Source organism: Rattus norvegicus, chromosome 13 (assembly GCF_021556685.1).
Source record: "Rattus norvegicus strain SHRSP/BbbUtx chromosome 13, alternate assembly SHRSP_T2T, whole genome shotgun sequence".
NCBI lineage: Eukaryota > Metazoa > Chordata > Mammalia > Rodentia > Muridae > Rattus > Rattus norvegicus.
The window spans coordinates 68,299,376-68,371,464 of record NC_141546.1 but is presented as its reverse complement, the minus strand read 5'-3'; the positions used below and the strand labels follow the sequence as shown (position 1 = coordinate 68,371,464).

The 72,089-nt window shown below is 44.7% G+C and overlaps 1 pseudogene; it reads left to right on the top strand.

Annotated features, from left to right (window-relative positions):
• Window positions 1-31,682: 31,682 nt before the first annotated feature.
• On the top strand, window positions 31,683-34,583 carry S100a11-ps1 (S100 calcium binding protein A11, pseudogene 1; annotated as a pseudogene).
• Window positions 34,584-72,089: the final 37,506 nt, after the last annotated feature.

The following is a 72,089-nucleotide window of genomic DNA, read 5'->3' as shown; positions in this document are numbered from 1 at the left end:
AGCCCTGACTAGCATGGAATTTACTATGTATCCCAGGCTGTCCTTGAACTTGTGGCAAATCTGACTCAGCTAAGCATCTCAATTTTAACGAATGAATTATATACATGGATATATCATCATAACAAACACGTCATAAAAATTGTCCGATGTGCCATTTTCTTGTCAAAACGTGGTATTTAGGCCTTCTTCATGCAGCTGTAGCCCCACAGGCAAACTAAGTGAGGTGAACTAGTAGCACCAGGGTGGTCCCAAGCAAGGTGCCATTTGAACTGATGGGCCACAGACAAGCACAGTTTATGTCTGAGCAGAGCCGTGACGTCACCGCAGAAGCATTGCATGAAACTCTATTAACAAGGTGCCAGGCTCAGAGAAGGCAAAGGAAAGTTATCTGTTCCTTATGTCATAGTCATGCCCAAACTTCCTTTGGGACAGTTGCAACTTTGTGTCCGTAAAGCACATGATGTGTCATAGGAAAGGTTCCTAGGGTGCCCCAGATCTTCCCTACTTTTCTGTGTGGTTCTTGGATTTAAATATGTGTGTTAGGCTGGGTATGATGATGTACACCACTAAGCCCAACACTGTGGGCAGCAGAGGCAGGCATAGCTCTGTGAGTTGGGGGCCAAACTGGTCCTACATATTGAGTTCCAAACCAACCAGGGTTACATAATGAGATCCTGTCTCAAACACAAACTAACTCATTAGTTATTTGTCTTAGGATCTCAAAGGACAAGAAGTTAGCCAGCTAACCTGACAGATAGGAGATCATTAAGATCCAAACTTGTCTTAGTCAGCGTTTCTATTCCTGCACAAAACATCGTGACTAAGAAGCAAGTTGGGGAGGAAAGGGTTTATTCAGCTTACACTTCCACATTGCTGTCCATCACCAAAGGAAGTCAGGACTGGAACTCACACAGGGCAGGAAGCAGGAGCTGATGCAGAGGCCATGGAGGGGTGCTGCTTACTGAATTGCTTCCTTGGGCTTGCTCAGCTTGCTTTCTTATAAAACCCAGGACCACCAGCCCAGGGACGGCACCACCCACAATGGGCGGGACCCTTCCCACCCTTGATCACTTATTGAGAAAATGCTTTACAGCTGGGTCTCATGGAGGCATTTCCTCAAGGGAGGCTCCTTTCTCTGTTATAACTCCAGCTTGTGTCAAGTTGACACACAAAACCAGCCAGTACAAAACTTAATGACATTATTTCCACCATCCGTGACTTTCTATATAAAAACAAATTTTCCAATAACTTTCTACCTTGATTTAAAACACAATTTTTGAGAAAAGATCTCCTGTTGCCCACATTGCTCTCAAATCCACTGTGTAGTCAAAGACGACTTTGATTTTCTGGTCCTCTTACCTCAATCTTCTAAGTGCTAGAATTACAATCATTTAGCAACACCTGGGTGCTAAATTTAAGTGTGTGCGTGCGTGTGCATGCGTGTGTGTGTGTGTGTGTGTGTGTGTGTGAGCGTGCACGCACATGAATGTGCGTGTGATGTATGGTTTGTGTCCGACATTCATGTATGAATATGAGTATAGAAACCTAGAGTCAATGTGTGTTTTCTTCCTCAGCCACCCTCCACCTTAACTTTTGACACATTGTGTCTCCTGTACCTGGAGCTTGTGGTTCAGCTCTGCCGACTGGCCTATGAGCTTCAGGGTTTCTTCACAGCCCTCGGGTTACAGATGGATGCCTAGCACTGTACAGTCTATATGTGGCTGCTGGAGATGCCAATTCACGCCAGCACTTTACCAACTGAGCCATCTCCCCAGCTCAAAATTCAATTCTTTAACTTTGTTCTTTAAGCCCTAAATGATAATCTTAATGGGAATTTCATAGCAAGTTAAAAGCATAGGTCCCTAAGAGATAACTCAACATGTTATCTCTTAGCTCGTCAAGTTTGATGGAAGATGCTCAAACTTACTGTCCTTGCCTCACAGTCCACAGTGGCCACAGTGTAGAGCCCAGTGAGCCACCTCTATTGGGAGCACAGCGGGTGGGTCATTGGAATGTTTGCCCTGACAGAAGGGCAGGAGCACTTGGGTTGTGGTCTCATCTGTGCATCGATTCAACATCCACCTCACTCCCTTTTGATCCTTTTAGTACCTATTACGTGTGGCACAAAATCTGCAACATGGTCCCTCTGGGTGTTCTGAGTACCTGGACAGTAACAGATACAGTTCTGAGCCTGTGTACTAACCTACATCATCCAAAGATTCTCCTATCCTCTTCCAGTTCTCTCTGGAAGGAGTGAAACATTCTCTCCTGCCACTCAAATTTTGAGGAAGACGCCTGTGTAATAAGCAAAAGCTACAAACTCCCAGGAGCTCCTCTGGTGAAGCTGGGAAACTTCGAGAGAAGATTCACTGTTGGGAATCACGAACTACTAATGTCCTCAAAATCCTGATGCCACCCATGCTGCACCCTGAAGCCCTACTCAAGAGATGAGGCAGCAGACAGAAGCACTAACTTACCCCTGGTGTGGAGCGGGGCCTGGGGTATATTTGCACAGATTTAAGCTAAGAAAAAAGAGCATCTCTTGGTTCTGTGTTAATATAAGACAGTTATTGAGGTTTTATGGCTGAGTTTTCTATTTCATGGTCAAAGCAACCTCCTACTTTCTTCCTCTGTTCTAAAGAGAAATAAGGAACCAATATCAATTATAACCTGATTAGCCGAAAAAATTGGGCCAGCATAAGGTCACAGATAATAACCTCGGATGATTCTGCAAATCGTTTAACTGTGCCTCTGTCCTACATTTGCTTATGTGAACGCGATTCAGTGTCCACTCACCTCTCTAATTAATTCTTTGTTTGCATTCCCTCAGCAGACGCCGCAGCCGGCAGAAAAGTCAGGGAGGATCACTGTCATTGTCCTCGAGTGGGCTGGGTATGTGGAGAGAAACTGCGTTGAAGTAAAACTTCGTGGGCGTTAAGCCACGAATCGCATGCTTCACTTAACAGATATTTTATTGAACATCAACAAACGGCAAGACATGGTGCTTGGCTTGTGGGATCATCTTCATTGTGAACAGGATTGCCGTCTTCTTAGGAGGTGTCTTAGTCAGTGTTCTATTGCTGTGAAGACACACCGTGACCAAGGCGAGTCACGAGTCAGAATAAAGCCCTTACCTGGAGCCGGCTTCCACTTCCAGGGGCTTAGTCCATTATCCTCATGGTAGGGTGCATGGCAGCAAACAGGGTGCCAGAGCAGCCAAGAGTTCTATATCTGGATCTGCAGGATGAAGGAAGAGAGAGCCACTGGGCCTGGCTTGGCATTTTGAAACCTCAAAGCCCACCCCCTGGTGACACACTTCCTCCAACCAGGCTACACCTCCTATTCCTTCTCAAGCACAGCCATTCCCGTCATGACTAAGCATGCTAATAGCTAATATATGAGCCTATGGGATTGTTCTTAATCAAACAACCTCAGGAGGAGAGTACACAAAGGCTTTGCCTTTATACAAGGATTTCACTGGAGCTTTAATATGAGCCCAAGGAGTGCTGAGTAGACAGCACACCCACAGGTCACTGGTGGCTTCCGATGTTGTAGGACTAAGGGTTGTTCCTCCAATAGCCATAATGGTATGGACTTAGAAATTGGCTTTGCCGCTAGGCGCAGTACCATATGACTGAAATCCAACTTCTGGAAGATTAACGTTCAAGGCTGGCCTTGACTACATGACACCCTGTCTGAAAAAACAACAACAACAAAAAAAAAAAAAAACAACAAAAGCAAAAGCCCACACCAAAAAGAAAGCAGGAGGGGGGGAGAAGGAAGGGAGGGAGGGAGGCAGGAAACTACTTTTGCTGAAAACTATTGACTCAGATCCACAAGGTTCTAAGATAAAAGTGTCACGTGTCTGCCACGTTTTGCTTGGTTCATTTGCAACACGGCTTCGCTATGTAGACAAAGCTGACCTCAAATAAGTGAGAAGTCTACCTGTGCCTGCCTCCCGAGTGCTGGGACTTAAGGTATGAGCCGTCTCCCCAAACAAGGGCCACTTCTCTAATCAACTGTCAATCCACATGCTGATCTCATCCGGGGCATCCTGACAGTCTGCCCCGCTTTGAATGTGGAGAATCCTGTGTTTAGTCTCCAGCTGATAGCATTGTTTTAGGAGATAGTGGACCTTTAGGGGTAGGACCTACCTGGAGGAAGTGAGTCACCACGGGGTGGTGGCTTTGGGGAACCCTTGATTCCTGCCCTCTTCTGCTTCCTAATCTACACAAATGTAGTCAAGTGCCTACTACCACTACTATAAAATGTTCCTGCTAACAGCCTTTCTCAACATGGTGGGCCATCCCCTCAAACCATACATCAAAATAAATCCTTCTGCCCTCAAGTTGCTTTTTGTCAAGTATTCGGTCACAAAGACAAGAAGTAACTACTGTAACTAATTCACAGACTTACCGGAAATCATGATTCTCAGGCTAAATGGGCATTCCCAGTTAAGTCCACATATAAAATCAACCATTAAATTAAAAAAAAAAAAAAAGCAAAAGTTGCTGTAGCTTTGCAGTATAGGTAAGCAGATGACGGAGCCTAGGAGTGATCCATTATATTCTTCAGATCATTAATACTAAGGTAGAAGTGCGTACTTACAGTAGATAGAAGCAAATGATGACATGACTTAAACAATGAGATAAATAAGATAAGGTTTCTTCTCAAAGAATGCTCTGTATAGAGAAATTGCCAGACCCTTTTAATTATTACAGCAGGTTCCAGAGGCCCAGAATTCCTCTCACCACCCTACATGGGGGCGTCCACAGCCTCCTACCCCAACAGCTTCTCCTGTAAATGATGGGTTTGGGGGCAAGTCAAGTGGAGAGAGGCAGATGCTGAGGCCTCCCCTGGAACCAGATTCAGTTCCCCAGCATCCCGAGAACAGACTTCCCTGTTCAGTGGGTGCTCTTAACCTGACTCTGGAAGCTGCAGAGGAAAGAGCTGAAGACCAAGGCACAGAAAGTAATTAACCACTTAAGTAAAATGTTCTAAAATGTCTAGAGTCATTGTGTGTGTGTGTGTCTGTGTGTGTGTGTGTGTGTGTCTGTGTGTGTGTGTGTCTGTGTCTGTGTCTGTGTCTGTATGGTGTGTGTATATCTGTGTGTGTCTATGTGTGTCTGGGTCTGTGTCTGTGTCTGTGTGGTGTGTGTGTATCTGTGTGTCTGTGTCTGTGTGTCTGTGTCTGTGTGGTGTGTGTGTATCTGTGTGTGTCTATGTGTGTGTGTGTGTGTGCGTGTGTCTGTGTATGTGTCTATGTATGTGTCTCTGTGTATATCTGTGTGTCTATATGTGTGTGTATCTGTGTCTATGTGCATCTATGTGTGTGTCTGTGTGTATGTGTGTATGTCTATGTGTGTCTGTGTCTGTGTGGTGTGTGTGTATCTATGTGTCTGTGTCTCTGTGTCTGTGTCTGTGGGGTGTGTGTGTATCTGTATGTGTCTATGTGTGTGTGTGTGCGTGTGTCTGTGTATGTGTCTATGTATGTGTCTCTGTGTATGTGTCTATGTATGTGTCTCTGTGTGTATCTATGTGTCTATATGTGTGTGTATCTGTGTCTATGTGCATCTATGTGTGTGTCTGTGTGTATGTGTGTATGCCTATGTGTGTCTGTGTATGTGTCTGTATGCGTGTCTGTGTGTGTTCCTAGCACAATGCCTTCTCCCACTGTGGGCTGACCACCACAATTAATGTTGGTTTACATCAAAATTCAATTGTATCAAAATCTAAATCCCCTTGAAGTAGTAGCACTTGAGGCAGATACTCCCTAGGACGATTCCTCTCAGCTTCCTCTTTCGACCAAGACATTGACAGAAACAGCAAAAGATGGTGCCTGAGAAGATCATATAAGAAAGGCCTCAGAAACAGAAGCTGGAGAGCCCAAGGCTGCCCTTTTCACTTCACTTTGCTTGGAGCAGCTCCAGCTGAGGAATGTGGCCTCTTGCCCATTAAGAAAGATGAAGCCAAGTATGACTTGAGCCAGCTTTCTAAGAATGCTGGCCACAGGAACGTATCTTTGAATGTAATCCAAGTGCAAAACAGGGTAGAGTGTGCCAGAGAGTCAAGACTTTGTGTTAACATTTGTCAAGACATCCTTAGACTTTTTTTCTGCTCCTTGGCATCCTACCATGACAGTAGCATTCCAATAAGCCCCTGACCTGGGGCTAGAGCATCTCCATGGTGTGATTAAGAAAAGTTCAAGGCAGAGGTGTGGAAGACTTGGTCATCATAATTAATAAATAACACCCATTAGGCACCCTCCTATATGCCAACATGGTGTTTAGCTTTTTTTCATGGTATGGTGGTTTGAATGTAATGTCCCCCAAAAGTCTCTGGCATTTGGATAGTCTCCAGTTGGTAGTTGTTTGGGGAGATGAGGCCTTGATGGAGGAAGTCTGTCACAGGCTTTGAGATTTCAAAAGACACACTCATGTCCAGTGTTCTCTCTGCTTCCTGTTAGTGGTTTGACAAGTGAGCTCTCAGCTGCTGTCCCAGCTGCCTGCCACCTGCCATGTCCACTCCAGCAGCACAGACTCTTAACAGCCTGGAACCGTAAACCCCAAATAAACGCCTGCTTCTATAGGTTGTCTTAGTGTCGGCGTCTTTTCACAGCAGTAGAAAAGTAACTAAAGTGAATGGATTCTTTTTCTCAGTCAGCAGAATTCCTGAGCTAAGTCTGCAGATAACAAAGAAGCTATGTATTGTGCCTGGACACACGGCTTGAATTAGTGCAGCTGGAGCTAAGCTTGTGTAGTATGGGCTCCCAGCCAAAAGCTAAGCACCAACAACCCTTACACCCAAGAGCCAGACCAGCAGTAGGAAAATAGCTACCTCCCTCTGTAGTTTCCTCTCAGCCTCATCCCTTACAATGCGACTTGAAACATTCATTCCTTCCTACTCCCTCCAAGGTAACAATGGGTCGGACAGGGATCCTATTGTGTCCTTGAAGCAAATTCATGAAGGAGAGATGGACCCAGCATGCAGCCACTGTTAATTCTGGTGCAACAAAGTTGCCCTCTTAACAGAGGAGGACTTGGGCTCCAACCAGTCCTAATATGAAGTAATGGTTCTGACAAGGGGCTTGAGGCCATCGATGGACTGACAGCATAATCCCCATGACCTTGGAGGGTGTCTTTCAGCGGCAGAAATAAGGTCAGGATAATTTTAGCCCAGCTTCCTCTTTCCTACTGCCAGGCTGGCTTCCAAAGAGAGGCTGATTCCGTCCCTCTGCATTGAAGCCCTTAAACCCTGCCAAGAGCCAAAGACCTCAAAGTTCAGAGAATGAGTTTGGATCTCCCAGGCCGTAGGACTCAGGGTAACTGCCAGCTTGTGGGCCTGTGTTTCAGATCTGCTGTGTCTGCAAAAACCACTTCCTCCTTGACCACTGGCAAAAGGTGGTAATTCTTAACATCCAAGGAGACACTACTGCTCCTGGGGTCTGTTCAACAAGACTTCCTTCTGAAGCAGCAGTCAGCTCTGAAGAGGCAGGAAGTGGAAGAGATTTTTAAAAAGGAGGGGGTCTCTTTGAGATGCTCGGGTAAAGACACCTTTAGTGGTGCCTTCTGCAAACTTTCTTTGATTTCAGTGTTTCTTCTGCTTCCTGGTTTTCTATTTCTATTTCTACAGATGTGCTTGTATTTGGTGTGTAGATCAAGATCCTTTTTAGGACATTATCCATCTTTCTCTCACACTCTCAATTTTCTAGACCTTTTTTGTGGATGGGAAAACCCCAGGTCTCCGCTCTAACTCCTTTCTCTCGCTTCAGTCTGGCTCTCTGCCCACCAGAGTCCAGGCCTAAGTGGTGACTGGCAGGAAAGGCTGAATAATCTGAGCTGTGAAGGGCACCCATGCACACACCCTTCCTGCCCAAGCCAGAAACCTCTCCCACAGATACCAGAGCCTACTAACGAGAATGGCTTTCCACTCTCTGGTTACAGCCTCCACAGAGATGAGGTACCTCACTCAGAATAAGCTTTGGAACTCAAGGGCTGAGATCCCTCAGATCTGTGTGAATTGTTAGTGATTCCACAGAGCCACGGATGACCAAAGGGTAGGCCAAGTGTTGCTAATTAATGACAACTTATCTCTCAGGGATGCTCTTCCTGGTTGGCATTCAGGGTTTTAACAGGTTATCTCTATCCTGATTTTAAGACAATGGGTGCAGAGCTGTGCATGAATACAAGGCTCGTTCTAATTCTTTAACTTCACCAATTAAAAAAAAACTTTACCAATTTTTGCTTATGTGTTTTGTGAACTTGGACAATCTTGGCTCCTCTTTCCTCCATTTCTTCATCTGTAAAATGGGAATAATAAAACTCCTGGGAGGAGGAGGGATGGGGCTGGGTTAACTAAAACTGAGGATGTGTGGAAAATCCTTACAAAACCCCACTACTTTGTATGTTAATTTTAATTACACACACACACACACACACACACAATTTTAAAGAAGACATCTGAACATAGGTACTGTACATGCTGGACAGCGCTACTCCCAGAAGTTATGAATCACTAAGTAAAAAAGTCAGTACCAGGTATATTGTATAAGTTATTGGCCAGGGAGGCCACAGAGGGCCCCCCAACACAACACAGAATATCGACAACGCCCTTGATTGCCCATCATAACTACACGGTAAGACCCCATCGCTGAAGGTACTACATGCTTGGCTAAAGGACATAGAGGAATGAAACTGAAAATGATTCCCTGTCATTTTCATAGAGCCAGCTGCTGGGGGTGAAGAGTCACCAAGAGTCTTCCCAGCCTGCGATCACATATCCCAGCAAACCCTGCGTGCCATAATCCTGACCTGACAGGCAAGATATGCCCACAGTACAATAGCGTAATGCATGCTATGAGAATAACCAAATGACTTCAGTTTGGGTTTGAGGCCATGGGGGAAACTCACATCTGATTCTGGAAAAGCCACAGCTGGTATGCTCACAGGTCACTTCCTTCTAAATACGTATGCCCACGCAGATCTCAACTTCAACCAGGTTTCTATTTTGCACTTGGCAGCAGAAGCTCATAACTGGTCAATGAGCTGAGAATTAGTGAGTGTTGAGTGCTTTTCTCTAAATGTAACAGCCCTATTAACCCACCACCAAGACCCATGGAATGTCATAGACGAGGTGACAAAGCAAATGTAAAATAGAGGACGGAGAGGAGGGCTATAAAATGCTGCCTTTTAGACATGACAAGGCTGTCCTGCTCATGTGATTTCACCTATGTAAGACCTGTGCAGGATCAAGCCAGTCAGTATTCTGGCATGGTGGGGGAAGGGCTCATAAGGCTCCACCCCTAGCTGAGGAGTAAGTGATTGGCAGTTGGTAATAGAGATTTAATTGTCTTTACAACGTGGCCTCTGGTGGGCTGCCCATAGTCCAGTTAATGGGTTCATACCCATGTCCAGTAACAGTAACTGAACTTAGCGAGTTATTAAAGATAAGAAGGAGGTAAAGGAGGAAGAGAAGAAAAGGCAGGAGCTGAAGGAGGAGAAGAAATAATGAAGAAGGTGATTATTGGGGAGGAGTTCAGAGAGGAAGGGGAAGGGTAAATGGGGGTAGATCTGATCAAAATGCATTTTGTGTGTGTGTGTGTGTGTGTGTGTGTGTGTGTGTGTCTGTGTGTGTCTGTATCTGTGTCTGTGTCTGTGTCTGTGTCTGTGTATGTCTGTGTGAAATCACTAAGGAATAAATTTTTAAAATTATTTTAAAATTACCCATCTCTCAGAGCCATTTTATCAGACAAATGTGCAACTCTTAGTTTTCGGCTACAAGTGACAGAAGGAGCTCCAGGCAACTTAACAAATGACTTCTCATATTCAAAAGAGAAGCAGGATGCTCAGGTCCCAGAAAAGCCAGAGTCAGGGAAGACTCTGGGTTTCAGGACAGGAAATTCTTCAAGACCGCCCTGTCTGGACTAACACTCTGCAGTCATTATCCACCCTTGTTTCCCTCAACTTCATGTTTCCTAGTTACAAGAAAAGGAAGGCGATGTGATGGTTTTAGCAGAGGTTCTCTTTACAGTAGAAGACACAGAACAATGATTTACAAGAAAAAGGACTAAAATAAGGCCCACAGCTGGGCATGGTGACACACACCTTTCATCCCAGCACTCGGGAAGCAGAGGGATGCAGATCTCTGTGGGTCTGAGGCCAGCCTGGTCTACATAGAGGGTTTCTGGACAGCCAGAGCTACATAGAGAAACCTTGTCTCAAAATAACCTAAGGCCAAATATTACCATAGGAAAAAATAAGAAGAGTCTTAAATGACCAAATCTCAAATTCTCACCCCACCTGCAAACAAGCAGCCCTCTTCACCTATCCTGCTCATTCCTGAGTGTGGGTTTCACCTTCCTGCTGGCCTGTGACAAGATTGATGTCATCCAACCATACCGTCACGTCATAGGCGGGCCTCACCCTCTTCATACTGCAGAGTCTGCTTCCCCGGGTCCCTTTACACTCATGCTTTTCCCCAGTCCCAGACAATCTCCAAGCCTGCCCCATGGCCCTGTTCAGCCTGCAGTGTCCTCCTCCCCAAGGTTGTGACTATGTATGACAAATAAATGACTGGTGATCTCATTCTGGTGTCAGGATTCAGCTACCCCAGGCCCTAAATCGGGGATCGCTCCCATCCCAATAAAGGTGAGACGGAGACAAAACGAGAGAAAACCAAATGTCCCGCAGGATTCCACATGGGAAGACGTGTGGTTCTCAGGGGAAAATCCAGGTGTTGTTGTCAGAAAAGGTATTTGTTCTGGAGGAACAAAGAACTAGGAAAACAGACAGGTATCCTTTCAATGCATCTGGACACAGGCTTTCCACGGCGCCCAAGAAATATGATTCTTGGTTTTGTTTTGGTTTCTGTTGTTGTTGTTATTTTATGTCTTGTTTTATGACAGGGTCTCTCTCTCTCTAGCACAGGCTGAACTCCAAATTTACAATCCTCTTGCCCCAGCCTCAGAGTGCAGACATTACAAGCCTATGCCACTATACTCCTCTAGAAGTGATTTAAGGGTTTTTTAATGTTACATAGTAGTCCTGTTTCCACACTGTCCTAGCTTAGTCTGTGGAAAGACGCTTCGACTGTTGTCTCTTTCATTTTATTGATTAGGCTTTGTCCTCCTTCCCACAACCTTCCTCCATCATCTTCAAGCTTGTGCAGGGCGAGGAACATCAGGAAATACAACAGCACAGGCATCTTTCCAGTGCCTCAAGTGTGAAACAAAGGTTTTGACAGAGAGTCCCTAGGAAGAGTCAGACAGGTAACCAGGGACCTAAGCAGTGGCACAGACAGGCATCTTGCTCTACGAACCAAATCAATTAACCTAAAATGCATTCATCCAGAAGTATACAGAGGACAGCCCCTAAGCCCGGGGTCATTCTGCACAGCTCTGATCCCAGCATTTAGAAAATAAGAAGCAGAAGGACTTTCATGGTCAGTCTTAACCATATAGTGAATTAGAGGCTAGCCTGGGTCACGTGAGAAAGAACAAAGAGGAGAAGAAGGAGAAGGAATTAGGGGATAGCCTATGTACACTCCAGTAATGTTTTATGCCCCAGATAAATGTAAAACTACGTCTCTGGCAAGGAGTGGCCTTCTTAATGGACAGTGTAGCTGCTGTGTGTTCTAATCACAAGTGACAGGGAGAGTCCTCTGACACCCAAGCATCAACCTGTTGTCTATCATTCTGTCATTAAAAAGTCATCCTTCCAGACTTCAGGAGTCCCCTTCCAAATGGCACAGGCCCCACTTGGTTAGCAAGTTCTTCACCTTTGCCGAGGTTTGCTCTCCTTAGCAGAGACCAAAATAGAACGCAGACTGGGTACCTGAGTGGAAGCAGAACACCTGACTAGGACAGGACCCAGGAGAGAGGAAAGGAGGACTGAAAACTGGCTGGGGACCCACACCACTGACAAACATCAAGGCATCTCGTCAGTGGACCAGTGTCAGACAGCACTGCTCCCACCGTGGGCTGAACAGCCTAGTTCATGAGACCTCCACAACCTGGCCTCGACTTACCCGATCTGCTGGAGGCCTGAGAACTTGACAGCTATATAAATTCAGTAGCCTAGGATATCAGGTGTGATCCCAAACCTTCCAGATGTGCTCAACATCTGGGCTTTCAGTTCCTAATGCACAGGGAACCCCAGCCCTATCTTTCCACTTTAGCCCTTATTTTCCTCTGCACCGCCCCCACCATTCTGATACTGTTACTTGGTATTCTTCAGAAATCCAAACCCTTGTGAAGGTGCACACAAGGTCTTTACGGACAGCAGAGTAGGAGTAACGGCAGCAGCTAAGGGCCACCATCTTTGAGAGGTTTTTATTAAATGTTGGGAACTTCGATTAATACTATAGCACCTTGCAAATGGACCCTGTACTGCACTGAAGACAGCTAAACCCACAAACAGTAAAAAGAGCTGGGATTCGGTTCCAGTTCCAAAAGCCTCAGATGCATCTGCTCTCACTGGAAAAGGGCGTGGCAGGTGAGCCATCGTGTCTCCATGACGCTGGGAAGGTTAGCCACACTCTCGTGAAGGGACCCAAAAAGTGTTGTGGTTTCTTGGGACTGTTTTACTCAGGTTTTCAGAATTTAAACTCTTCGACATCGATTCATGTCACGCTTACCCCGTGTGATGGTTTACATATGCTTGGCACTATTAGGAGGTGCAGCCTTGTTGGAGTAGGTGTGTCACTGTGGGCATGGGCTTTAATACCGTTGTCCTAGCTGCCTGGAAGAGTTTTCTCCTGTTTGCCTTCAAAACAAGACGTAGAACTCTCAGCTCCTCCTGCACCATGCCTGACTGGATGCTGTCATGCTCCTGCCTTGATGATAATGGACAGAACCTCTGACCCTGTAAGCCAGCCCCAATTAAATGTTGTCCTTATAGAAGTTGCCTTGGTCATGGTGTCTGTTCACAGCAGTAAAACCCTAACTGAGATAGCCCATAACCTAGGTTTCAGAACCCTGGCACCTAAGAAAAGCTGTATCTTGTGTTTGATCCCAACTCCATGTATCGCTTGCCTTTTTTTTTTTTTTTTGAGTCCCCTTATTGATTTATCTCCTCATTGTGTTCCCATATCACCCACAGCTTGAACATAAAAATGTCTGTGGCTTAGAACACCATATGAATAGCATTTACACCTTTTAAAGTCGTGGGCATCTTTTTAAAATGCCCACATTTTATCATAAACAATACCATTTAGGGTGTTCTAACATAGAAGTATTCTTTTCCTTCTGTTCTTCTATTGTAGTCATGGAGACCTCCGAGTTGGTTGAAATGAACAGACAAAATTAAAAGCTGCATAGAAAGTCGGTGGCAAATAATGCTGACGGTTTCTGCCTTAGCTTTTCGTGTCTGAGGACGTCAATCAAACTGCAGGCATTACCTCATTCTGATCTCGCCCCAAGGTAGGGAGTAGGCAGGTGTTCTCTAGGTCTGAAGATGCACACAGGACTCCAGCAAAGAGAAGAAGGGCCTGCAGTCCCTAAATGGAAGTTGACCTGTGAAGGATGCCTGTCACCCCATTATTTGGCATCGGGTTGGTCATACTAATTATTTGGATTTAATAGCTAATCAGAAAGCAACTAAGACTAAATCTAAAGTCACACTCTTAAATTTGCTGCCAAAAAAAAAAAAAATAGTAGAAGGACTAGTAAGGTAGTTCAGCAGGCAAAGGTGCTTGTCACAAAGATGGCTGCCACCCTGCCTAATGACCTGAGCTAGATCCCCAGGCCCCGTACGGTGGAAGCAAGAGAACCAACTCCCAAAGCTCGTCCTCTCTCCCACACTCCAAATAAAAAAATAGTTAAAAAAAATTAAGCTGTGTATCTGTTTTTGTTTTCTAAGGAGCAGAAAGGAAAACAAACAAACAAACAACTTCCTGTCCCGCTCCATGTCACTCACCGTGGTGAGCACAGCTGTCTAAATACCTCTCGCTATCACCACAGGATGTCTGTAAGACACAAATCTGATCAATTTACTCTACATTGACCATGGAATGAACATGAAACTTCCTGCTGACACACTTAGCCTCTGGGATTTGATCTCTTGCCTACTTTCCTGTCCCTTCGCTCACCCAACCCCCAATACAATGCTGCAGCTATAACACACTATTAGTGAGTAGCAGTATTTAAACATACACGTCGCTGCTGAGCCATTTCCTCTGCCTGGAAATATCACTTCTCCCCTACAGCACACATTCCAACCCAAGCCAGGCCTGGAAGGTCTGTATCTCTCTCTCTGTGTCTCTCTCTGTGTCTCTCTCTGTGTCTCTCTCTGTGTCTCTCTCTGTGTCTCTCTGTCTCTGTCTCTCTGTCTCTCTGTCTCTCTGTCTCTGTCTCTCTGTCTCTCTGTCTCTCTCTCTGTCTCTCTGTCTCTGTCTCTGTCTCTCTCTGTCTCTCCTCTTTATGAATATTTTTTCTTTTTTCTTTTTTTCTTCTTCTTTTTTTTTTTTTTTGAGGCAGTGCTGGTATCACAGGCCAGTATCACCATGCCAGACTTACCCCATTCTGGAGAGTGAACCAAAGGCTTCATTTGTTCATACTAGCTAAGCACTGCACTGACTGAACCATGGTCACTTGGGTATTTTTTTTAAGATTTATTTATTTATTATATATAAGTACACTTTAGCTTGCTTTCTTCAGACACACCAGAAAAGGACATCAGATCTCATTACAGATGGTTGTGAGCTACCATGTGGTTGCTGGTTTTGAACTCAGGACCTCTGGAAGAGCAGTCAGAACTCTTAACCACTGAGCCATCTCTCTAGCCCCTGGTCACTTCTTGACAGTAACTTTTATTTATTAGAAAAGGACTATGTGAGCAATATGCTTTTTAAATAGGTGAACAACCAAGGAAATTAAAGGTGCATCTGATCCCATTACCCAGCGATGGGTCCTGTTCACATTTTGACCTATGCCTTATGTTCTGTGCACACACAGACATTCTCCACCACACTAGCACGATTTCTGAGACAGCGCGAATGCCAGTTCCTATAAGAAGACTTCTTCTTACCTTTCCTCCCCCTCAGCTTCCCACATGCAATCTCACTACTCCCACTCAGCCTTCAGGTTGCAGCTTAAATGTCTCATTGGAGACAGGCCTTCCCTGGTCCCCATAGCAAACCGCACAGCCCAGTATTCTCCCCAGAGCATGTCACCTTTTCCTTGCCCAACTTGACCTGAATTTGGAATTGGACACAGTAAATAACCAAGCTTCTCTTCATCCAGGATTTTGGCATCTTGTTGGTTCATTCAGCCTGAAGGAAAAAAGAAAATGTCTGCTTGCCCCTCCACTGCCAACAAGAGAGAAGGCAGACATAAATAGTATGATTAAAGCCCAGATTTTCAATCTGCCATAAGCTTCCAGCATTCCAGAGGCACAGGCTTGCACGGGAGGCAGCTATCACATGAGAACACCAGCAGGCTTAGCGGTTTGGTTCAGTAGGTCTGACGTAGTAAGCTCATTGATCCTTCCATCCAGGGACCATGCTTTGAAAAATCTGCTGGGGCTGGGAGAAGCCCAGGAGTGACACAGAGTTTGCATTTCGAGAGTAGAAGTCAGCCACAGTGAAACAGAACAACAGCTAGACAGCCTATAGGCACCCAAACCAGAATTACATTGTTTTGCTGTTCTGAATACCCTTTTGAGATAGACACTTATGCCATTTGCAAATTAAAATATCGAGACTCAGATTAATTAATAGTCAAAGCACTAGTGAGTCCAATAGCCTGGATTTAAACTTCTGTGTGCCTTTTAATGGCCAATGCTCTTGGCTAAGGTTTATTTGGGGGAACTGGGTTCGAATACTAGTCTCATAGCTCTTTTAGCCCTTGCAGTGTGGTCCAAGATCAAGTATAGATGATGTCAGCTGACTTCGTTTTAGTGACGATTACAGTTTAGTGGAAAGTAAATGTATTCTAAAACCAGGCAGAAAATCATGCTTAGTGCTTGCGTGAGCTGATACACCTCCTTGATCCAGCTTCAACTTCCTCAAAGACATAAAAGAGCATCTAAGATTCATCTCAAGAAATTTAGAACCAGTGGCTAACGAGATGGTTCAGTTGGTAAAGTACTTACTACGTAAGGAAGTCCTGAATTTGGTCCCCGGCATCCACATAAAAACCTGAGCACTCTACTAACCTCAGCTCCATGGAGGTAGACACAGGAGAGCCTGTCAGCTCCATGGACAGCCAGCCTAGTGGAACCAGATAGCTCCAGGTTCACTAGGAGAGCCTGTCACAAACAATAAGGTCGAGAGCAATTGATAAAGACCTGACATTGATTTCTAGCTGCTACATACTGTACACATGTACACCATAGAGAGGGGAGAAGAGGAGAGGGAATGAGTAGGAGAGGGCAAAGAGGGAAGATGAAGAAACAGAAATTGATAGGTTCAGGGCTGAAGTATGGTAAACACTCCGTCTCTGGCAGAAGACGTGTGGGTTACTCTAATTACTGTTGCCAGCTCTGTGACTTAGGAAACTCATAAACCGAAGGCCTTGCAGAACACCTAGGAAGCCTAAACAGACTCTGAGACAACAGAACACAGCCTTCTGCACTGGAGCCATATGCAGTTAAATGAAAAGCACACAGCATCCTGTTGGAATTAAGTGAAAAATCATTTTTTCCGGTCAACAGGAGAACACTGAAGCCGGTGCTGGAAGGGGGATGGGAAGGCAGAGAGACCACTAGAAGCATCAACAACTTTCTGATGGAAAAGTGGCAGGTTCTTTTTTTCTTTCTCAAGCTGGCAGTTTCTCTTCCCTGTTCCCAACAGTGGCTCTGAAGTTGACACTGGCGATGAGGTGACAGGTCTAACCCGTGGTGATGAGGTGACAGGTCTAACCTGGAGCACAGGGGCAGTCTGTGCTGCAGTTGATGTCGTTCGTTACTCACACCCCATTCAAGACTAAAACTAAGTCTGGTGCTTCGGAGCCTTTAAAGAGGTTCCCACTACTGGGTCTTCACCCCACACCCACAGTCACTCTCAACTTTCATCCATGCTGTATTTCCCTCAAAAAACATACCACTATCCGAAATGACAGCATCCGTTTGTCTGCAAACTATCTTGTCCTCCAGCAAGAAAGTAAACTCCAAGGAAGGAAAAACGTCTCTGGTCTTCATCACTGATGTGTCTGTCCTCAATCCCAGGACAGTCCCCGGTGTAGACTACATTCAATACTGATTGCATGTGTGTTGAACACATGAAGAAATAAAATGCACGGGCATTTAAATAACACAGACAAACACATCTTTAGTTGTATTTCACCAAGGAGAGCAGCTGCCAGGGACTTAGCTTGAGAACTTAAACTCGAGCTGAGTTTAGACTTGTCTAAACTGACCTGCGATGTAATGACCGTCACCTGAGGGGCCAAAACACCCCTGGAGGAGAATAGATCTGAGAGACCACAGACCTGTAAGAACGGCTCCAGGGCACGCCAGGGTTCAGCTGTATTTCTGAGTTCAGCCAGGTTCAGCTCCCAGGTGTGCCCCGCAACCAGGGATTTGCACCTGACTCCTAGAAAGAGTGAAAGCAAACCTCACAGGGCCATGATTGACTCACTAGTTCAATAAGGGGAATGCCCGATATATGCATTTGGAAAAAAATGCCAAAGATAATCTCAAATCTCAAGCAGCCCCTTGGCACTTTCAAAGGCTTTAGAAACATCTTGTAAGGCAATGTGGCAACTCTTGTGGGTGACATTAACATCATTTCCTGAGTCAGTCACGCCTTGGTAAATGTCAGCAATGGGGTCTTGAGTGGGTATCACAATGACCTCAGAGATGGGAGCTAAGAAGAAAATAAATGCAGCCCATTTAACAACCCAGAAGACAGTCAGCCCAGACACAGAATCCAGAACCCTTGAACAGAGAATCTTTAGGGGGAAGAGAGAACAGAAATATCATTTTTACTGGGCATATAGCACTCAAAAGAATGGGGCAAGAAGATCGCCACAAGTTCGAGGCCAGTCTGGCATACATACTGAAACTATCCCGAAAAATAACAACAAAAAAATAATATTTTTATAGCTGTTATGACCGTCTTTTATAGAAGTCTTTCTGTGGTTTGATCACCATAATATGCTTGCTTAGAAGGGAGAATAACCCGAATAAATATGGGTCAGGTTAACCAACTATTCCCTCACTTCATTTTTTTTAAGTGCATTGGCGTTTTACTTGTGTGTATGTCTGTGTGAGGGTGTCAAAGTCTGGAGTACAGACAGTTGTGAGCTGCCATGTGGGTACTGGGATTTGAACCTGCATCCTCTGGAAGAGCAGTCAGTGCTCTTAACCACTGGGCCACCTCTCCTTCTTCCCTCACTTTAAATCAGCCTCAACTCATTAATATGTGTCTTAGTTACTTTCCTATTGTTGTGATAAAACCCCATGACCAAGATGATTTGTAAAAGAAAGCATTTAAATTGGAGCTCCCAGCTCCAGAGGGTTAGAGTTCATAGCTGTCGGGATTCCTAGTACAGCAGCAGGCAAGCAGGCCTGGCACTGGAGAAGTAGCTCACATCTTGATCCACAAGCATGAGGCAGAGAACGAGAGGGAGATAACTTGACATAGTGTGGATTTCTAAAACCTCAAAACCCACCCTTGTGACACGCCTCCTCCAATAAGGTCACACCTCCTAATCCTTCCCAAACAGTTCCATCAACCGGGGACCAAGTATTCAAACAGATGAGCCTATGGGGGCCGTTCTCATGCAAACCGCCACAATATATTAGAAAAAATATGCACACACGCATGAATCTGACTGTATGAACATTATGGGGAAATGGAACATTCTAACAGTACTAAGGGATTCTGAAATAAATGTGGCATGCTATATCCCAAATAAAAACTTCCTTAAGAAGACTTTTAAATTCATTCCTGGGGCTAGAGTGATGGCCAGCAGTTAAGGGCACTGGCTGCTCTTCCAGAAGACCTAGCAGCACCCACATGGGGGCTCACAGCTATCTGTGTCTCCAGTTCCAGAAAACTCGACAGCCTCACACAGACAGGCACATACAGGCAAAACCACCAATGGCACAGATAAAAACAAGTAAGTTATTAAAATAATTCTTAATTTGGCGTGGTGATAACTCAGGAGGCAGAGGCAGGTAGATTTTACTTGTGAAGGAGGAGACTAAAGACCAGGTAAGGATGAGATGCTGGGAGGGTGAGCGTCTGAGCTGGTCCCACCTGGGCTACATGGCAAGTTACAGGCCAGTCACACAGTGAGAACTCCTCTCAAAACAAAAGCAAGGCAGGCATGGTGGCATGCCTTTAATCTCAGCATTTGGAAGGCGGAGGCAAATGGATCTATGTGAGTTCAAGGTCATCCTAGTTTACACAGTGAGTTCTGGGACAACCACAGCTTCCTACTGGTCCCCACTCTCCTCCCTGTACTCCCCAGCCTCCCAGCATCTCACCTGACACTGGTGCCCAGTCTCCTCCCTCCCCATCCTCACAGCTCTCCCTACCTCCAAGGCTGAGAGGACTGAATAGAACAAAGTATCCTTCCTCCTGGTAAGGAACCAGAAATGCCTACCATCATTTTCCTGTTTCACAGAAGCCAGGGTGGGAACAAAATACAATTTTAGGTGAGGACAGAGGGAAAAAATTACTGTCTCTAAAAAGTCATTTCTACGTGGTAAATGCACTTTTATAAAAGGCACTATACTTCAGAAGAGAGCAAAATTGATGCAAGTGTAGAAGAAATAAAAGGCCATCTTAGGAACGGAAATATAAAATTGCTCCAAGTATTCAAAATCAAAAGAAAATCCTACTTTTCATTTACATACATTGAGAAAGAAGAAAATGTTACAGAGAAATTAAGCAAATGTGATATGCTTATACTATTCCAAGCCAGCATTAGCCAAGTATATAAAATACGTTACATACCATAACTTAATTATTTATGGTTTTTTTTTCTCTAAATGCTTTAGCTGATTTGCCACTCCCTCTATGCTCCAATGTAGCCCATTTTATTAATCCTAGGTTCCACCCAGTTTTCATAGCATAGCTCAGTTTCTGAGCTATTCTTTCTGCCTCTTCTGGAAGGAATTTCTCTTTGGATTTATTTGATCACCTTATTATTGATAAAACTTAACTACTTTATTCACAATATTGAATTTATTATTGATTTATTATTACATTTATTATTGATTATTAAAGATAAGTTTATTAAACTTGTCTTTAAAAAAAAAAACAGATCTACACCAAAAAATGCTTTCTCTAGATTTTTCTTCTTTTGTTTCCGTTGTCTCCCCTCAGGCCTACACATTTCTATTTTGGAGTGCCAGAAATTACAAATATGTTTTTGAGAATGACTGTATCTAACCACAGACCATCGTCGGAAAACGACCAGTCATAACAGTGGCCTACATGGCATAAATTCGAAAGCTCTTTCACTAAACCTCCTCTCTCATGTGCTATGAGTTCTTGAATCCCTACTCTGTGGCAGTATATAACATTTGGGGCAGAAGCTTTCGGTTTACAGTGGAAACTGTGAAACGGGTTACACCTCACCTCCTTCTCAATCTTCCCTTGGTTCACTTCTGACTACCAAAAAGTTCTAAAGTTTCCAAAACCCACTCTGTCTGTCCAACATCGTCTCCGTAGCCACCGTTTGACAGGCAGGAGGACCACGGCACGTCTGAGTTCTGAGCATGCCCAGTACATCCTTCCTGTTGGGGGGCGGTGGGTTCCCTCTGCTTCATCGTGTGAGCTTATCAACAGAAAACATCTAGCACTGCTTGGTAGCGCTTCAGCTCCATCTTGGCTTATTGGTTACTTTTCTCAGTTTGGGAGAAAAGCGATGTAAGGAAGAAAGGACTTCTTTTGGCTTGTGACTTGAGAGTAAGTCCATCATGGCAAGCTATACTACAGCAGAGCATTTATAGCCCAGGCAGCAGAAGCATGAGTTGTCTGGTCACCGAGACATATCTCCTAGGTGATTCTAAATCCAGTTAAGATGACAATCAAGATCCATCATCATACATGGTTATAATTATATACACACATAAATATGTGCATATATATATATATATATACACCTACGTGCACATATATTTATACTTTTAATCCTCTTGGTTTAGTAAGAACTCCTCTGCTTTGAAGTAGCCGAGCCAGCGCTGGCAGTGCGCCACTTCATGATGTGAGTTTGATCCCTAGTACTCCTGAGGAGGAAGGAGGGAATGGACTTCTACAAGTCTGACTCTCACATACAGGCCGTAACACGTTTGTGTACACACACACACACACACACACACACACACACACACACACTCTCTCTCTCTCTCTCTCTCTCTCTCTCACACACACACACACACACACATACATACACACAAATCATAATAAAAATTTAAAGAATAAAAAGTGAGAACAAAAGCTTGCTTTGCTCATGCATTTCACAAATATTTACTTAGTGCCTGCCATGTGCCAGGTTCTAGGGGTTGGGACGTCCTGAAAAGAGGAGGGAAGAGGGAATCCGCTCCTGTAACGGAAAAGCCAATTTCAGTTCTGGTTATAACTGGATCTAAGGATGCCATCAAACCTTCTCTTTCCCACTCTTCGTCTCAAATGATACTTCTCTTATCTCTACCTCTGCTGAGAATGCTTTGGTCACTGTCTCACAGAATGGCTGAAATGGCCACAGTCGCCACAGTGTCACGACTGCCAAAAGCCAAGGAAAGAAAAGTGGTTTTCCCCATCTAGGGAAAGGGCATTTTAGGTACTTGCTGAGGGAAAACTGAGGCAGAAATAGTGTGAACTACTCCATGTGTCTATCAGTCACTTTCCTGTGTGTTAAGAAGCTTCTAGTCCTCTGGAAGATGTCTCTAGGTGCCACCCAACCTAAACACCAAAACTTGGTATTTGATGCAGCTTGGCTGCTGGAGTGGGAGTCCCTTCCTAGGGACCTAATACCACTAGGGCTCACTAGGAGAAGGGGAGAACCAACTCTTGAAAGTTATCCTCTGACCTCCACATACTGGCCAACACACACACACACACACACACACACACACACACACACACACACACACCACACGGGAGCTCAATTGATGATAAAATATTTTTATGAAGCTTTGAAATTCTAGTGAGATCAACCACTCATTGGTGCAATGAGACTCAACTAAGCTTCTTTATTACAGGTAAAAAAAAAGATACACTGGTTGAGCTTTTAAAATAAAATAGCAATGACCCCATTAAAATAACGAAACATTAAACTACCAACTTATGAATAACATTTATACACATTTCAAAGGGCACAGGATGGAGGAAATCATGAATAAGTTGTGAGCCCTTAGTTACAAGGAAGCATCTGCCTCTTCTTCTAAAACCACTGGGAATTCCTGTGTAACCTTCCCTCCCTCCCTTCTTTCCTTGAATCCTTCCTCCTTCCTCTCTTCTTCCCTCCCTTTCTTTGGGGATGGAGGCTCCCCTGTGTGTATGTCTGTACACCACACACTACCCAGTGTCTGAGGGGGTAAAGGGAGCATCAAGAGTCCCAGAGACTAGCCTTACAGACAGTTGTGAGTCCCGTATAGGTTCTGGGAATCGAACCCAGAGCCACCACAAGAACAGCTCTGCTGGTGTCATCTAAAAGGATCTCACTATAGAGCTCTGGCTGTCCTGGAACTCACTACGTAGTCCCACCAGCTAACTTCAAACTCAAGATCTGCTTGTCTCTGCCTCCCGCGTATTGGAATTAAAGGTGAGGGCCACCATGCCCAGGTTGGCCAGTGATCTAACTGAGCTCTCTCCAGCTCTGCTGGGGTTCTTACCATCTGGAGACAGTGCTGCTGCGGGTGGCTTCTAAGCAGCTTGGTGTTTGCAGTTTTGACTTAATTACAGTAAGTTGGTGCTGCCTGTAGAATGCTAATTCCAGAAAAACCCTCAGGTTCTTAAAACGTTCTTTCCTTTTTTTTTTTTTTTTTTTTTTTTTTTTTTTTTTTAAAGAAAACTGCTTTGGGTTTTACTAAGTTGTTCTTTGCAGAATGCTTACAAGCATCCTCTGGCAGCCCCAGATAACCCTCTTCTCTCTTGGGGGTGGAGCTAAGAGTGTTGCCACCAATCTAAATGCCCCTAAAAGATGCCACTCCCTGTCATTTCCTCCCCCCCCCCCCCCCCCCCCCCGCAAAGCTGGAGATTAAGGCCTTTGATGTTAATGAAGCCTGGGTGTGGCAGCTGTCTGCACGGTCCAGCCCAGCAGCCTGTGCCTCCACTAACCATAGCCTTGACCTTTGACAAGGGACTTCTGCTGTCTGTGGTTGAAGATGATTTGCTGGCCTCCTAGGGCCATGTTTACCGACATTGGCAGTAGGGATGCTGCAGTGAATTGTACAACAGTAGCTTCCTCTCTCGTTCCAACCTTCGCCACCTTTTTTAGCAGCCGATGATGCCAGGATGATGTGATAATAAAACGAAATGTTTTTTATTATATTTATTATATTTTTAATTTTATTTCGATCTCATGTGTAAACGTTTCACCTCCGTGTGTATGTGTATTCATATGTGTGCCCGGTGCCCACAGAGGCCAGAGGACGGACGATCTCAGATCCTCTAGAACTGGTGGTTGTGAGACACAGTGTAGGGGCTGGGGACCAAACCTGGGTCCTCTGCAAAAGTAGCATGCGATCTTGCCTTCTGAGCCATCTCTCCAGCCCCAGGTAAAATAACTACTTTTTCATATTTTCTTTTATTTTTATTTCTGAGATTATAACATAATCACATCATTTCTGCCTTCCCTCCACAGCTCCTATAAATCTTTGGTTGCTTCCTTTCAACTTCATGGCCTCCTGCTTTAGAATTCTGTATGTGCATGTCTATGTACATACATAGATATATTCCTAACTATAACCTGCTCTGTCAGAACAGTTTACTCATAAGTATGTTTTCAGGGATGACCATTTGGTGTTGATAACCAATTGGTTAGCTCTTCCCTGAAGAAGGCTGTTTCGCCCTCTCTCAGCATTCCTTAGGTGCCTGCACTTCTATGTGCAGGGTTATACCTCACGGGCTTCCCACTGTCCGCTCTGGCAGCCTGTCGTTCAGCTCATGTTTAGACAGTCCTGTTGGTAAGACTTTATGGGTGTAGCTTCTGTCGTTACTGTCTCTCACAAATCTCCCCGATCCTCCAGAACATACAATCTTTCTTCCCCCTCTCTTCTGAAATGTTCCAAGCCTCAGGTACAGGAGTATTTTATAAATGTATCCATTGAGACTGGGCTTTGCAAGTCTGCACTGTGATTGGTCGTAGTTTTCTGTAGTGGCCTCCATCTGTTTTGAGGTTCTCTTGATGAGGAGGGAGGACCACACTTATCTATGGAGATAAGGACAAGTGTTTGGAATGCAGTTAAGGGATTGTGCCGGTTTAGGAAAGTGGGGGTTGTAAGTTCTCCCAAATCCTCAGCCTCACTGACCCTGTGTGGTTGGTTAGGATTCCAGCACCAGGCATGGTTTCTCTCTTGGTGAGAGTTGCTGGTTATACGTTGCCACTACCGCACCCTTAGGGCTACCATGCTATGTGGCCACTGGAGGTTGTTGCTGTGTAGGACTGCTGGGTGTCGCCCTCCTTTGGAAGCTTGCATGGCACCTTCTGGTTTTTGTTAGGTACTCTTCGGTGCTTAGAGGGAACACTGTCAGCCAAGGTAATATGCATTTAAACTATATACGTATATTTATACAAAGAATTACCTATAGGGCTTTTTTATTTCAAGATAGTTAATAATATTTCCTTTTGACTTTTTCAGGCATTCTCACTGTTCCTTTGCCCTCCTTCTTCTGCCTTAACCTATTGTGGAAGCATCCTACCATTCACAGAAGACTAAGTGATCTCAATGGAATTAGCTAAGCTCCCCTCTCTCCTTAAAGAGCTCCCTTGCTTTCCCATTTCCCTAGTTAGATCATTTGTAGGTCGCTGTTCCCCTTTCTATTGTTCCCCAAATCCCCTACTCTGGCAATGGTCCCTTTTGACTTTGCCGGGTTTTGCAGCTACTCTGAGATGTGTAATCCCACCTACAGATTTGGAGCTAGAAGCCTCAGATGAGAGATAACATAGGATATTTGTCTTTCTAGGTCAGAGTTACCTCATCCAATCTAGTCTTTCCCAGTTCCATCCACTTACCAGACTAGACCCTAGAGAATATAAAATAACCTTTAAGAGATACACCACAGGTCAGAAACTCCATCTAACCATTTACCAGATATGTCTCTCGGGTGGAAACTTCTAGCTTCTTTGGAAAGTTATGTCAACTGATGTTTTGCTGGAACACACAGGTGAAAGGATGTCTTGCTAAAGCAGGCACGTGCAAGAACGTTTTCCTGAAGCAGACACAGGTGAAAAGGATGTTTTGATATAGCAAGCACATGAATGGGCCAGTGATGAAGGAGTATAAATATGACCCCACAGAAAGTGAGAGACAAGCAATGAGCAATGGTTTGGCTTGCTCCACCTCACTATTCTTTGATAGCACACGCATACACACACACATGCACATACACACAAACACACACACACACGCACACACACACACACACACACGCACACACACACACACACACACACACACACACACACGTGTATGTATTGGTTCGCCTTACTTACATAGTGTTGTTGAGCTCAACTCATGGTAAAGCACAATTGAGAGAAACCTGCCCAAGAACTGCTCATGAGGTTCCTGGTGCAGCTCGCTGCTTCAGAGGTCTCACCTCAGGCTGGTTGGTGAACCTGGCAGTTTCTTTAGGATTGAACTGTAGCTCCCGGTTCCTGCTAGTGTCTGCCTGCTGAGAGGACTGGTCTATAGCTGCTGGTTCGTGCCTGGTGTCTGCCTGCTGAGAGGACTGGTCTGCAGCTACTGAGTTGTATTTGGTGTTTGCTATGGGACTGAACTGCTGAGAAAGATCGAGCTCGCCCCCAAAGAACTATTGCTGAGCAGGTCCACTTCCCCCACATCCCAATAACTTCTCTCCTCCACTGCCTCTGCTGGGAGATGGGCTAGAGGACAGGTTGAACCCTTATTAAAAGTAGGTTGCAAAAAACTGTATGCCTACATGCCTCCCTCAGGAGGTCATGCCACAGTTAAGACCATGGGTTCAAATCCTACTCCCGATGATCTTGGATAAATAATCTACCTGTGCCTATCTGAGGAAGGAGCCATCATGGTAAATTTCTAGAAGAATAAGGTGTGTTGACTTATCCAGAGCAGGGAGACAGTGCCTCGCACGGGGTCAGCATAGTTTAAATACTGGCTGCTCACATGTCTGGGTTGAACTCTATGTTGAGTTTGTTTTTTTTAAACATTTAATTACTGGTAGGCAGGGGGCCATGGTGCACATGTGGAAGGCAACTTGCAGGAGTCGGTTCTAGTCTCTAACATGTGGGTCTCAGGAATTGAACTTGGGTCCTCAGGCTTGGCAGTGTGTGCCTTTACCCACTGAGCTATCTCACTGTAGCCCGAGCTTGGTTTTTTTCAAGACTTGGAGTTTTTCACCCCTGTCACATTTCAAAGGAGTCAATCTACCATTGCGTTCTTTATTCATCCTCATAAAATGTGAGAGATTTCCACACGGAACCTTTTGTGGAAGATTCATGATCCAAACGGAATCAGGGAACTAAAAAACTAAATATAGTTCCCAACGGGTTATTTTGTGCAGTGTTACAAGCTTTAGAACACTGGTTAATGCTAATAGCAGGATTAAGAGATTCCGCTATCTTCTATTTTTGCTAGATTGTCTTCAAATTAATCGGATGCTGCCTATAATATGCACATATAAACAGGGGGGTTGTTTGTGTTTTGAGACAGGATCTTACGATGCGGCTCCATCTGGTCTGGATCTCTCTTTGTAGCATGACAGGCTCATTTATAGAGTGTTACATAGGTAGTCTACAACAATAAACTGATTATCGTATAGTCAATGCTCACAGGCAAAAATGTCAGAAATAATATTGAGGCAGGCATTCATCTATATGAACTTCAAAAGTCTAAGCCTGAGCCAAAATGGAACAGAAGGTCCTGGAAAAACAGCAAACCTTTCCAGTCTATCTCTAGAATTACAGAACAGTGTTCAGCCATGAAGATGTGACAGCCTAAAACCTAAAGATATGGACAAATACCCAAGATAGCATTAAGAACAGTTAAAAAAAAAAAAGAAAGAAAGAAAAAGAAAAGAAAAGAAAAAGGATACTTAACTATGTAAGTAATGTGATTCAAACCCTTTCCACATGAATTCTTTATATTCTGAAAAACAGAGACCCACTCAAACTAGCCCAGGTAAAAGAATAAGCATTGGACAATGGAGATAATATCAGAAAAAAAAAATCCAAAAGTGAAAACTTAATAAAACTAAAAAAAAAGAAGAAGAAAAAGAAGAGAGTTAAAGTGTTAAAGATCTTGTCTAAATAAGAAAAGTATGCAGTGTCTCAAGTAATAAAGCCAAAGGCAGGGGATCTCTGTGCTCAAGGCCAGCCTGGTCTACTGAGTGAGTTCTAGAACAGCCAAGGCTGTCTCAAAAAACCAAGCAAGCAAGCAAGCAAATGAAACCAAAGGCCAGGTTTCAAGAAATTCATTAAAAACTCAATAGGGGACCAATTAGAGGGCTCAGCATTGACCCTACTACCTGATAACCTATGTTCAATCCCCAGATCCCACAATAAAGCGAGCAAACCCACTCCAGAAGCACATGCACACACACACACACACACACACACACACACACACACACACACACAATTTTTAAAAAAGATTCAACAAAGTTCATCAACAAGAGAGCTAACAGTAATTGGATTAAAAGTTAGGGGCTGGATAGATGGCTCAGTGGTTAAGAGCACCGACTGTTCTTCCAAAGGTCTTGAGTTCAAATCCCAGCAACCACATGGTGGCTCACAACCATCTGTAATGAGATATGATGCCCTCTTCTGGAGTGTCTGAAGACAGCTACAGTGTACTCATATATAATAAATAAACAAAATATTTAAAAGTTAGAAGGAGAAGCCAGGAGCCCAGCCCCATAATTATAACACCAGGAAAATGGAGACAGGAGGCTGAGGCCTCCTGGATCATCCTCAGCTACATAGAGTTTGAGACCAACTTAAGCTGCATAGACACAACCCTGTCTCCAAAAACTGAAGTTAAAAAATAGAAGATCAGAAATAGCATAATACTCATATTTAATAATGGGGAATCAATGGATATCTAAATAACCAAGCAAATATTAGCAAGGCGAAGAATTGTTTAAAATAGAAAAATAGGTAAGTATGGTGACAGGCAGATGTAGCCCCAGATACTAAGATGGTTGAAGCAGATATCCCAGGTTCCAGGTCAACCTGGTCAATGTATTAAGACCTTATCTCAAATTAAGAGCTAAGGACAACATACCTCAGAAGTAGGATGCTTGCCCAGTGTGTGGGAGGCCATGGAGTAAAAGAAAAGTTAGTTGTCTGTGGGAAATGGAAGTGGGCGAGACAAGCTACATATATGACTTTCTGCAAGATGTCTGTGCTATATTTTTTTTTCATGAATCACTTGAGTAGAAGGATTCTAATGAAATAGCTAATCACGTTAGCGATATCCTGTCCCCAGATGTCTCCCTGACATGTTTATGTCTGCACAGAAAGTCAAGACATTGGCCCACGTGTGACTCCCTGAGGAGAGAAACCCTAGGATGAAGGGGTGTGGTGTGGGCTGGTGAGTGCTAACAGGATTCTTCCCAGCTCCAGGACCAGAGGACCGGCCTCAGCCAAGGTCCCTCCCAGTACGTTCCCTGTCGCCAGCAATGCTGACTGAAGATTGGCGAAAGTGAAAGCCTTCCATCTTTACTTTAAAAAAAAATCGCGGGGGGGTTGGGGATTTAGCTCAGTGGTAGAGCACTTGCCTAGCAACCGCAAGGCCCTGGGTTCGGTCCCTAGCTCCGAGAAAAAAAAAAAAAAAAAAAAAAGAAAAGAAAAAAAAAGAATACATTTGGGGCTGGGGATTTAGCTCAGTGGTAGAGCGCTTACCTAGGAAGCGCAAGGCCCTGGGTTCGGTCCCCAGCTCCGGAAAAAAAGAACAAAAAAAAAAAAAAAAATCGCATCCTTCCCCAAAGGCAGCACAGAGAAAATTGTTTCTCGTTTGCATTTAGTAACTGCGTTCTTCTTTAAATATGAATGGCTTTTAAGTAAGAACAAAGCACTATTTAAAACTATACTGCCCTTTCTCACCACCCATGTGAACTCCGAGGAAGGCATATTAGCATACGGATAAGCAACTTTTGTGCGTTAGAATTTTCATACAGATTTAATACCTTCTCCTGCTTTTGTTTAATGAATATTTAATCCAGAAAGCTAGGAAATACTCACAGTGAGGCAAGAACACATATTGACATGTAGTTTAAAAGACTGGGAAAGGAACCTTATGCTTGCAGTGACTTTATAGTTTAGGTACAGCGAGGAATTTTAAGGTTGCCCAGTCAAATACTCACCAGAAGAAAGAAAAGCAAGGGGAATCCTATTTCCCCTATTTCCTCAGGACACAGATGCCAAGGAGATACTAAAAATAGCGCAGGCCAGGTTTGTCAGGTCTTGTTTGGGAGAAATTCCAAGTGCATCCTAAATGAGCTGGTGAAGGAAGGAAGTTCTTGTTAGCAAACAAGTGGGTCAGCAATTGGAGGCGCAGGTTTGGAGCAATAGGCAGAAGGAGGGCCAGGCACCTCAGAGGGAGGAGCAAACAAAGGTCCGACCGAGAAGTTTGAACTTCACCGTCTTCAGCCTGCTTCCCCCGGTATCTTTCTCATTATTTGAGCTGTGTTACAGGATCCATCTTCCCTCCTGATTTATAAACACCCAGGTCTCCTCTGGGTGCAGAAAACATTCTACCCTGAGTGTAAGAGTTAGCACCGTGGACGGATGGGCGCGATTCCAAAGAGAAATGGTGGAGTCACGAAGTGCTTAGAGAGTCACCATGTGCCGATGAGGCAACTTCTAAAACATGCGCACGCACACCCTACACAAGAAGTAAGTCGATTTTCCTGGCAAAGAGTCTGGCCAAATTGAAAAAGGAAATGCTGAGCATTCTTCCAGTGTCTGCCTCGCAGAGGAGATCTTTAGGCTGGTGGAGCTCAAACCTTACCACGTTTAGGAATTTTCTGAACCAGGTGTGGTGGCACAATCCCAGTATTTGAGAGACTAAGGCAGGAGAATTGCCATGAGTTTGACATCAGACGGAGTTATGTAGTGAATTTCAGACCCAACAGGGCTACAGAGATTCTATCTCAAAAATAGCCCAAAAAAGGTGAGGGCAGGGGCTGGGGGAGGGGGTTGTCAGGTGACTTAGTGAGTAATGCATTTCTCACACAGCCTGAGTGCCAGAGTTCACATCCCTAAAATACACATATAAGCCAGATGGACATGGCAGTTTGCCTATAATCCCAGAGCTGAAGGGTAGGCCAACGGCAAATTTCCCCAGAGCAAGCTAACTAACTAGGCTAGCCTTAACAGCAAACACTGGGCTCAGCGAGAGATCCTGCCTCAGCACCTAAGACTGAAAGTGATGGCGGAAGACACATGATGTCAACCTCAGGCTTCCATATGCACACACAAAAATTCCAGATGTGCATCTACCTACATACATCCCAAACATATATAAACAAATAATAAAATGTAAAATAAAAAAGAATGTTAAACTCTTTTTAGAAAGAAGTAGGAGGTGGTTTTATAAAAGGAAGGGAGCTGAGCATTGCAGTGCACACCTTAGACCTTAGAACCCAGCACTGGGAGGCAGAGGCAGTCAGATCTCTGAGTTTGAGCCTGGTCTACAGTGAGTTCAAGGAAAGCCTAGACTATGTAGAGAGACTGTTGAGAGAGAGAGAGAGAGACAGAGAGACAGAGAGAGAGAGAGAGACAGAGACAGAGACAGAGACAGAGACAGAGAGAGACAGACAGAAAGACAGAGACAGACAGACAGACAGAAACAGGGTGAGAGAAGAGGGGGACAGGAGAGAGAGAGAGAGAGAGAGAGAGAGAGAGAGAGAGAGAGGAGAGGTCTGAAGCCTATGTGTTTTGTTTTCTAGATTTATTTTATTCTTATACGGTAAGGATATTTTGCCTGTATATACACATATATGTGTGCCATGTGCACTCCTGGTGCCCACAGAGGTCAAAAGAGGGCATTAAATCTCTTTGTTTATAAGTGGAGTTATAAACAGTTATAAGTGCTGGGAATTCAACCTGGGTCCTCTGCAAGAGCAGCCAGTACTCTTAACCGCTGAGTCACCTGTCCAGCCCATGAATGCCACGTGTTTTGCTCATAAAAGTTGACAAACCCAACTGATTGCCTAGATGAAGTCTTTGGGGGTATTTGTTAGATAAAAACCTAGATGGGAGCCATAGGAAAAAAGTAATCAATACTCCTAGGATCCTGCATAAATAAAAGCATCAAGGAAGGAGCCAAATGCCACAAGATAATGACCTATACAGACATGATCATCGGCCAGCCAAATGCTGTGTTCGGGTACATACACACACCCTCTGATGCCTGTCATTTGTGGAATCAACCAATTACAGATCAAAAAGGTATTTTAATTCTACCAATCCTGAGTGTGGGTCCACACTCCACCTTGCCGCTAGGTTGTGTGAACGAAGCTTGGGCGGACAAAATAGGGAGGCGATAGGCTACATTCCATCCTCTGGGTGCCGGGCTCAAAGAATGCCAACACCCACTCAGGGGTGGCAGAATGAAGCCTAAGATGGGGGCCCCAGACCGGGTGAAAAACAGCACAGACTGAGGCTGAGACTGGGCTTTCCATACTTCCGGGCTCCCAGACTCTGCTGGGAACCACCACGGGGAGTTGAGAAAGGAGGGGTTCCCAGGGCCAGCAACAAGTTGGAGCTGGGGGAGGGGGAATGCAGATTAGCTCAAGGGTGAGTGTCCAGTCTGGAGTGCAAAGGGAGCCTTCTGTGGGAGACTTAGGCAGATTGGCTCCGTGTGACAAAGGCTTCCCCCAACTGCGGGGTTCTTGATGAGAAAGACAGCCCTTGCTTGTGCAAACTGTTTACTCATCGTGGAAAATGGGTATGTACAACTTACTCAGGGTGGACCAGAGGTTAAATGCCTTTTGCAGGAAGGAGTGTCTGGGAAGGGAAGCTTATTGACTAAACACCCAGGGCCGGCTTATCTAGATACCTCATTAGCCTGGAGAACTCTAGGCTCTATGCTAATAATCAAGATCTTCATGTAGGGTGTTACGATCACGTGATCCAGGAAAGGACCCGGGTAGGGAGCCGGTGAAGTGCCTATCGTTTTCAGATAGGAGAATTACTGGGGTTTCTGGATCCACTCAACTTTCCTGGTTTTTGTCTAGTGACGCCGTTCCACTTGCCCCACACCTGAGCATGCGCATACTTTTTTTTTAACCATTCTTATTCACTAAGCAATTTTGTTGGTTAGAGTTACTATTGCTGTGATGAAACACCACGATCAAAGCAACTAGAGGAAGAAAGGGCTTATTTTGCCTACACTTCCACATCCCTGTTCTTCATTGAAGGAAGCCAGAACAGAGCCTCAAACAGGGCAGGAGCTGAGGCAGAAGCCCTAGAGGGCTGTTGCTTACTGTTTTGTTCCTGGTGGCTTGCTCAGTCTGCTTTCCTACAGACTCCAGGACCACATGCCCGGAGGTGGCCCCGCCCACAATGGGCTGGGCACTCTCCCACCAATCACTAATTAAGAAAATGCTCTACAGGCTTGCCTGCAGCCCAACGCTATGGATACCTTTCCTCAATTGGGGTTCCCTCCTCTCATACCACTCCAGCTGTGTCAACTTGTCACAAAATTAGCCAGCACGGCAATAAAGTACAGCTCTTTATACGGTATTTCCAATATGTCCAGTATTATATGAAACAAAGGTGATTTAAAGTGTGGGAGATGAGATGCATGGGTTTTATGAAAATGCTGTGCCATTTATACAAGGAGCATGGGCGCCTGAGGATTTCAAAAGCCTTGGAGGTGGGAGGTAGTCTGGAAGTCTGCAAAAAAAATCCTCAGAAGACACTAAAAAAACGATATATTTTTCTAACTAAACTATATATTTTTAACTAAAAATCTCAATACAATTTTAAAACAAGATTATTTATTATGTATTTCAGCTATCGGGTGTATTGAGCAAGAAAATTATACACCATGCTCAACATTCTGGGAAGTGAATTACCTGTGAGAATTCCTAGAGGGTTGCAGACGTTACAAGGCTGCATTTTAATATACATCTGTTATTTCTCCTGCTAGCGCTTCTTCTCTGCCAAGGAACATCAAATATCAAATGTCAGGGCAGGATAAACATAGCCCAGGAAAAAAATGGAAGATGGGAATGTGGGTCTAGCCACAGACTTGCCTTACAATGACCTTAACCTAATCTCAGATCCAGGGCTCCTGGGGCTGAGGGACTACCTAGGTACTGATAAAGTCAAGGAGACAGAGCTAGGGGAAAAGTCAAGAATCAGCCAAAGTTCAAGGTAAGGAAGAAATGAATGAAGGGAAACAAAGGCAGATTGATCTCCAGGCGAGCTACACAGGCAGGCTGGGGAAAGACCCTGAAAGCCAATAGTGTGCCCTGTCTATCCAATACCAATACAGTGTGTGTGTGTGTGTGTGTGTGTGTGTGTGTGTGTGTGTCTGTGTCTGTGTGTCTGTGTGTGTGTGTGTGTTACTGTGACTGAAAATCCATCATAATAATGTAACCAAAGAGTGCAAATTTTATTCTATGTTAAGACAGACATTTCAATCCAGAAATATGGCTCTATGGACTCGAGGACTATGGTGAAGCAGATCATCATGGCGGCAGGAGCATACGGAGGAAAACGTTCATCTTACAGTAGACAGGAATCAGGGGGGAAGAGAAGGGATCAGCAGCCATGCATAACCTCCAAAAGCAGGTATGACCGGCTTTCTCTGGTTAAGGCCCACCTGTGAAAGCTTGAGTAGCCCCAACTTGGGCACCACCAACTGCAGGTCAAGTATTTATTAACACTTTCCCTATTCAAACCAAAACACCTCACAACCGGGAAACTGATGATACTCGCACCAGCAAAACGAAGGTTCTCCTTGATAAGCTGCAGAAATGTAATCGAAGAAACCCCAGGTTGATATAAATATATTTTCATGATACTGATTAGTCTATCCTTCTGTACTTTGTCACCAACCCCAAAACATTACTGGGTACTTTTTAGGTTGCCTCATAAGGGATGGATACAAAAAGAATTCATCTTGATCAAGATGAATTCCTGTCCCAGCCGGGCCTCGCTTCCCAACTTGGCAAAGATGTCTACAGAGGCCAAGATGCGTCGAGTCCCCAATTGCTGTTTTCCAAAGTACAGTGGGAAGGATGGAGATAGATGTCAACTCTCCAGAACTGAGTTCCTTTCCTTCATGAGCACCGGGCTGGCCGCCTTCACAAAGAACCAGAAGGATCCTGGTGTCCTTGACCGCATCATGAAGAAGCTGGACCTCAACGGTGATAGCTTTCCAAGCTAGATTTCCAAGTTTTTCAACCTTACTGGTGGCTTAGCTCTAGCGTGCCATGAGTCCTTCCTCCGGACTTCCCAGAAGCATACTTAAGCCTGTCCATTCCCTTCCAGCCACTAAGTCATCACCTCCTCCACCCCCTTCCCCATCCACACCTGAGCTCACCACACCTACGTCACATGCAGCCCATGCCTGCTAGCGAAAATAAAACAATGTCATTTTTAACGGATGATGATGATGATGATGATGATGATACAGATGACCTGTAGTACAGTGTTTCTCAACCTGTGGGTCGTGACCCTCTTGCAGGTCAAACAACCTTTTCACAGGGGTCATCTAAGACACTCAGAAAACACTGATATTTATATTATATCTCATAACAGTAACAAAATTACAGTTATAAAGTAGCAACAAAAAAATTTTATGGGTGGGGTCACCACAACTTGGGGAACTATATTAAAGGGGCACAGCATTAGGAATGTTCAGAACCACTGCTGTAATAGGATTAAGGGAATTACCCTAAATATTCAAGTTAGGAACCAAGTCACCATACATAACTCGGTGTTCTAAGCATTGGGAAGGGATCAAGAGGTTCAGAGCCTGTGGGTACTTTGTGTTTGATATATAAAAGGTTCGAATTTGCCATAACCCAAACCTCCATATTTTCCAAAGCAATGCCATTCAAAGAAATCTATAATGTGAGCCACACATGTCATTTAAATTTTTTCTAGAACCATATTGGAATAAGTAAACAGAAACAGGCAAATTAATATGAATTTAGTGCATATTAATTAACTTAAAGGTGAGAGAAGAGAATGGAGGGATGAAAAGTGACAGAATGCTATGCTGGTGACATGAGAAAGGGCCAGAGAGGGACACACTTTCGCCTACACTGTGTTTTTGCCCCAGAACCAGTTCCCATGCCGAGTTTACGCCTCTGTACACAACCGATGGTGCCAGTTGTGATTACTGTCTTCTCTGACTCTTTAGGCTCCACGCTCACGGGAGACTCCCCGGAAGGCCGATCACCGGCTTGTCTGGCCGGCTTCATGATTGATCCTGATGGCCTGGGTCTTCCCCATACAAGGTCACAGATGACAACCTCAGGAGCCTGCTGTACTGTGGGGGAGGGGAGGAGTAGACAATGTTCCCCACACTTTATCCCATCATTTCTGCCATTAGTTTTACCCTGTCTATATACCATCTATCGTTTTCTTCAATTAAATTCTCTCTCCTTTTTTTTAAAATAAAAACACACAGACAAAAGAAACCGAATATCAACACTAAACAGTAGCATTTGCCATAAATAAAAAGTTCCCCTGGCCGAGAGGTGCTAGGACACACCTTTAATCCCAGCACTCAGGAAGCCCAGGCAGGCTGATCTCTGTGAGTTCAAGGCCAGCCTGCTCTACAGAGTGAGTTCCAGGACAAGCAGGGCTACACAGAGAAACTCTGAAAAAAATACTCTCCCCTAAATATAATCCCACTGTTAAACTTTAGATGGCACGCATGTATCACCTCAGGCCAATTGCCACTGAGTAGGAAATACTGGGTTAAGGGACGGTCTCTCTAAACAGTGCCTGCTAAAACTCGAGTCTCAGAGAGAAGATAGAAAGCATGCAGAGTTAGCCACCGTGAGCATTACAGGAATAGGAGAGGCCACACCCAGATGAGGGGTCTCATCCTCACTGCACAGAAGAAACACAAATCCCCCTCAGAAGCAGTTTTCGAAACCAGGTCTCTGGGGCTTGGACCTCAGTGTCTGTGTTTGCGTAAGCTCTTCAGGCAATAAGGATAATGAGTCAGCAAAGCAAACTTCAAGAGGCTCTGGAAGGGCCAGCAAGATGGCCTATAGGTAAAGGTGCGTCACCAAGCATGGAGACCTGAGCTTGATCCCTGGGAGCCACATGGTAGAGGAGAGAAGGCCGACTCCTGCCATGCTCTGGTGTTTGTATAGTCAAGCGGTGGAAGCAGGACTCAGTATACAGAAACGGGGAGGGGAAAGGGCGGGAGTCTGAGCAGCCGTTAGCTCCATCAGTGTCACTGCTCTGTGGACTGCAGTATCCAGATAAACACAGCCTAACACAGCAATCCATTCATCCCACATAAATGCAGCAACAAAACCACTCCTCTGTGGATAATTGTAAATAAACCGTATAGCCCTAGATGGGGCATTTCAGAGAGAGGTGTTTTCCTCGCTCACGGAGGATAAACAGGGCATGCGTTTTTATCTTTAGGATACGGGGAGGCTATACAAAGGCCTACTTATTCATGAAAAAAAATCTACGAAAGATATAAGACCTTGAAGGTTGGTGTAAAAAGGAGGCAGAGTGCTTGTAGATTGATTTCCAGTAAAATAGAACGACTCAGGAGGGGCCTCATGGGGAATTCCTAAGCCAGGCAGTGCTGGCACATGTCTTCAATCCCAGCACTCGGCAGGCAGAGGCAGGTGGATATTTGTGAGTTCAAGGCCAGTCTGGTCTACAGAGTGAGTTCCAGGGCAGCCAGGGCTACAGAGAAACCCTATCTTGGATGTGCTGAGGTGGGGGACAGTCTAATTCCCAACTAAACCCTCCAATAAAGTCTTCTGTGTCCATAGAAGAAGCTAGAGACAGACTTCAGCTCGGGCCTGTCTCAAATTTGAGATGTTTTCTGGAACCTACTTCTCTCACAGCAAATACTGCAGATGACTGGTGCAGTCAGCTCTAATATAGCCTCCACTGATCCAGGCCTCCATGAGTGTTTGCCTGTTATTTAGCTTTCTGTTACTCTAACAAAGATCTCAGGACCAGCCGGATGGCTCAGTGGGCAATGCACTCACACACAATCCTGAGTCTGATGCCCAGAAGCCACATAAAGAAGTGACAACACAAAACTGTCCTCTGACCTCCACATGTTCACCATCACACACACAGGCACACAGACAGACAGACAGACAGACAGACAGACACACACACACACACACACACACACACACACCCTACATACACAAAATAAAAATTTCTTTAAACCTTTAGAAATCAACTTATAAACAAAAGAGGTTTAAATGACTCTCAGCTTTAAAGCTTCCAGACAGTTTTGGGTCTGTGAGGATACATCATGACAGAAATGGACGGAAGAACAAATCTGCTCACCTTATGACCAAGAGGCAGAAGAGAAGGCAAGCAAAGGTTGAGGTCCCTCCAGTCCCCTTTAATGTTGTACCCTCAGAGACAGGAAGACCTTCCAGTGGACACCAACATCTAAACCCTCTACCACTTTCTAATTATGTCATAAGCAAGATTCCACCCATGGACCTCTGGGAAATACTTAAGATGCAAACTACAGCTGTGACCCTGTGGAATCCCCTGTGCTGTGTCATGGGATGAAATTATTGGTTTGCTTTTAGATCACAGAACACAAAAGGGTTACAAGTTCTAACACTGTGGCCAGCATCTTGCTAACCTAGCCCTCCCTTCTCTGGCTGTTTCAACTTGCTCGATTTGACAAACCCATCTTCCATGTCATATGATATGCTACAGAGAAGCTCGTGTGACAAGGGGCCAAAAGAAGCATATTACTTCCTCTGCAATACACTAAATGACTTCAAAGCTGGAGGGTCAACCAACGGAAATGTATTCTCTCAGTTCTGGAAGCCAGTAAGACAGAAATTCATTTCTCTTCGGCAAGATCAAGATGCTGACAAGGTTGCTAGAATGCTTTTGCTTTTTTAGCCTTCAAGTGTCTGTCCACACCCCGACACTCGTGGCTCCAACACTCTAGTCTCTTCCTTTGTAGTCGTGTCACCTCCCTTCTGTATCTAATCGCCCTTTGCCTCCCACATAATGCCACTTCTGGCAGAGAAGAGCCCTCTCTGATGGTTCAAAGTACTCTCCTCATCTCAAAAGCATTAGCACAAGGCTTGGGATGTGCTCAGTGGAAATGCACTGGCCAAGTACCACAATGGCATGGGTCCTACCTTCAGCACAACAATAATTGTCATCTCGTTCTTTAAAAAAAAAAATCCTAAACAATAGCATGGTGCCACATGTATTTACCGCAGTAAGAATCACCTTTTTAAACACCACTATTTAAGATGCCCTTCCCACAGTGCAGTTTAGCTCTGCTGTCTTTGGAAGTCATTATTCAGGAGCCTGCTATAGCTCCTGGCCAACGAGGAAGGAACTAAGGCTGCCCAGTACCACTGAGAGCTTGGAAGCAGACGGATCCCCTTGAGTTGACAGCATTCAGCAGCATCTCCAGCTGCAACACCACAGAACCACACAGAGCAATACCCAGATTCTTGACCCAGGAAAACCAAAAAATATGCATTATTTTTAAGCAACTAAGTGTTGGGAAATTTTGTTACACGATAACAGATAACTAGCAATCGCCTTGCTCGAGGTTCATACACAGCTAATTCGTTATGTTTACGTGGTATTATAGGAATACGAGCTACAGAATTAGGGAAAACCCATGCACTGGTCCTAACTGAGCGAGTTGGCTTAACACTCCTCTGTGCTTTGTTCTGATTTACACTAGGTGGAAATAATATTTTCCCATTTTATTGTTGATATTAAATAAAAAGATACATGAATCAAAATACTTACTCAAGAGAGGGCATGGTGCCATACTCTTTAATCCCAGCACTAGGGAGGCAGAGGCAGGCCAGTCTCTGAGTTTAAAGCCACCCTAGTCTACTGAGTTCCTAAACAGTCAGGACTACACAGAGAAACCCTGTCTGAAATTCTTTTTTGTTATTTGACGCTCAGTAGGGAGTAAGTATCTACCCTAGGCATGGACGGTCTAGCTATCTGTAATCCCAGACCTTGGGAAACAGAGACAGGAAGAAGACCTTGAGCCCAAGGAATCAACGCGCCCAAAAAACAAAGTAAAAATAATCCCAAGCTGATTGTCGTGGCTCAGAAGGCTGGGGTAGGAGGATTTCAAGTTCAAGGCCAGCCTAAGCTATCTCACAGAAACAAAGAAAGAAGAGAAGATGGGGAAGGAGGAAGAGGATGAAGAAGGCCTGCGAAGTTTCTTATTGGGCATAAGAAAATACAAATTTTAAAGTGAAATAACATGAAATATATTTTAGACTTATCAGCTCAAGGGTTTTTAATGAAACTGCACCAACCATAGTGGTACGCATCTATGAACACTTGGAGCACAGAGGTAGGCGAATCACTGTTAAGTAGGGGCTAGCCTCCTTTTAACAGTTCCAAGGTAGTCAGAGTTACAGCGAGGCTGTATGTATACACACATACAAATGCATGCACACACACGCACACACGTACGCACATACGTTTTGATGGAACTATGGTTTTCTAAGGTCAGTTACTCGGCGTTATTTTGAAAATTTAAAAGCCTCTAACTCTTGCAATGGAGTTAGGTGCCCTTTCTGTCCTGGTTAGTTTTGGTTTGGGTTTTGGTTTTGGTTTTTCCCCAATTTAGCACAAGCTAGAGTTAACTGAAAAGAGGAAACCACAACGAGAAAATGCCTACCTAAGATGAACCTGTGGGCGACTGTGTAGCACTTTCTTAATTAGTGACTGATGTGGGAGGGCCCGACCCATTGTGGGCGGTGCCATCCCTTTGCAAGTGGTTCTGAATGTGTAAGAAAAGCTGAACAAGCCACAAATGGCAAGCCTCTAAGCAGCATTCCTCTGTGATTTCTATGTGAGCCCTTGGCTCCAAGCTCCTGCCTGAGTTTCTGCCCTGGCTTCCCTCAAGGATGCACTGTGATGTTGCAATGTGAGCCGAACAAGCCCTTCCCCCCTCCAAGTTGCTTTTGGTCAGTCTTGATCACAGCAGTAGAAAGCATACTAGGATGTCTGACAAGCAATCATGTCATTCTGATATGGAGTCAGCAAAATAAAATAAAGCAATCAAAACCAAATCGGTTCAGCCGGAGTCAGACATTTATTGATGGAGAGAGATGATATAAGCACTTAATCTTAATAAGAGCACAGGAACAAGGGACCTTGAGACCAAGAGTGAGTCTGGGAAACAGCTCAGAGATTAATGGCAGGTCCTTTGTGACAGAGCAGAGAGGCCAGGTCACGAGGCAGTCAGGGGAGACAGTTTCAGAAACACTTTGTGGGTCATGAGGCTGGAGGTTAATGGTAAGGATACTGACTGTACAAGAAGGAAGCTAGAGAAGTAAATAATCTCTCTCTCCCTCCCTCCCTCCCTCCCTCCATCCCTCTCTCTCTCCCCCAGTCTCCCTCTCCCTCTCTGTTAGAACCACAGATTCATTCCTACACTTGATCTGCACGGATGGCCTCGCCTCATCCCAAAGTGAAGAATCTTACTGCATCATCTAGCTGTCACGCTGGGCTCTGAGACGATGAATACACCGCTCATGGTCAGAAACCATCTGGCTTCACCGTCTCCAGCATCAACGCGGTACTCCCGATTTAGTGGGAGAACAACTGCTTAATGTGTGAGAGAAACGATAGGATCCGACCGGATCCCGAAGGATGGCTAAGGGACTCTGCACTATTCATTTTCTCATCGACATGACACCGAAGGGAGGGGACCCGACCTTGAGTATAGAGGCGTAAGAACTCGTATCCTCTGGATGGGGGATTTAAAGGCACACAGAAAGTCCGCCCTGTGGTAAACGATGCTTAAAATGCATGAAGCGTTAACTTTTTCTTTTAAAAGAAGAAAATAAACCAAATCATTCCTTTTCCACAGTATTATTTTATTCACTGGTTTTTTATTTGAAGATTTTCTGTTATCATCAAGTTTTCAGACCTCCAGCTCTTCCTTAAGCCTAAAAAGGATTGCTGTGGTGCTCATTTCTGTGTACAGAGGCTCTTGTTTTCATTCCTTTTGACCTTGACCTCTGCCAGCCTGCTCCTCCCTCCCACCCAGACTGCCAATCCTAAAGCCCTTGCAAGCGGCAGTTACCTGGCAACAGTGACAATCACGTTAACAGGATGAGGCCGCAGCGCTGGAAAGTAGCTGCCTCTTCCTGGATGTAAATGGGGATCGGAAAGGCTGACAATGGCCCTTTTCATCAATGGCTTTTCATCCACACACACTCCCTGTCCAAGTCCAACCCTCAATTTCTAAGATTGCCTAGTAAAAATAGCCTCCAGTTGAAGGATTAATAGCAGCCCTAAAGATTGGTGTGGAATCAAATATTTGGTAGAGTCTTCACCACTCTTCCTTAGCTGTAGAAGTGTTTAAGAGCTTCTTGGGGGATTTTTTTTTTTATTTTGGTTTTGTTTTGTTGGTTTTTGAGTGTCTCAGGCAACCCAAGCCAGTTTTGGTATGGAACCAAAGGTGATCTGAACACCTTGCTCTCCCTGCCTCTGTCTCCTGATTCTAGGATTACAGATGTGCACCACCAAGCCTGGTTGATCAGATCAGGAGAAAGTCATTTTGCTTGGATTTATGCAATGCTGGGATTGAACTCAGGGCTTTCTGCATAGATAATCCTCATCCCCAGCCTCTACTCTCAAGAGTCATTTGACCCTCCTTTCAGTCTCTGTGTGTCCTGAGTCCCACCCAACTGCCCTACCATAATAGAAGCCTAAATGCTATGTACTGAAAATCACCTCAGATCTTGCCTCTATAATCATGGATGGACAACTGGTACTACAAGAGAATGTAGTTCGTAATGACTAAGAGTCTAGGCAGTGACCTCTCTACAGACACATCTGACTTTCAAAGCTGCCCTATGACGTCAGCAAGATATTCAGATGAGGAAAAGTGAGGCTTAGAACGAGTGACAATGGTCACGTATCTATTAAGAATGGGCCCAGGATATGAACTCATGCTTTTAACTGTTTGTGTGAAGATAAAGAGGTGGAGCTAGGAGGGATGGCAAGGCAAAGATAGAAATCAATGAACTCCAAGAAGGAGAGGCTAAAAATCAATTCTACTAATATCATCTAATTAATATTCAAAAGTGGGGCTGTGTACTAAGAAAGCGTACACCATTTCCTTTAGTGCAGGCTTGAAAAAATTATGTAAATGCCACAGGAGTTGGGAAAGATTAATGGTTATCGCCTATGACCTCCTTCTAGAGTCCTGTTATTCAGTGATGAAGAGAGAAGCAATGTGATTACGTGGGTGTTGCAATGATAGCCAGAGTCAAGTCTGAACTTGCATCCTCCGTGCAGCCACCGGTGACCTGGGAGAAGTTAATTAAATGTACATATTTTGAGCCTCTATTTTACACAAAGCTCTGACTTAAGATTTAAGGGAATAAAACTCAAGCCATGTCTTGACATGGGTCAGGATTAAGGGAAACTGCAGGTTCTTTTTTTATATGTTTCCTTTCATAGACTAGAAGACTGATGGGCAACTTCTTATGCTTGCTGAGGGCATCAATATAATGGTTGTTAAAAAGGACTCCTGAATTAAATCATACATAGTATATAGTAAACGGGTGTTACTGCAAACACAGAACCCTTTGGATAACTCGTACACGTGCCTAGGTGATCACCTGGATGCCATGACCTCTGCCAATGCAAGTTGGGATCTTCCTGTGCACTGTATAAAAGTTGTCTTTCTATTATTCAAATATTGATTTCTGCACCAGCAGACTGCTGAGTACCGCCCAGACTTTGGTATAATTACTCAGCACCTGCATCATCTTCTGTAAACATTCTTCTCTATCATCTCCTGATTGGATCAATATGCAGTTGACAGCCCATGGCTGAGGCAGGAGAGGAAAGAGGGACATCCTGGCAGAGATAGGAACTCTGGGAAAGAATCAGGCATGGGACATTCGCCAGCCAGACATGGAGGAAGTCAGTTGTATGGGAACTAAATAAGAGATAACAGGCCACGTGGCAAACGTGGACTAGTATAAACGAGTTATTGAGTTAGACGAACTAGTGGGGACAAGGCTAAGCTATAAGCCCTGAACATTCATAAATGTAAGTCTCTGTATCATTATTCAGAAGCTAATGCGTTGAGACAATCTAGCGATACAACTTCCCCTCGGATTATTTCTCAGTCACTTTTCTTGGCTGAACAGTCTAAATGTTCCCATCCCAGAATCCATTGCAGGAGCTCAAATGTACTTACTCTAGTTATCCATATTGCATTCAGATCTTTACTTTAAGGTTTTAAGTGTTTGAGATGATTGGTATGTCAGTTATCTTAACCTTATTATTAAGCCTTGTATGCATGTGATCTTGAACTATCTTTATCCCATTTATGAGACAGAAATAGCCTCGCAAAAATATAGCAAAAATTACTCATAGTGTGCTTTTGTTTGTCTGTGGCTTTTGACAGTTTTTTGTTCTATCAACAGAGAAAAAGAAGAATTCACAGAACAACAAAAAATGGTGTCTTTGGGTTTCCATGGTGAAGAGACACCATGACCAAGGAAACTATGATAAAGACAAGCATTTAACTGGGGCTGGCCTATGGTTTCAGAGGTTCAGCCCATTATCATCAAGGGAGGAAGCATGGCAGCGTCCAGGCAGGCATGGTGCTGGAGAAGGCGCTGAGAGTTTTACATGAGGATCGGAAGGCAGCCAGGAGAAGATTGTCTTCAGAAAGATGGGACAAGGGTCTCAATGCCCAACCCCACAACGACACACTTCCTCCAACAAGTCCACACCTTTTAACATCGGCACTCCCTGGACGAAGCCTATTCAAACCACCACAGATGGAGTCCCTGAATGGCCTGCTTGCTTACTTAGAGAGTCAACTGTTTCCAGACACTCTGAGTTAAGCATTGTTTAATTCTAACCTAACAGTGCCCTGCCATACTGATGACAAATCACTATTTATTAAAGATCTTGATCAGACAACTCTGGTAGAAAGAGGTCCATGCACCCATAGTCTTGAAAGTGATTAAAAAATAAGTCTTTTATTATTTCCACGTCTTTCACAAGTGATTCCACCCACTGAACTGGCTTTTACCTTTAATTACTTGAAATCCACGAGATTTCCCTGCGCAGATAGGTTCTGCTTCAACAGAAAGTACTAAGTGATCCGCCATATTTAATAGGGTGATCCGCCATATTTACTAGGTGTCAACGTACAAGTAAAACCTCGGGCTAAGTTCTTAGAGCAGGGATGGGACCTCTGCTTCCCGGGTATGGCAGGTACTGTCAGCTCTGCGGGGCACTAGCTTTCCGGGCTCGATGGCACCCTGGTGTTGACGACGATCCCATTGCCAATGAAGATCCCTCCATCATCATCCCAATGGGAAACTCCATTATTCCCTATGATAAACTCACATTTACATCCCTGTCCCACTGAATTGACCTCGGAGCTCTGGCTCTGCCCTCTAGTGTGGAAGCGGGGAAGGCTACCACTTGGGTATTTCTCACCTAATGAGGCTCCTCAAATGACTAAAATGGTCTTTCTGCCTATGAATTCTTCCCTGACTCACCGGCTCTCAAGTCACCTTACAGACCCCCTCTCCTTGGCACTACCACATTGCCGCCACACCCACCTCCACCTTTGGGATCATCTGCCGGTCCCTTGTTGTTCCCCGGTACAAATGTGTCATGTGCTTGTGTAACTGTGAGCCTTCACCATGTGTTCCAGTGAAAGAGGGGCCATCCATGCATCCTGTTAATTGCTAAATAAATGTAAACACAATGTATATGATCTTGTTGGGAACTATAAATGAAATCTTCCCTACTTAGGGAGGGTGGGGGGCTCTGTAGTTTGCTCATATTTGTGGTCCAGGGCTGCTCTAAGCTAAAATGAACACCCCCATTCAAACAAAGGACAATTCAAACAAAAGAGCTGCAGTTCCTATCTTTAGCACATTCATTCAGACAAGGATATCATGAATGAACCAGGAGAACCACAGTAATTTGGGCAGCTGTGGAAAAACGAAAATAACAATACCCAGCTAAGTTCATCCAACTCGGAGCTTTCCCAAGAAGAAAAAGTATGTGTCAGCATTCTTCCCATTGAAAGGTTCTACAGAGAAAACGCTGTGTCTCTAAAAGCCCTTCCGGTGGCTCACTGGTGCTCTAACTGAAGCAGAACACTTCACAGTCTGCTGTCATCGAAGCCTCTGTTCCCCCGGGGACTGTGGTCACACCAACTGCAGCCACTCGTTGTGTCTAACCCGGGAGACATCTCTGACCCAGGAGTGGGACAGGCAAGCAGCATCAAGCAGGCCCTTTCTTTCTATCAGGGAAGAGGACACAGGGAGGCAGTCACAGCCTGAGAGTTAATCCACACACCACACACATCTTATCCCTACCATTTTCCTGTGCGTAGCCTTAGATAACCATTTTTCTCTGAGCGAGTTGGCACATACACGTCCTGGCACATGTAGACCCCTGAAGAGAGTTTGCAGGAAGGATCTCTCTTTCTATTGTGCAGATCCTGAAGACCCAGCTCAAGCCCTCAAGCTACGTAGCAGTCCCCTTTACCCGGCGAGCCATCTCAACGGTCTCATAGTCACTAATTTCCTTATCTATTATTTGTTTGCTAGTTATTACTAACTAAATCGGTGAGTGGATAATTAGAACTAAGACTATGAGATGGGGGTGCGTTATTGTGGTTTCGTTTTCGAGACAGGGTTTCTCTATGTAGTCCTGTCTGGCCTTGAATTCACTCTGCAAAACGGGCCAGCCTTGAACCCCCAGCCTAGGTCTGCCTCCAGATTGCTGGGATTAAAGGCGTGAACAGAAGTCAAATGAACTAGCTACTGCAGCCAGCAGGCCCTCCTTCCTGGACAATAAAGACATGATGTCTTAGTTACTTCTCTTGCTGTGATGAGACCAAGGCAACTCTTGTGAGAGAAAGCATTCCATTCGGGGCTTGCTTTCAGTTTCAGGGTTTAGTCCATTAACGTCATGGTGAGGAGCATCATGGCATACAGGCTGGTGCTGGAGCAGTAGCTGAGAGCAGACTTATAAAGAAAGACGAGGGGCTGGGGATTTAGCTCAGTGGTAGAGCGCTTACCTAGGAAGCGCAAGGCCCTGGGTTCGGTCCCCAGCTCCGGAAAAAAAGAACCAAAAAAAAAAAAAAAAAAAAAGACGAGGGGTTGGGGATTTGGCTCAGTGGTAGAGCCTTGCCTAGCAAGCACAAGGCCCTGGGTTCAGTCCCCAGCTCCAAAAAAAAGAATAGAAAAAAAAAAAAAAAAGAAAGAAAGAAAGAAAGAAAGAAAGATGATGGACTTGGCATGGGCTTTTGAAACCTCAAAGCCCACCCACAGTGACACACTTCCTCCAACAAGGCCACGCCTCCTATTCCTTCTAATTCCTATGAACCTATGGAGTCCATTTTTATTCAAACCACCACACCACACATGGCGACAGTTCCCAGGGCAGATTTCCTGTTTCCAGGCAATGCCTCTAGTGTCACTGTTACCAATCCCTAGCATGTATCATTACAATACAATATCTTTACACCCAGTAAGGTTCAGATCTCCAATTTTGTGGTTCTTTTTTTAACGGGTCAAGCACAGATTCATTAATGAAAAGTGGCATCAACAGAACAATTTAATCATTCAAAAACCATCATTTTCACAGCAAAAGAGAAAAGGACCAAAATTAGTCAATTGGTTGTTTTTCAAAAATATTTTCATGATCCTCTTGCTTCTGCCTCTTCAGCATATTCTCTCAGTGTATGCCACTTCAACCAGCTCAAAAAAAAAAAATCATCAATGCATATTATTTTACTAGAGTGAACCATATGAATTCAGAAAAATACCCTGGTAATAAGTACCTTGCTTTTGGCACCGTGGTGGTTTCTGGATTCTGTATGACTCGATTACGGTCATTTCTAAGACACTGTGCACACATAAATCTCATCTCTTCATTAAGAGGCCCAGGCCTTGAGCTGGAGAGAGGGCTCAAGTTTGCAATGCAAAGTGGAATTCCAACTTGAGTTTGACCCCTGGATCCCATGGTAGAAGAGAAATGACTCCTCTGACCTCTGAATGCACATCATAGCATGCACATACCCATACTCACACATCACATAAACATACGCCTAGATATACACAAATGATACTACTAATAAATTTTTAAATTAAAATTAATTAAATTAAATTAAATATTTAACAGGATGGCCATAATCCCTGCTTTTATGCTCTACGCACATCAAAAATATAATCAGACTCTAACTAGAAAGAGTGTGTGACCAAAAGTTTATTTCTGGTGCTATAAACCATGGCTGTGGAGGTCAGAGGCTCTAGTGGGAACCTGGTTGTTTTGACAAGTGGAAAACTGTTAAACTGTTTCTTTGTCTCACTCCTTCCCCTTCCCTTCTCCTCTCTTTTCCTTTTTGAAGAAGGTCTTGCAGGGTACTGGTGGCCTATGCCTTTAATCCCAACATTCCAGAAGCAGAGGCAAATGGATCTCTGTGAGTTCAAGGCCAGCCTGATCTGCAGTTAGGGCTTCACAGAGAAAACCTGTCTCAAAAAAGCAAATGAACCAGAAGGTCTCACTATGAAGCTTTCAAACTTCCTGTATAGACCACTGAGATCAGCCTGTTTATACATCCCAAGAGCTGAGATTAAAAGCATATACAACACACTGTGCGAAAGTGCCCTATAAACATGTATGTTCGGGCTCATTGATTATTATTGTTCTTAACCTTGGTCCAAGAGGCTTCTTTTTACCACAGATAGCAATTAATGCAAAGAATCACAGTTGGTCAAAGAGATGAGAATAAGTGACTCTTGGGTGTCCAGCCCTACCTAAACTAGATGGAGATATATATACATATATACAGGTATACACACACACACACACACACTCACACACACACACACACTCACACACACACTCACACACATACACTCACACATATACTCACACACACATACACACACTCACACACACTCACACACACTCACACACACTCACACACATACACTCACACATATACTCACACACACACACACTCACACACATACACTCACACATATACTCACACACACACATACACACACTCACACACACACTCACACACATACACTCACACATATACTCACACACACACTCACACACACATACACTCACACATATACTCACACACACACACATACACACACTCACACACATACACTCACACATATACTCACACACACACTCACACACACACATACACTCACACATATACTCACACACACACACATACACACACACACACACACACACACACACACACACACATACCCTACCACCATCAAGATTTGGAAAACGCAGAAAGAAGGGTAGGGAGAATCTAATGGCCAGAGGATGGAGAGTGTCTGTGACCTGCTGTCTTCTGCATGGCACGGCCGTTGTCCGCATGAATTCACAGCAGCTGAAGTTACCTGCACAAGAGCAAGCCAGTCAATCCAGCAAGCCTGAGGATGGAACTTAAAAGGCCTTACGACGACCGAGGAATGACTGGCATTTAATGGCTGAGATGGGGAGGCCGTTTTTTTTTTTTTTTTTTTTCAGTGTAGCTGCTGGTAAATTTCTTTTCCTTGGTTTTCCATAACTGTGGCCAAGAAAGACAAAAATGGCATCTGACGGAGAGATAGTTCAGTGGTTAGGAGCACTGGCCGCTGTGCCCGAGGACCCAGGTTTGGTCCCGTTGGTGACAAACAAGCATCTGTAACTCTAGTTCCCGGGCACTTCGGCACCACTTCTGACTGCCAGGGCTGCTGCATTCACATGGTCCACAGGTACAAACGCAAGCAAAACACCCAGAACCCATAACATTAAATAAACAAGCAAATAAATAAATGCCAAAAGTGGCATCTGAGTGACACTTTGATACCATGTAACACCACATAAGCAATATTTTTCTAACTGGTATCATTGATTCAGTGATTTTTCTGCTACTATTTGACGTATATTCCCTCTGACTTTGGTCCTGGTGTTAGATAACCTATACTTTCTCACATTAAAAAAGATTCCTCTGGGACTGAGGTTGTAGCTCAATTGGTAGAATGCTTGCCCAGCAAGCACAAGTGATAGGCTTTTACTCCAGGATGCAGATAGAGACCAGATTAGACCAGATTAGATAAAGGCAGGTTTATTAGGCAGTGTTCCTGGGCGGTTTATCTGTCCCAAAGAACAGGGCTGAGGAAGTCGCACACCCAGACAGGCGAAGGTGGGGAAGTTTTATAAACTGCAGACAAAGGGTGATGACACGTCAGTCATAAACTGGGTTTATGTCCAAGTATGGTCAAAAGCTGAACATTTAGGGATTTGAGCGGCTGGCAGCATCTGGGGTGGAAGTTGGTTGGGATAGTTGCCAAGAATGCTCTTGGTTCCATTCCTTTGTTCTGGGGTTTTTTCAGTGCTTCGGGGTTCCTGAGAGGAGGGCAGGTGGGCTTTCCCAGCTTCTGCAGAAGCTAGCAGGGGTTTCAACATAACAATAAGACTCTAGGTTAATCCCAGTACCCACAGAAGGGCAAATGTTCTAAGCACAATCCCAACACTCAGGAGGTAGTGAAGTCAGGAGAATCAGAAGTTCAATGTCATTCTCTCCTACCCCATGAGTTTAAGGACAGCTTGGGCTACTTAAAACACTGTCTTAAAAAGAACAGAGAGAGGGAGGGAGGGAGGGAGGAAGAAAGCGGGCGTGGGGGAGAAATATACACCATTTCAGATAAAGTCTAGATTACTAAAAATAGGAGCAAATGTCACTACCTAAGCCAGGTCTGTTTTGGCTGCCACACAGTAGGCCAATCAGCGAGTAGACTTTTTTCAAGGAGAAAGTTTACTTGCAAAGCAGCCATCTGTAGATAGGAAATCCAAGTCCAAAATAATAATAATAATAATAATGTTTCATGAGAGGCTTGAGGGATGGATGAAGAGGAGAAAGAAAGAAGACAAAGTCTCCAGTCTTGTCTGCATATCTGTAATCAGTCTTCATAGCTCTTCATGGATGCATTTCAGCAAATGGAGGTGAAATTCTTTGGATAAGAAGTCACTCACACAATTCTGACAACCACACGTAAACAGGTAATGTTTTCTACAGCTGTGGCCTTCAGGTCCCTCAAAAGTAGCCTAGACAACCATTCATGCACCGTGTACTAGAGGTGTTATCTCCAGAAAATCAGTGAGACTAATATTATATTGCACGCCTGGGTTACCTCTGTTGCATCACAAACCTTTCCTGGGGAGACACTACACATACATCTACTCACCACAGATAGGAACCCACCAACAGACCAGAGTACAGACCAACTACAAAAGTCCAACTTGGTGAATCATAATTTTATTGGGGTTACTTATAGGAATGAGGGGTTATTTATAGTAGCAAAAATGACTCAGAAAAAGGTTGTATCACCAAAGCCCATGCAAGCATGGGTGACAGCTCACAAAACATGGGTGCTGGCTGCTTGACAGGTTGGGGAGTGTCCTTTCCAAATGACTCTGGTCTAACCTTTTTCCAGGCAGCTTGGCTGGTTTCTGCTTTTCCCAAGGAGCAAATCTGGTCTGAGAGTCTTTTTTCACAGGTCAGCATAATTCCTCTGAGAGCAACTCTGCTTTTAGTGCTTATTCCGGCAGGGAGGGGCTAGTGAATCTGATCAGTTTCAGGGACTTCCTGAAGCTGTTTTGAGTTGTTTACCTTTCTGCTTAAAGAGCTTAAAGAGATTTCCTTTCAATCTCTGAGAACAAACAACAGCCTCCAACATCAGTGATTTTTAAGGCCAACTAAAAGTAAATAACTAAAAGCAAACTGAGCTAGAGGGTTTCTTCAGCTTTCTCTTGGTTCCACAATCTCTAAGAACAAGAAGGTTGGAAATTCTAATCATTAGATCAAGTCTGTTTCTTAGTGATTTATTTGGTTATGTTGTAGGAATCTGGTTTTGTTATTGTTGGGTATGGTTTGATTTTGATTTTTTTGAGACAGGGTTTCTCTGTGTAGCCCTGGCTTTCCTGGAACTTGCTCTATGGACCAGGCTGGCCTTGAACTCAGAGATCCACCTGCTTCTACACCAACCCTCATGCCCTCAGTGCTGAGATTAAAGGTACTACCACCACCCAACTTGGGTTTGTTTGTTTGTTTGTTTGTTTGTTTGTTTTCTAATGTCAATGTGGGTATGTTGAATGAAGCATTAATTCTCCTTTGCAGACCCCAGTGTGCATCTGACTCATTCATGTCACCTCGCCGAGAACTCAGAGACGTTTATCATCTGATTCTTGTTCATTCCTCACTTTACAGATGAGAAAATTCAGATCCAGGGAGATCCTAACCAATCAACTATTGAACAGTTAGTGATGGAGACATAACTTTTAACCCCCCTCCCCCCATCCCACCTCCAGCCACAGCAAAGGAGCTGAGATGAGCCACCTGATGGGGCATTCAGGAGAAATCTCTCTGTATCCTTGGCAACCACAGGAATTGGTACACCAATCAGCCAGTGATTCAAGGTCCTGACAGGGCCGACCCCACAGGTGGTTCCTCTCAAGAAAAGCTCTTCCTAGCATGGGTAGCCAGTTCTCTTTGGGGATGTTGGTCAAATGGGACAGTGGCAGCTTTGTCCCTTCATTAGAATTTCCTCCCATTGTGCATCCACGAAGGGGAACTGACTGTGCAGAGGAGTGACTAACGAAGAATTGCTAAAGTTGGAACTGGGGACGGTCCAAGTTGGCGGCCACTGAATTGGGAGAGTCTGTTGTTGCCTCATGTTCTTCCAGCCAAGTGACTCAGTGGTTGAAATTTCTCAGCAAGACACCTGGAAGCCACTTGTCCTTTTTGCTAAAGACTCATTCAAAAGGGGGAAGAAAATGTAATAGTGTTCATTTTCCATCACTGTATTACCCTGAGCACCAGATTGCTGCTAATTCAATATGGTGCTGATTCAGCCTGCACATCACTGAAGAGACATTCTTCTGTGAAAGCTATTTATCTCCCGGCATCATCTGAAAGGGCTTTTGGATCTTTTCTGAAATATTCAAGTCCCAGAGAGGCAGCTTGATCCCAGGAAAAACTACACAGGACAAAGGACTGAGGAGGTCATGTCAGACAAGCAGCTTGGGCCCTTGCCTCTAGGCTTGGGTATCCCTTTTATCTCCAAATTTTCTTCAGGACAAATTTCCTCCAAATAACAGGGCCACAGCTCATCCCAGAAGCATCCCTCCGTGGATGCAAGCAGGAAGTAGATGAACATGACAAATCAGTCAGACATTTAGCAACACTTCCGATTCCACAGCGGCCTGGCAGACTCAGTCATCCCGGAGGGCTTCTCCGGACCTCAGTTTCCCCAGACAAGAAATGTTTGTCCCACATCGAAATGAGGCAAATGAATGATAGAACGAGAATAATTCCATAGTGGAAGTTATCTGGCCCCACAGCATGAAGCCAATGGACCTTTATGCTTGGTAAGAAAGTCCTTTGGCTGGCCACCATCTCTGTCAGAGGAGTAGTGGTCTCAGCAAACAGCCACCCCCCAGGAAGAAAATTAAGCGAATCTGTCCTCCCAGCTCCCCTCCGTCGCATCCCGGAGCTCCCAGGTGAGAGGAGCTAATGAGGTGCTTGTGGTGACCTGAGCCCCTGGGAGATCAGTGCTGTATGAATAGAAAGTGTCATTATACCGCAAAGCACTAGAGAGTGGCTTCCCCAGAAGCCATCGTGCACCTGGCAGGGACTAGATGAAATGATTTTCTTTCCCTTCGTCTGCTCTCTTAGCCATTTACAGCAGACTGAATCCACCAGTGGACTGTCCCCATTCGGAGACGGCAGGGCTAAAGTTAGTACTGACCTGAACATGACAATCCCAAGGGAGAATGGGCCGGAGTTCCTCTCTGCTCCCGCTGCTGCGGTTCGAGAGTTTCGGAGACACAACCTTGCAAGAAGGTTTCTCTTCTGAAATGTTACGAAGTCACAACAGGTTTGGGAAAAACCTCTGTGGCCTTTCTCCGTGTCACTGATTCCCATTGCTTTACTTTGAGGGGCCTATTCCTACACATCTCCATGGAACCTAGCCGGACATCTTCTACAGGGTCTAACCAAGGTACTTTGTGCCCTCTTACAGACCTTCCTTAAGGCTCCAGGGAAGGGAGTGTTACAGACGACAGGGCCCACTTTTTACAAACAGCTCCAGGAAAGTATCTTCCAATAGCATCCTCATATTACTCCACTGCTGACGGGTGTGACAGCATAGCACAAAGAGAAAGGGCCGAGGCCGGGAGTGGACACATAGCATGCAGTTAACCGAGAGAGAAGTGGGCCATAATCAGTGAAACATGTCTGATTCCGTGAGAAGTACAGTGGTGATGTGTTGACATACCCCCCAGTAGCCCAGCACTTAAGAGACAGAAGTGGGGAAATCATTCCAAGGTCAAAGCCAGCCTGGTCGGCCAACACCGTAAGTCAAGACAGCCGGGATTACATATCAGGACTCTGTCTAAAGCAAAAGAAGAAGAAAAAGCACTCAAGTGAGCATACAGTCTTATAATTTAGCTTTTGTCAGAAACCTACTTGAGCTAACTCAAGTAAACTGAGATCGTATCGTAGAGCTTCTCATGGTATGATAAAAGACTCCCGGGGAAATACAAAAGCCATAATAGGCTTGGAAATCACGGGAAAAGAATGAGTGGGAAGGAGGATTTGGTTGGAAAGTACTCTAAATACTAAAGTAGCAAAGGCTCAATTTTTAAATTTTTTTTTTTCCTGCAGCTAAGTCTCCTGGACATGAGTCATTCATGGGCCATCCCATCCCTTCCTCCTGCTCTCTTAACAATGGGCAAATTCTTTCCAGATTGCTTCATTTTAATGCCACTAGGTGAGAATCCGAGTGGCTGGGTCTCCTCTGCTTTTAGCAGATCACTAGTGATGGCTTGTGGAAGAGCTGTACTAGCTGTCAATCCGGGATCCAGTATTCACAGTGGATGCCCTAAGAAGAGGGTGGGTCTGATTGCTAACCTTGGTTGTCAGTTTGATTAGACCGGGAAGTGGCTAGAAGATTAGTGAATATTGCTCTGTGTGTGTCTGGGAGACCATTCCCAGAGATGAGCAGATAGTGACAGCTCTCCTATGGTCAAGGATTTAATCCATTGAAATTTTGAATAGACCATTGGGAAGGGATAGACCTCTGAAAAGCAGAGCCCAGATAGAGGAAGTGCGTCAGAGGTGTGCCTTTGAATGACTTACCTGGCCCCTTTCCATTATCTCTCCCCGCCTTCTGGCCTCTATGAGCTGAGCAACTTTGCTGTGCACCACCCTTCTATCCTGATGTTCTACCACCCCACGGTCCAGAAACAGCAGAGCGGGTCCCCCACACTGAAGCCTCTACACCCACAAGCCTCCTTTTAAATTGTTTCTCGTGGGGGTTTGCCATCCTGGCATAAAACTGATTGCTCCAGCGGGGTTAGGTGGCATGATGAAGCTGCCCCACCCTCATAACCTGTGCTGCGAACAAGGCTGCATCAACTCTCCCTCAAAGGAGGCGAGCACAGGTTGACCTGGACAGGACCAACATAAGGCTCCAGGGACAACTGCCTGGTTGAATTCCACTCCTTGGACAAGTCCCTTGGCCTCCAAGTGCTTCTGTTTCTGATGTGCAAAAGGGAGAAATGAATAGGATGCTAAAGGAACCGGTTAGAGAAACCATGTGAAATTCTTAGAACAGGGTCCGGGGTGGAGTAGCACTCGATGTGCTCTGGTAAGGGGCTTCCAGCTCTCTGTGTGAACATCAGGTCCCTTATTCAGATGCAGGTGCATGTTCCTTAGGTTCAGCAGGCGATCGGAGCTCCTGTGTCTCAGTGCCTTTAGTTCTTGAACCAGACTTTGTACAGCCAGGGTCTGTAAACCATTAAGAACAAGAAGATAGACCTGTTTCTGGGGGCGGGGAAGAAGAAAAAGGGTAAGACGTTTGAAAACATTAAAAAAGGATAACCGCTCAAAATAAGGAAAGTCTTAGTACCAGTTAAAATTGTCTTTCTGAGGAAATATATGGGCTGTTCTATTATCCTGAGAACCCTCCCACCTCCAACTGCCCCCTACATCCCACCAGGATCCAGGGCTCTGTAGGAGACCACAGAAATGTTTACATTTTGATTTCTCTTCTCTTAAAATCAGAAGAAAAATATTACTATAAGTACAACAATAATATCAGTGAATCCAGACAAAATCATAGATGATTTTATACCATGCAATCAGAAAATGTAGTTTGAATGTTTTTACGGAGCAAATGGTTTATGAAACAAAGGAGGCTAGAGTCCAGGCAAATCAGAAAATGGCCGTAACAGAACTGTAATTACGGCACGGATTCAAGTGTGAAATAAAGGTTGGAGAAGAAGGGCCTCCAGATCCCTTCCAGCTTTGAGGGTCAATGTTTCTGGAAGATTCTCTAGCCATGGTCTGCTAGCTAGATCTGTTATCTATAAACTCACACCTGCAAATGTTTGCTTCCTGTTCATCACAAATCCTCACACGCAGACCAACGCCGTTCATCACTGTCAACGAGTTATCACCAGCCACCCCTGGCTTTATAATCTGCCTGTGTCTTCTCTGTTTGCTTCCAAAATAAAGAAATTATAATTTTCATTGTTACCAAATACGCTTGATTCCAGACACTGCAAGCATTGTTGCAGACATAGCCTCATTAATATGTACAGCATTTTGCTGGAGGAAATGGGATTTTTTTTTCATTTTGTTTTTCTTTTAAAATGGCAAATTAACCCAAGAAAAGATTATGTGAAAACTATTATTTAAAATGCAATTAAAGAGGGAAAATAAGACTAAGTCAGTGGAGCTGGTGATGATGATTGTGAGGAAGAGGAGGAGGAGGGGGAGGAGGGAATGACAGCCATGACAATGACAGTGGTGAGGTAAAGTGAACCATGGGCTCTTAACAAATCACCGAGGTGGGACGTCTCACCCATTGGTATAAATTGAATTTATTCATGTAGCAGTAAATGAGTGACTGGACCTCAAGTTACCTCCTCTTCCTCAAAATGCCCAGGGAGCAGAAGCTGTCTCTGAGCTTTGGAGATGATCCCAGCATGAGTCCATTCTTGGGCTGGAGAAAGAGGCTCAGATGCACAGGAAGAACATGAGAGAAGAAATGGTTTGGCACCTGTGGCTTCAGAGAAAGACTAATAGCAGACGTGGAAAAGGTCCTTCAAATGCTGGTGACTCACATAATAACTCTGGGCCATGAGGGCAAAAATCACTTTATAAAAGGTCGTCGTCACTTAAGTACTTGGGAGCTCACAAAATTGAGTCATGAAGAAGGTAAGAAAAAGGCTGCAAGTATAGACCTGTTAAAATGTGTGTTTTACCTGTGTGTGTGTGTGTGTGTGTGTGTGTGTGTGTGTGTGTGTGTGTGTGTATGCCTGGTGCCTGAGAAAAGCAGAAGAGTGTGTCAGATTCTGTACTACAGTTAACACAGGTAGTTGTGAGCTGCCATGTGGGTCCTGGGGATCGAACCCAGGTCCTCTGGAGAAGCAGCCAGTAGTCTTAACAATTGAGTCATCTTTCCAGACCCCAAATAAAGAGTTTTCATAAGGAGCTTTAATCTGAATCCTGAGATATCCCCACTCACTGAAGCACTCACAGATAGAAGCCAAGTTGTCTATAAACTTGAGCTTTCATTACAGCATGGTTTTCACTGATATTGAACTTTCCTTCCGTGTGACTGTAGGCTTCAGCCTTGAGTGGTAGCACCCTGTGCCTGATACCTGACACAACAATTTAACTGCATTATAAAACATTATTTTCATAACATTCTTTCATAACCACATTGTAAAACATTACAATCATTGCTTTTAAATTAGTAGTTATTAAGCCCGCTTCAAGATCTGGTTATTTCTTGCATTAATAATTTTTTTTTTAAGAACACTATTTAGAGGCTGGAGAGATGGCTTTGCAGATAAGAACACTGACTGCTCTTCCAGAGGTCCTGAGTTCAGTTTCCGGCAACCACATGGTGGCTCACAACCATCTGTAATGGGATCTGATGCCCTCTTCTAGTGTGTTTGATGAGAGGGACAGTGTACTCACATGCATTAAATAAATAAATAAATAAATAAATAAATAAATAAATAAATGTTACTCATATGGAGAGTGTATTAAAACAAAAACAAAAAACAAAACAAACAAACAAACACCATTCCAGGGGTTAGGCTTCTGCAACCTTCATCCATGAACCCTCAGACATTGAAACAAGTGATATTTTTTTCCCACTATACCCAAACTATTGTGCTGTGTTACTTCCTGATGACTATCCTTTAAAAGAAAGGATAGAAGTAAGAGGACACTGTCAAAGTCTGAAAAGGGGAGGAAAGGAGGAGGAAATAGAACAGAAGTAAATGAGGGCTGGAAGTGTGGAAGCAGGAAGTGTGGAAGCCGGTACCCAGTGAACAGCACCACACTTCCCACCATACCCGGCCCTGGTCCACCCCCCTGGAGCCTGCCTCTTCCTTCCCCTGACCACATACTTCTGCCACTTAGAATAAAATGTCTAGACATAGCACACAAGACATCTCAGCACGGTGCGCCCAATTGCCGGGCTACGGACTGGAACTATTCTGACGAATTTCTCCCTAGACCGCAGAGAACTGGAAAATCAATGACCAGTTACCAGTTATATTACAAAGATAATAATCTCTGCCTCAAAGAGTATTCCTTTCCTATGACTATGAGTTTCCTTTTTTCAATATTAAGATGTCCTTTTATGAAACAGCATCGATATTAGATAACATTTTGGTTTTTATAATTTAATATCCTTGCTTAGTGATATAAATGTCTTTTTTTTTCCTTTTCTTTTTTTTTTTTTTTTTTTCGGAGCTGGGGACCAAACCCAAGCGCTCTACCACTGAGCTAAATCCCCAACCCCTTATAAATGTCTTAAAAACCTTGTATCTCTCTCCAGTTTGAGAAAAAAAAAATTCTTTTGGTTTTGTGAAATCCAAAATGCTAGGTATCCTACATAGTTTTATTTACTCTTCTCCCTTTGTAAACGAATTCTCAGAAAGATGTTGGGCCTCCCACTCCAGCATATTACCTCAGAAGCATGGAGCCTCAGAATCTAGTTCTAAGATCTGGGTTTGGGTGCCACAGAGATGGCTCAGCAGTTAAGAGCAGTTACAGAGGACCTCAGTTCAGTTTCCAGTTCAGTATATGACAGTACACAACTATCCAATTTCAGGGGGTCTGATTCAGGGGATCCTGCCCTCAAGTGGTACACAAATTCTCTCTCTCTCTCTCTCTCTCTCTCTCTCTCTCTCTCTCTCTCTCTCTCTCTCTCTCCTAAAAAGGAAAGGTTACCTGAGTTTGGGAGCCATGGAGACTGTAAAGGGCCGAACTGTCAAGCCCAACAATCAAGTTCAAGACTTGGGTTTGCCATCCCTCATAGTAGAAGGAGAGAATCAACTCCTGAGAGTTGTCCTCTGACCACATACACCATGGTGCTCTATCCCAACACACACACACACACACACACACCACACAGTAAATGTAAATCTTTCTGAAGGCTTGGATTTGCCCACTGGCTGTACCGTTTTTCACCTGTGTGACCGCAGGGCTACTGGTAGAATTTGCCAGTGTCCTTCTTTCCTTTGGGATGACTCTCCACTCAGTGATCTTCAAAGTGTCACTTAGTGAAACTGCCTGGGCTGGAACTTCCTATTTAGTTCAAGAAATGCTAACCGCTGATTTAATATTCCTGGAAATTATATATAACTCTACTCATGAGGGAACATCAGGCAAAACCCAATTTTTGAGTGACATTATAAAAAACAACTGGCCTAAATTCTTTTTAAATGTCAAGGTCATGAAAAACCAAAGAAAGGCCAGAATGCCACTCCAGATGTATAATTCTGGAATGGATTCTAAATGGGAGTAGGGGGAGGTATGGTTATTTTTTAAAATAAGGACAATTGCCAAAATGTGGATAAAGTGGACAGATTCGACAATAGTGGAGCAGTGTGAACATCCTTAATGGATATTCTTAGAATAATATACACAAAAGCATCTACAGAGAAAGAAGCACAACCTGTGAAATTTATAATCATGTAATCCACGAAAAATAGTCTGGGATTAGTTTCAGGATACCCACCCATGTCCATGTCCACAGCTTTATCAAAGTCTAAGGATGTTCAAGTCCTGTTCATAGACAGCCTACATATATCTTTCTGGGCCTTAAATTCCCTCTAGACTACATGTAATATGTGATACAATGGGAATGGGATTTAATGAATTATTATCTTCTATTTGTTTAGAAACCTAAAATTAGGGGGAAAGTCTGTAGATGTTCAATACTGGCATAATTCTTTTTAATGTTTTCAATCAAAGGTACTTGAATCCAAAGATATAGAACTCCCTGAGTAAGGTATCTGCCTGTCTGTCTGTCTGTCTCTCTGACTCTCTTTGTCTCTCTCTGTCTCTGTCTCTATCTCTTTCTCTCTCGTGTGTGAGTGTGTGAGTGTGTGTGTGTGTGTGCCTGCCTATAAAGAGGTAAAGGCATGGTAAAGCAAACTTGGCAAAATATTCACAGCAGCCATTTTGTGTAAAGTTCTGTGTACAATGACGTCACTTCACTTCACAGTTTACAATACTCCCTCACACTGCTGCTCGATAGATTTAATTCTGGTAGTTCTTGGTGTGTTACCGTGAAGCTCGATCTCATTGGAGGATAGAGAGGGTCTAGAATTATAGACAGGAAGACCATGATTCATAAACACTTTCATCATGAATATCCTCCTAGAGCGTCCTTTGTTTAACGTGTTGTCTTGCAAACACTAAGGGGTGCGACTTGATGTTGGGGGCCAGAGGTGACAGAACTGTGACTCTTTGATCATTTTTCTTGTTCCATACAGACCCTGCCTGAGTGTTAACCTCAGGGCCTGAGAACAGTGGAGGGACCAGGTTCACATCTTTCATTTCAAATTCCCTCAAGACCTGAGGCCAGGCTCCACGAAGGAAAAGCTCAGCAGAACTACCCCATATTTAAGTCCCTCCCTCCCTTTCTCCTCTCTCCTCTCTCCTCTCCTCTTCTCTCTCTCTTTCTCTCTCTCCCTCTCTTCCTCCCCCTCCCTCTTCCTCTCTCCCTTCTCTTCCCTGTCTCCCTCTCTCTCTGTCTCTCTCTTTCTCTGTCTCTCTCTTTCTCTCTCTCCCCCCCACCCCCCACCCCTGCCCCGCCCTGGCCTCTATCAACAACTTGATTTTGCTGAATATAGGAGCTGAATCACAGATAGCTCAATGGGGCCCAGGCAGGCAGCAACAGGACTCTATCGACTGCCTCAGCATGACCTCTCCTTCATTTCTAACATCTCAACACCTGGAGAAAACAAACATTTCCAGAGCGTGATGAGGGGACTGGGTGGACCTGAGGTGCTGACGGCCCGATGCACTCACAGGAGACCTGGACAATGACAATGGAGCGGCGCTGTCTTACAGGCTGTCTTTGCTACATGCTGCTAGCATGTCAGCATTCTCAACATCCAGCAGCTTTTGTGGTTATGGAGAGGTGGGTAGGTAATGCCAATGGGCACAGTCCATTGTCCACTGTCCAGACAACTGGGTGCGGAACAGCGATCGCTCCTAATGCTGTTTTCCTGATCCCTGTATCCACAGTCATGCCACAGTGTCATGGAGGTATATGCCAGGAGAGGCCTTTGCCTGCCCTTCCTTACCGGGACATGGCTTGTCATTTACTTAAGAGTTTGTTCTGCAGTGCTCTGGCCTAGACTCCTCCATCCATCTTAACTCCTCAAACAACTTTCTTTGAAAATACAAAAAAAAAAAAAATGTATTTTCCTTTTATTTATGTGCACGTGTCTGTGTGATTGTATACCACGGGGGTGTGGGTGCCCACAAAGGCCAGAAGAGGGCATCAGATCACCCGCAGCCGGAGTTAATGGCATTTATTAGCTTTCCTTTGCAGGTGCAAGGTCCCCTCTTAACCACTGAACCATCCCTCCAGCCCTTAAAACAACTCTCTAAGCAACAATTTTTATTGTGTTTAAAAGAAATTTTTTATTTTTTTTCCATGCTTTCCAGATATGGAGAGCAGGTAGCACGGTCCTAGTGCTCAGATGGGTTCTCACCTAACCAAATACCAGAACTGGCGTGTTCATGCACCAGCTCATCACGCTGAGCTGACTCGGCGCACCGCGACATAGTCCTGAGGCCTCGTGGCCCACAATCTGCAGGGATACTGAACACTGCCCAAACTCAACAAGCTAGCGTTCAAGTCATCCTTCCACGGCTTCCTCTCAGAGACTAAAGTCAACCTCCCTTCACTATCGTTCATCCTGTTTTCCCACAGAGGGAAATTCTTCAGCCAGAATGAAGGCGTTAACGCTACCTCTCCAGGCTCCATCCAGGCGGGTAAGTAGAAGCTGAAGCACACGCAAGAAATTTAACTGAGTTTATTGAGGCGGGTACCACGTCCGGTTCCCTAATTTACCCAATCTGCAGAACCTGCGTCGTCCGGGAGGCCTCTCGGATTGGCATCAGTGTCAGGAGAGAGTGAGCTCGGAGCAGCAGGGACAAAGGGGTTCCAGGGAAAGGGAAAGGCGAGATCAGAGCCTGAGACAGCAAAGAGATTACTGTGTTTGAAGTAATTCGGATGGGATAAAATGGTGGGTGGGTCCTGCAAAGGCGGCAGGGACCGGAAGTTTGACTGAGAGGCCAGGTGTGGGGGATGCATACCTGTCATCCCAGCCCTCGCGAAGCTGAGGCAGGAGAACTGCAGGCAGTTCATGAAAACCACCTGGAGCTAGAGTGAGTTCCAGACTCCACAGGGAGACTCTCGGAAACAAAGCAAAACACAGCTTTCCGGTTCCTGTGGCGTAATGGGACTCTACTATAGTTTTAGGTGGCTGGTGACGTGGGAGAGGGTCGTAGGGATGGCTACGACGAATAGTGTGAAATTATAGCTCTTTAAAGGTACCTACAGGGGCCGGGCTGGCTGCCATGCCTGTGATTTCGGCACTTTAGAGGTAGCGTTCAAGGTCATTTTTTTCCATCCAGGTGTCGGAGGCTAGCCTGAGCTACATGAGACCCTGCCTCAAATAAATAAATAAGTAAATAAATAAATAAATAAATAAATAAATAAATAACAAAAAGGGAAAAAGAAAAAGTTTAACTGAAAACAGAGGCCCAAATCCAAAGTCTCCTGAGCAAGCATCCTCCCACCCCCGACCCTTCTGAAAAGACAGGAGAAAGGAAATGCTGACAGCGCCGAGTTAACGTTTGTCCAACATTCCCCGTACACGGGTTCTCGCTCAATTTCACAGCAGGCTTCTTTATTATCACCACCATCTCCCGGGTGCCGAGGATATGGCTCGTGTGAAGTCAGCACCGTCTTGTGGCTCCCAAGCACTCAGGGCGGAAGCACAGAGATCTTAGCACTGGCTTCCTGAATGCAGAAGTGAACAGGTCCTTTTGAACCACTGGTAAAATAATACAGCCCCACCAGGTGAATGACTGCCAATATTTTTCCCACTCCTTAAAATAGTGTTTTCTAGGCTGAAGCAGACAACCACTGATTAAACCCAGCAGCCCTCATTAGTCAGTCTCTTGAGTGAAAAATAAAGCAGCGGGTTCCAGCCTTTTCCCTGGTAAATGCCTGCTAGGCAAAGGGAGCAGGAAGCGAGAAGGGAAATGAGCCTAGGATACCCACATCGCGGGTTCACATTTACCTTGGAACCTTCCTGGGCAGCCGCCCCTGAGACCCCACCCACGCCGCCTGTCTCAGAAGCAGCTATGGAATTGCGTCTGAGTACTTGTTGAGTCACGGTGTTGGGCACCTGGAGAGACTGTAGGCTATGCAAGGGCACGGCAGGCCACGAGGCTCTGCGGTATAACCAGGTAGATTATTCTAGGGGCACCGAGGCAGCTCAGTGCTAAGGAGCCAGTGCATGAATATCCCAATTCTGGTATTTGGTTGGGTGAGAGCTCATCTGAGCACTAGACCACACCACTGCTCTCCATACTCTGAAAGACGTGGGAAAAAAAATCAATGTTTTCTAAAACACAAAGAAAACTGTGGCGTTGAGACTTGTTCCGAGGTTTGGAGGGACGACTCCGTGGTGAAGAGAGTACCCTGCTCTTGCAAAGGACCCAAGTTCAGTTCCCAGAACCCATGTGGGAGAGCTAACCACTTTTGGTAACTCCAGTTCCAGGTGAACACCAGTTCCATGACATCCAATTCCCCACACCCCATTCCTAAGCCTAAGTCGGACTACCTTTTTCTGTAACCGTTCATTCCTCCACAGAATGTGACGGTCCCAGAATTCTGTTTCCTTTTAATTAATGCATTCCCTCTACATTCCTGGCTCCTATTCTTAGGAGGACAAATGAATCTGCAGAGCCAATCCTCTTAACCCCACACCCTACCTTTATGTCCAGATACGCTGGTTGAGGTCTGGTACCTCTCTGAGAACCACATAAATGCACTGTGATTCATCTGCAGCTAATACCCAAAACCCTACTACTGACTGCGGCAAAGAAAAACCTGGAAGCCCCGAGAGTCATGGCCTTTTCTCCCTTTTCCTTTCTGGTGAATTCTGGAAAACAATAGGAATAACAGCATGCATCCATCATGCCCCTGCCCCTGCCAATACAATACAAGTTGACTTAAATCATAATCCACCTTCAAGAGTGTCACTTTAATGCTACATGCTCTGCCTTCTCAAAGTCAAATGCTCAATGAAAGGCTTTCTAGAAAGGCCATACAGAGACTGCCCCACCTGGGGATGCATCCCATATACATACAGCCACCAAACCCAGACAATATTGCTGATTCCAAGAAGTGCATGCTGACAGGAATCTGACATAGCTGTCTCCTGAGAGGCTCTGCCATAGTCTGACAAATACAGAGGCGGATGCTCACAGCCAACCATTGGACTGAGCACAGGGTCCCCAGTAGAGGAGTTAGAGAAAGGATTGAAGGAGCTGAAGGGGTTTATAACCCCATAAGAAGAACAAAAATATTAACTAACCAGAACCCCCAGAGCTCCCAGGGACTAAACCACCATCCCAAGAGTACACAGGAATGGACCCATGGCTCCAGCCTCATATGTAGCAGAGGATGGCCTTGTTGGGCATCGATGGGAGGAGAGGCCATTGGTCCTGTCAAGGCTCGATGCCCCAGTGTAGGGGAATGCTAGGGTGGGGAGGTGGGAGTTGGTGGGTGGAGCACCCTCTTGGAAGCAGGGGGAGGTTTCCGGCTTCTGGAGGGGAAACCCGGAAAGGGGATAACATTTGAAATGTAAATTTAAAAATCCAATAAAAGAAAAAAGTAAAAAAAAAAAAAAAAAGGCTTTCTGGGTCTCACATAAACCTAGGAAGAAAGGAAGGAAGGAAGGAAGGAGGGAAGGAAGGAAGGAAGGAAGGAGGGAAGGAAGGAAGGGAGGAAGGAAGGAAAGGAGGAAGAAAGGAAGGAAGGAAGGAAGGAAGGAAGGAAGGAAGGAGGGAAGGGGGGAAGAAAGGAAGGAAGGAAAGGAGGTCGGAATTCTCTTCATTGGCTAAGATATCTCAGAGATACTTGAATCTTAAAAATCCACGGACCTTGAAAAAGTTAATTTCAGCTTAACTCTGGGAACATGAAAGTTGTTTGCAAATGCAAGCAAATTGCGAGCCAAGCAAATGTTCTGTCTTGATTCATTGCATCTGTGTCCTCTGATAATGTCTTTCTGAGATGCCCCTTAGCTTACCAGTAAGGCTACTTAGTTTTTTTTTTTCCCATAACTAATGGTAATGTAAATTTGTGAGGCTTCCATTTTTTTTTAAACACTATTTTCATTTCTTCAAGACTAAAAGACTACCGGCTTAAGAAGCGTCCCCAGCTTGTAATTACATGAGGGACTTGCTTAGCCACTGTCCCCTGGGCCTGATCAGATGAAGCTACCTTGCCTAGATCATTAGCATTTGTTCAGTGCTTAGACCAGGGGCCTCCAGACACTTTCTGAGTACACTCAGCCAACAGAACATGTTAAGCGTGCTTTCTATAGATTACACGGTAGAGACAAAGAGCCCCAGATGCATAGAAGAGCTGAAATATACAGGCGTTTACTTATTACTCATGCAGTAGCATGAAATGGATGCTCCTTGTCCGTGGGCAACCCCCAAGCCCCAAACCCCAAACCCCAAACCCCAAACCCCAAACAATGTTTCAGGATGAAGGTTTCTCCTATCTTAGTCCTCCAGGACTGGGCCTGCCTTTCTTTCTTTCTTTCTTTCTTTCTCTCTTTCTTTCTTTATTTATTTATGTATTTATTTATTTATGTATTTATTTATTTATGTATTTATTTATTTATTATTTATTTTTGTCAGGCAATAAAAGGGAGATGAGAAGAGTTGCCTCTGGCTGGGCAGAGCAGCAGCTAAAACCAAGTGTTCTGGAAAGGACATCTTTTGATACACTTCTCCATTTGTTCATTCTTTTGTACTAGAGTCACTGCTGAAGCCTCTAGAAAGTTCTGAAAGTTAGGGAGTGGTCTTCTTTTCTGTTCTCTCCCTCAGGAAAGGGTATATGGGTTGAGGTGTGGTGTCATGTAACCTAGACTGGCTTTGACCTCACTAGTAGCCAAAATAGACAAAAACAAATTTTCTTTTCATACTTAAATTTTTGTTTATTTTTATTTTATACATGTAGCTGTTTTCTCTGCATGTGCATCAATTATGTGCAATGCCCCAGAAGGGAGAAGAGGGTGTTAGATCCTCCGGAACTGGAGGTACAGATGGTTGTAAGCCACTAGGTGGGTGCTGGGAACCTCCACCCCAGGTTTGCTGCAAGAGCAAGTGCTCTTACGAGCTGACCCTTCTCTTCAGACCACAAACCAGCTTCTTATGTGTGCACACATGTGTGTATGTGTGTATATGATATACATGTTTTGGGGATATAGATATGTACATGCTGTACATGCATATTATATGCGTGTTCCGCAGGAGTATGTGTTTGTGCATGTGTGTTTGGGTGTGAGGCCAGGGAAGGATGTCAGCATCTTCCTCCTTCTCTCTCTGTTTTATTCCCTTGAGACAGAGCTTCTCCTTCCAGCTTTATGTGGGTTCCAAAGATTGCACTCAGGTCATCAGGCTTACGTGGTCAGAGGCAAAAGCCTTTGTCCACAAACTATCTTGCTGGCCCTCGATGTCACCTTGTATTTTTTTTTTAGAAAGTAGAGAAGAAAGAGGACAAGAGGACACCAAGATAAAAGGAGGGAGGGAGCTGGAGACAGAGAGAGGAAGGAAGGAGGGAGACAAGGAAGAATAAGAGAAGGAGACTACCTGTCTTCAGGAACACTGTTCTAGCCACCCGTTACTGTTGTGGTTACTGTCTTCATCTCCTGATTCAGACTCTTGCTTTCTTGCTTTTCAAGAGATTTGCAAAAGAAAGCATTTTTCTTTGTAGCTTTCTTTTCCCAAAAAAACAAAACTCACCGAAGAAAATAGGGTTTGGTGAGAGGAACGTGTGTCTCCAAGAAAGGAAAATCTAGGAGATTTCTGTCTGATGACGGAAGAGTCTAGGTAGGGAGGAAGACAGACAGGCAATGCCTCAAAGGAGCAGCTCTCTTGCAGCCTCTGGAAGCTGGATTCTAGCCTGGGCTCCAAGAGTCAAAGGCACCCTTGGGCAAAATACCACAGCAGTACCAGGGTATCAGAGTTAATCACTGTCCACCATGACACATTGGCCCTTGGCCTTGGGAAAGACCCCAATCTTGGCCCAAGTCAGTGGTACATTTAGGAGATTGGCCCAGAGTATGCTGAGGCTCAGTTCTTTGCCAACCCTAATGTCTAGGTACCCGGAACCAAATTGAGTTTTTGGATAGGAATATATATATATATATATATGTATATATATCTTAGTCATCTTTGTGTTCAGAATATGCAAAGAATTAGCACATCCATAAGTTAGTGCTGATTCAATGCCATTTCTCTAGCAGCATGACCTCTAATGTGACATCTGCTTCCTGGGGCAGTATGCAAGGGAAAGGAGCATGGCACCAGGAGGAACCCCTCTGCAACGCTACACCTGCCACAGGCTTCGCTAGCACAAGGCTGAGAAATGGTGCTCTCCCACTGCTTCATGCTGGTTCCGGTGCTGTTTGCCATCAGCAGCCCTACCTATGCCTCCTAAGGACTTCATCTGAAGCGACCGGACCCAGCAGCTGGAGCACAGACCTTAAATAAAGACCGTCCAGGGTGGAACTCAGGCTCTGTGAGCTAAGGTAGGCTTTCTCGCCTGGGGAGTCCGTCATTCATATACCGTAGAATCGTGGTAAGGATTCCACTGTGACTATTCAAAGATGCTTAGCTCAGCGCCTGCCATTCAGTAAGACCCCTATTAAATGTGAATGGTGTTACCACCTTTACTACAAGGAGAACTTGGAAAACGCTCATGAGTGAATCAATAACCCTCTGGTTCCTCGAACACAGACAAATATTCAAGCAAGTAGAATTGCTACAGGATCTTCCGCTGGGTTATATTCTGGGCTAAAGCCTGCCAGAGTTTGGTTTTGCTGCTACAGTTTCTTTGCATACGTTTTCATGTAGTCATAAACACTACCCCACTGGGTGGCCTACATACCACAGTGGCAAGAGCCTCAACTCAGATCAGGAATGCACGGCGTGGTTGTGTCAAATAACTGTTGTCCGGAAACGCCACTTTCTGTGGAAATCCATCTTAGAATGTTGACCTCAAAGAACTTTCAATTAAATGAATACCAGGAATCCTGATTAATCAGAGGATTCGTAGTTTTTCTTCCGGGGATGTGTTTAAAGTAGCCCTCAGCCAACAATTCAGCAGGAAGACTGGTTGGACAGTAGCCATTTGGAAACACTATAGTTATAGGAATTTGAGTTGATTCATCACTTTCCAAATATTATCTTAAAAAAAAAAAAAAAACCCTTCCGGGATGGGAGGGAAATCTGCTTGTAGGACCAATGCCTTCGTGCTATCTTCCCACTGAAACTCAAGCGTCACAAGCATGGAGTTTTCTCACATCTTAGAGCCTTTGCCTTCCTCGTTGCCTCAGCCTGGAATGTTCTCCCACCCTTACATAATCCCTGCAGGTCAGACTTGAAAAGCGCAGAGGTCAGTGGTTAGATCCGATGTTCAGATGCCTGCCAGGCTGGGCGACACTTGTGTAAGTTCTCCTTGATGCGGGTGCCTTTAGAGAGGGTAGTGCCATCAATGTTACGGAGTCTTGGGAAAACGAAAAGGGTTGTTATATGGAGACTGTGGAGACTAGGACAGTTCCTGACATGTAGTAATCACCACAAGGCTGTCCTTCGTGTCCCTGTACTCCTGTGGTTGTGACCGCATCCCTTCCCCTCCGTGCTTGCTACATCTCTCTACATGTGTACAGTGTATGTCTTCCTTGTTGCTATGTGAACAGATAACAAAGACGCTCATCTTACCCAGTCCTCGGGGCACCAATCGATCCATCAATATGCTGAGCGTACAACAAAGACTTGGTTATCGTCAGAACGGGTTTAAAAACTACCCAAGCTTTTCAAGTTTCCCCATGCAGTGTTTTCTCTTCCTTGAGGCAGGAACCGAACAATTACTGGCTGTGGCAGCTTCTGACGCTAGAAGCTGTAAGGCTTTGAGCCAGCTCAGAAGCTACACCAGAATCACTGAAATCAGAAAAAACAAACAAACAAACAAAAAACAAAAAACAAACAAACAAAAAAAAAAAACGCCTTATTTGGAGACGTGGATATAGGTCAGTTAACAATAATGCTTGGCCATGATCTACAAAGTTTGATTTTACACAAAGCCAGGAATAAGGATATCTGTGATTCCAGCACTTTGAAGGTAGAAGCAGAAGTTCAAGGTCATCTTCAGCTACGTAATAAATTTGAAGCCAACCCAACATAAACTCTTATCTTAAAAAAAAAATAGATGGTCCCCAGCTCCGGAAAAAAAAAATAGAAAAAAAGGAAGAAAAGGAAGAAGGGGGAGAGGGGGGAGAAAGGGAGAGTCAGGCTAAAGGAATGGTACAGTTAGGTGATTTCCGTACAGTCATGAGGACCTGAGTTCAGATCTCCAGCACCCACATAAAAATCTGGGTTCAGTGACATGCCTGTAATTCCAGCATTTGGAAGACAGAAATAGGCAGCTTCCCTGGAGGCTCACGGGCAGTCAGCATCGCTGATGTGGTGAGCTCCATCTGTAGTGAGGTACCTGTCTGGAAAAAATAAGTGGAGAATTACTGAAGAAGATACCCAACGCCACCAACATCAACCTCTGGCTTTCACATGCATGCACACACATGAGCTTACATCGTCAGAGAGAGAGAGAGAGAGAGAGAGAGAGAGAGAGAGAGAGAGAGAGAGAGAGAGCCCTTTTTAGACGTGTTTCCTGGGGAAAACTACAGGATGAAGTTTTCTTAACTTAAAGTTTTCTTGAGGAGATGTCAACCACTTCGTCTCTCTGTCATGGCTAGGTCTGACATTCCTAGAACCCAGGAGAGACCTGTGAAAAACCAATCAAACTCCATCAATCTGCAAGGGAAAGGGGCCCCCGTCGACATATGACCCAAGGAGACATAGGGCTGGGCTGGTGGTACATGCCGGTCATCTTAGCTCTTCAGAAGACTGAGGCTGGAGTTTAGAGAATTTCAAACTAATTGGATCAAATAGTGAGCCTTCATCTTTTTTTTTTTTTTTTTTTATTAACTTGAGTATTTCTTATATACATTTCGAGTGTTATTCCCTTTCCCGGTTTCCGGGCAAACATCCCCCTCCCCCCTCCCCTTCCTTATGGGTGTTCCCCTCCCAACCCTCCCCCCATTGCCGCCCTCCCCCCATAGACTAGTTCACTGGGGGTTCAGTCTTAGCAGGACCCAGGGCTTCCCCTTCCACTGGTGCTCTTACTAGGATATTCATTGCTACCTATGGGGTCAGAGTCCAGGGTCAGTCCATGTATAGTCTTTAGGTAGTGGCTTAGTCCCTGGAAGCTCTGGTTGCTTGGCATTGTTGTACTTTTGGGGTCTCGAGCCCCTTCAAGCTCTTCCAGTTCTTTCTCTGATTCCTTCAATAGGGGACCTATTCTCAGTTCAGTGGTTTGCTGCTGGCATTCGCCTCTATATTTGCTGTATTCTGGCTGTGTCTCTCAGGAGCGATCTACATCCGGCTCCTGTCGGTCTGCACTTCTTTGCTTCATCCATCTTGTCTAATTGGGTGGCTGTATATGTATGGGCCACATGTGGGGCAGGCTCTGAATGGGTGTTCCTTCAGTCTCTGTTTTAATCTTTGCCTCTCCCTTCCCTGCCAAGGGTATTCTTTTTCCTCATTTAAAGAAGGAGTGAAGCATTCACATTTTGATCATCCGTCTTGAGTTTCGTTTGTTCTAGGGATCTAGGGTAATTCAAGCATTTGGGCTAATAGCCACTTATCAATGAGTGCATACCATGTATGTCTTTCTGTGATTGGGTTAGCTCACTCAGGATGATATTTTCCAGTTCCAACCATTTGCCTACGAATTTCATAAACTCGTTGTTTTTGATAGCTGAGTAATATTCCATTGTGTAGATGTACCACATTTTCTGTATCCATTCCTCTGTTGAAGGGCATCTGGGTTCTTTCCAGCTTCTGGCTATTATAAATAAGGCTGCGATGAACATAGTGGAGCACGTGTCTCTTTTATATGTTGAGGCATCTTTTGGGTATATGCCCAAGAGAGGTATAGCTGGATCCTCAGGCAGTTCAATGTCCAATTTTCTGAGGAACCTCCAGACTGATTTCCAGAATGGTTTTACCAGTCTGCAATCCCACCAACAATGGAGGAGTGTTCCTCTTTCTCCACATCCTCGCCAGCATCTGCTGTCACCTGAGTTTTTGATCTTAGCCAATCGCACTGGTGTGAGGTGAAATCTCAGGGTTGTTTTGATTTGCATTTCCCTTATGACTAAAGATGTTGAACATTTCTTTAGGTGTTTCTCAGACATTCGGCATTCCTCAGCTGTGAATTCTTTGTTTAGCTCTGAACCCCATTTTTTAATAGGGTTATTTGTTTCCCTGCGGTCTAACTTCTTGAGTTCTTTGTATATTTTGGAAATAAGGCCTCTATCTGTTGTAGGATTGGTAAAGATCTTTTCCCAATCTGTTGGTTGCCGTTTTGTCCTAACCACAGTGTCCTTTGCCTTACAGAAGCTTTGCAGTTTTATGAGATCCCATTTGTCGATTCTTGATCTTAGAGCATAAGCCATTGGTGTTTTGTTCAGGAAATTTTTTCCAGTGCCCATGTGTTCCAGATGCTTCCCTAGTTTTTCTTCTATTAGTTTGAGTGTGTCTGGTTTGATGTGGAGGTCCTTGATCCACTTGGACTTAAGCTTTGTACAGGGTGATAAGGATGGATCGATCTGCATTCTTCTACATGTTGCCCTCCAGTTGAACCAGCACCATTTGCTGAAAATGCTATCTTTTTTCCATTGGATGGTTTTGGTGAGCCTTCATCTTAAAAAAAAAATTATGGAGAAACACTGAAAACCACAAGTCCAGGAAAAGCCAAGAAACTTGACCTTGTGAAAGTGAGGCAGGAGTGATGATGTAAGAAGCTTCCTGGCAGGGAGAGAAAACATCCTGCCTGAGTTCTTCCTGCAGGGGGGAGGCCCTGGAGGCTGTGTGGGAAGGCACCGTGAAGCAGCAAGAGCTCACCAGACTCACCCCTGCGTCTCTCCGTGCGTGACCTTGCTTTCTCTCCCTTAGAGCACAAAAGCCAATGGAACCCGCAAAGCACTGCACATATGTAAGAAATCA